Raw genomic sequence first — 72089 nt, 5'->3', positions numbered from 1 at the left:
CCATTGACCAACAGATTGGTTCCTCTGCATGCCATCTGATGTTGGTGCCATTGGTCCGATAGGGCTCTTGATCTTATGCTCTTCTGCCGCAAACACTATTGAGCGCCCTGCTGCCAGCACCTTCTTGGATTTGAATTCGGAGTTACCCTCTCCTAGTCTTTGCCTAAAGAAACAATATACAAGGCAGAAGAAACAGATGCAGATAGTCCTACTGTCATAATGGTAGCAGCAAAGGCTGACCTGACTTGACACTGTATATATAGAGGAATCCGACGACCGATTTATGTGTTCAGTCATCTTGCGCTGCCGCCATTACTGCAGTGGCAAGTCGTAGTGAGTCGGTGTCTGCTGCTGCCTGCTGACAGTAACAGCTGAACGGGTAGTTGGATTGACAACGTTAGGCGGTGGGCCACAGTTACTGCCTAACGTTGGTTACAACAATGGCCAGAAATAGTGAATGGGTGAATATAGAAAAAAAATTGACCACTTGAACATCCACCACATTTCAGGTGAGGAAGTGCTGTGCAATACTGTATTAGCTAGCATAATCCATCAAGAGTCATATTTAATTGTTACAGACCAGCTACACCAGTAAAAATTAAAAAAAAAAAAGAATTAATGACGTTTCATTTGTATTCAAGATTATTTCATTAATAGCCTGACATTAAGAGCTGCTGCTCCTTCGCGTTGAAAGGGGGCAGTTGAGGTGGTTTGGGCATCTGATTAGGATGCCCCCTGTGTGCCTTCCTTTGGAGGTTTTCTGGGCATGTCCAACTGGAAGGAGACCCCGGGGTAGACAGGAACTCGCTGGAGGGACTACATGTCCAATCTGGCCTGGGAATGGCTTGGGATCCCCCAGGAGCAGCTGGATGGCATTGCTGGGGAGAGGGCATCTGGGGTTCCCTACTTAGTTTGCTGCCACCACGAAGCGGCTGATGATAAGATGAGATGAGATGAGATGGGATGAGATAGCTTGACGTGTGATAAGCAACAAAATGCCAACTACAGTTCACTCATCGGAGGTCAACATTTCCTGAGTTCCGGATGAGTTGGCCAATTATTGGACACTACCAGATGATGAACATATCGTTCTAAAAAGGACCTGTTCGATACTCACAGTCTTATTAACATGATCACATCTGGGTCCCAGCTGACGGTTTATTTGTTTGTTGCTCTTCTTGCATTTAACTTTAATAACTAATAACTTTTAACAACTCCTTGGGACCATTAGATTATTTTAACCGATTTTGTGGTTTGCCTCTCTTCCTGCACTGACTTGATCACACTGAAGCCTCTGATTCTGTAGTGCTGGGGCTGTATATGACTTGTTTCTAGCCTGTGGCTAAGCTAACCAAAACAATTGTGCCAACTTTGCCCTGTGGGAGCTGTGTGCTACTCAAGAAAACAGCAGAAAGATTGCTGACCTTGAAGAGGGTGGCCGACGGCTTTCTGATGAACTCCATAAGAAAGAATCCCTTTTGACCAGTTTCATGAACATGGCTTCTAGCCAGTCCAAAAGAAATGCCGATCTCAGGGCAACCATCCAGCACATAGTTCTGTGAGACCCCTCCACTTGTCCATGGCTTTCCTCCTGCTCAACACCAAACACCAATCATTCTGAGTTGAAGTGGATGTCCGCGGTCGCAAGAGAGGCTTGAACAGGGCTGCCTCACCACCTCACCTAAACCTCTCCAACCACTACGCAACCCTGCCTGACAACACTCTGGCCCACCCAGCTGATGTTCCCGTGGTTCCAATGCATCTGAACTCTTCTGCGAAAATGGCGCCTGCCAACACTGCAGCTTCCCCGCTAGTGGCTAGCAGTGGCTAGCAGTGGCCAATGTGAGGCCAAAACAGCAGCACTCATCCCGGGTAATGACCTCCTCTTCTCATCATAAGATCCTGAAAGAGGCCATGATTAGACACTCTTGAAGTCTTCCTTGCCCCGAGCCGGCAGGGAAAGCCATTCTCAGAGCTGACGTATCATGAAAGACACCTTTAAATAAAATGGGTTATTATTAATTATTATTATAATTAATACTCCTCCTCCTCCCACTACTACTACTACCACTACTGATAACAACAACAACAATCATAATGTTTAATTAACGTTACAGTGGAAGGATGCCAAAGTTGTGGGTGTGACTGTGGCTGTGATTATATGGTCAACAGAGGGAAGAGTTGCAGTCATACAGCAGCATTACTTTACAAGGTGAAAGATGCTGTGACCCAAAGCTTCACAGGCATGACTTGCACTGAGAAAGTGTGTGCCTGGAACCAATCCACCTGGAGTTGAAAACATTCAAGGGCCAGATCTAGGGCCTAGGAAGAGTACGAAAGTTAAAGCTACAGCATTTGAGACAAATGCAGATGTCCTTCAACACGTCATCCACTGAGATGGCTGGCTTAGCCGTGATACCTGGACCCATGTTACATCATGCAGCAAGTAGCAACCGGGACTGCTTGGAAAAGAGGGTAATAAGAACATTGGGGAGAAAAAGCAGGGGGAAAAGACAAAAAACACACACAAAAAACTGCCACTTCCAGCTCAGCCTCCTGTCTTTTCATCAGCGCCACTGTCTCCAAACCATACAACATAGCTGGTCTCACAAACATCTTGTAAACCTTCCCTTTAACTCTTGCTGGTACCCTTCTGTTGCAAATCACCCCTGACACTCTTCTCCACCCACTCCAGCCTGCCTGCAGTCTTCTTCACCTCACTCCTGCACTCATTATCTTGAACGGTTGATCCCAAATATTTAAACTTGTATGCCTTCGTCACATCTACTCCTTGCATCCTCACCATTTCATTGTCCTTGCTCTCATTCACACATATGTATTCCATCTTGCTCCTACTGACTTTCATTCCTCTTCTCTCCAGTGCATACCTCCACCTCTCCAGGCTCTCCTCCACCTGCTCCCTATTCTTACTACAGATCACAATGTCATCCGTAAACATCATAGTCCACGGAGACCCCTGCCTAATCTTGTATATTTAAGCCAAACACAACCATCCGAAAATGACAATTTGGGAAAGCATTTTAATCAGAATATATTGCTATATTATAAATGTCAGGGAGGCAAGGAATTAAACCTATGGTAACTCCAGAAAAAAACTGAATCACACTTACATGACGTTCACATCCCATATGCGATACAGGGTATGGATGCTCTTCCATTGGTTTACCATCCTGGAAGTTTATTCTGCACGCCTTGAGAGAGGTAAAGAATGATTGGATGAGTAGCAAATACTACATAACTCAAAATACTGTATATGACATTACCATAAATTGTGCGCCATGTCATAGAAATTGTTTTGCACCAGTCACCTTAAAACCAACACTTGAAAATGCCACCCAAATCTTCTTGATATCACACTTGATTTCATATTGTTATATGAAATGGAACAATAACCCTTAATTCTAATCAAGTAAATAAATAACGTTATGCTTTTGTAAAGGTGTCAAGTTTCATAATTAACTCAGCTAATTGATGACAAACTTGGGCATAAAATGTAGACATTACTGACTGCCTGCCGAATATAAATTAAGATTTCCATGGTTTAAAAAAATAAAAAATAAAAAATCCCTCCTACTGAACACAGGACACGACTGTATGTGTCGTTTGTGGTGCCGACCCCAGCGTGTTTCCTTTGTGGTCATTAGGTTGTCCTAGTTAGAGCAACTGAAGTTATGTTTTCACCATCTACACTTAGCAGATTGAGTTAATTTATTCTATGCGGCCACCGCAGCCCCTAGACATCTTATTAGCCCACTTACGTTAGCTAGCTAAGCAGTCTTAATTTAGCTGCTTTAATTGTTTCACCATGTTAGGCTTGGCAGCTAGCTGCATGCTAGCCCCTGTGAGATGAATAGAGATGGAGTAGTGTTAACAAACACTTACCATGCTGTTGTTACTGTTACTATTCTCTACCCCTTCTGCAGAATCTCTTGGTCCTCTGCAAGCCTAGGAAGCCTATGTAGAGTCTTAGACAGACAAATGGTCTCAGCGACCGGGACAGCTTGGAAGAGTGAGGTAATTTGCCAGATAAAATTGGGGAGAAAAGGGGGGGGAAAAGTAATTCAGATAAAACAGTGAGTATAAAAAATAAAGATAAAAAGCATAATAATAATAATAATAATAATGTGATAATCTGACAGGTACCACTGCATGCCGGCTGAAGGCATCATTCCTGAAATGACATGTGTCTTGACAGCATGTTTGTTGGGATTTGACACTGGCATTTCATCTGAGGAAACGTGTGTGTATGTGTGTGTGTGTGTGTGTGTGTGTGTGTGTGTGTGTGTGTGTGTGTGTGTGTGTGTGTGTGTGTTCAAGACTCAAGATCCTTCATTTGTTATGTCTCATTATGCAAGTACAAGAGAGTAAAATCCTTATGTTTCAGCTCCTCAGCTCTGCAGCAACAGTAGCAATAAAATAGCAACAAAACAAAAACACAAAGCAGGAATAATAATAATAAATAGTGTGTGGTGTGTGTAAGGTAATGTGTGTATGTGGGCTGTGCCTTAATACATGTGCACGTGTGTAGTTGTGTGCATAGTTGTGTGGGTTTTGTGTATACCAAGCTAGGTGTGTGTGTGTGTGTGTGTGTGTGTGTGTGTGTGTGTGTGTGTGTGTGTGTGTGTGTGTGTGTGTGTGTGTGTGTGTGTGTGTGTGTGTGTGTGTGTTTGTAAACTGATGAGCCGCTCAAGACCATAGGTCAGTACCATCAGTCCGGCACCAGGTTTAGTGTCTTCAATGTTCTTTGTTCAGAAGCCTGGTTGCTTGGTGGGAAAAGCTGTTCTGGAGCCTGCTGGTCCAGGCTTTGAGGCTGGGGTACTGCTTGCCTGACAGTAGCAGCTGGAACAGTCTATAGTTGGGGGGGCTGGGGTCTTTGATAATCCTACGAGCTTTGCTGACACAAAGTCCATTGTATATGTCCTGGATGGAGGGAAACTCACATCTACTGATGTCCTGGGCCGTCCACACAACCCTCTGCAGTGTGTTGTGGTTGTGGGCAGTACAATTCCCATGCCAGGCGGTGACGCATCCAGTCAGGATGCTCGCAGTTGTGGCTCTGTAGAAGGCCCGTAGAATCCTGGGCCCCGTGCCGAACTTCTTCAGTCGCCCGAGGTGAAAGAGGGGTTACTGTGCCTTTTTCACCACATGGCTGGTGTGTTCCCCCCCAGGTGAGGTCCTCGGTAATATGGACTCAGAGGAACTTGAATCTCTCGACCCTCTCTACAGCAGTTCCGTTGATGGTGATGGGGTCCAGCCTACCCCCTCCCTTCTTGTAGTCCACAATCAGGGCATTGGTTGTGTCGATGTTGAGAGAGAGGTTATTCTCCTGGCACCACTTTGTTAGGTTGGTGACCTCTCTCCTGTACGCCGTCTCGTCATCGTCGGTGATCAGGTCCATCACCGCCGTGTCGTCAGCAAACTACCACGTTGGAGCTATGTGTGGCCAACCAGTCATGGGTGTACATGGAGTAGAGGAGGGGACTCAGGATGCAGCCCTGGGGGGTTCCTGTGTTGAGGGTCAGAGGGGCAGAGGTGTTGGAGCCCATCCTCACCACCTGGTGTCTGCTCGACAGGAAGTTCAGGATCCAGCTGCACAGGCTGGGGTTGAGTCCCAAGTCCCTGAGCCTCTTGTAGGGGACTACGGTGTTGAATGCTGAGCTGTAGTGTTCAAACAGCATTCTCACAGAAGAGTGTGTGTGTGTGTGTGTGTGTGTGTGTGTGTGTGTGTGTGTGTGTGTGTGTGTGTGTGTGTGTGTGTGTGTGTGTGTGTGTGTGTGTGTGTGTGTTCATACCTGTGAGGAGGGGTTTCTACCTTTGGCTCGCTGACCATAGTATCTCCCTTCATGACATCCCCCGGTGTACATGTACCACACACATCATGACATATACATGTAGAAGAAGACAGAACATGAAGGCTCTGGAGCCTTTAGACGGCAGGACATTTCTCATTGTGCGCACACACTTCCAGTGTTACACGCTGCTTGACTGTCAGTGGAGAGGTGTTTCCAAAGGAGAAGATAAGGTGAGAAAGGGTTGTGATGGGAACAGGGGAAATGAATGCCTGACCAAGCCATGTTTCATGTCTGACACCATCTTCCTGCTCAACTCCCAGCCTGGGATCTCCAGTCTCCAGTCTCCACTAAGAAAGAAAGAAAGAAAGAGGGGGAGAGAGCGAGAGGGGGGGGGGGGAGCTATGTGTTCTTCCACAAAGTTCTCCAAGCATTTATAGGTTGAATTGTATGCAGTTAAAATAACATAAAAATATTTACTAAGTTTCAGGGAGCAGCTACCTGGAATGAGCATATCAATTTATTGCATACAATGTTTATATTCACTGCCAGAGCCCCCCCCCCCGCCGGTGCCCCCCATGGTTAAAAAAAGGGTCAATGACATGCCCTCTAGAGTGGCGAAAATGAGAGGACGTGCCCAATTGGCTGGCCTTCAGTAGAGACAAAATGATTTAGTGTCCTCTAGGGTGCACCTTCATGCAATAAACTATGGCGATATGACGTCTAGAGTAAGAAAGTACGAGAACGTGTCTTAATGAGTTCCCTTCTAGTGGAGAAAACATGATGCAGTGCCCTATAAGGTGCCCTTACAATGGTCTAAACGTGATGTTCCCTATGGGTGCCCTTCCAATGGAAAAGGGTGCCGTTATGAAGTACCCAAAGTACCCTCTATGCCGCCCCCATGAATTCATTGCTGCTGCCCCCATGTAGTCATTGCTGTAAGGGTACTCCTACAGATGAGAAAACATGATGAAGTGCCCAATTAGGTGCTCCTCTAATGGAGAAGTGCCCCTCCGGTGAATAAAATGTGATGCACGGCTATAAAGGTGTCCCTATATGGGTGAGAATGTGGGGAAATGTCCTAACGGATGTCCTTCCAGTGGGGGAAAAATATATATTTTGGTACAATGGGATAAACTTAATGTTCCCTACAGGTGCCTTTCATTTTTCTTTTTTCTTTTTTTTAAACAAGGTTTATTTTCAATTTTCAAACACACCCACAACTACACCCCCCTCCCCACTGCCCACCCACCCTCCTTACAGATCCATACATAATCCCTCTCCACACTCCTACCCCACCTGGCATGCCACCCGAAATGACATGAATTGAATTTAACCGTAACAAAAACCAACAAAGTAAACAGATAACAAGCATACATTAAATTAACAAAAGAAAATGGGAAAAATAGAAAATAAGTAAATAAATAAGCAAAAGAGAAATTGGGAATATAAGAGAAAGGGTTGAGAACTAGATAGCAAGCCTATCAAACCCAGTCACCAACCGAGTATCTCCTCCACAAAGTCTAAAAAGGGCCTCCATTTCGAGTGGAATTTGGGTATGGATCCTGATTGCTCTCGTGGTATATCTGATCATTTATAGTTTCAATGACTGAATAACCTCTGCAATCCAACTTCCAAAAGTAGGAGGGGAAGCCTGCCTCCATTTGAACAGTATCAATCTCCTAGCTAATAGAGTGGTGTAGGCCAGCAGGTTTGCCTGAGTGGCATTTAAATGTGCACCAGCTGGAACAACCCCAAAAATGGCAGTCAGAGGAGAAGGTTTAAGTTAGAAATGTAAAACTGCAGCAAAAGGCCTCAAAGATTGAACGCCAGAACTGAGTTAGTTTCAGGCAGGACCAGAAAATATGTAAGAGACTGGCAGTGGATTGTTTTCACCTGTCACATGTTGGATCTAAATCAGGGTTAATTTTAGCCAATTTCTCTTTACACCAAAGAAGGTGGTGTACTACTTTGAACTAGATTACACCATGTCTCGTGCATACAAAGGAGAAGTGTATCTTCTCAATCCGTAGAGCCCAAGTTTCCTCTGGAATGGACACTGTCATATCACTCTATCATTCTCCCATGAATTTTTTTAGGGGTTCAAGTGGTATTTGGCCAAAAATATCAATTGCATAATACAATTTATTGCTATACCCTTTTTCAGCAGGATTAATTTCAAGAATTGGTCCATTTGGGACTTTGGAAGCAGAACTGGGAAACGATTAAATTTAGATTGAGAAAAAATCACTAATTTGCAAATATCTAAAAAAGTGACTTCAAGGTAAATTAAACTTCTCAGGTAGCTGATTGAAAAACAAAAAAGTGTCATCAATATATAGGTCCTCCAAAGTGAATATTCAGTTGACTCTCCAAAGCTCAAAGGCACCATCACAAATAGAGGGGACAAAAGACTGTTGGTTTGTTTTTATTTATTTTATTTATTTTTCTGTTTTTTTTGGGGGGGGGGTTGTAATAGGGGTACCAATAGGGAGACTTTTAAATTTAGAAGCCTATCTAAATTGTTTCCAAATCTTAATAGACTCACATATGACTGGGTTATCAGTATATTTTAATATAGGGTGAGCCCAAGGGAGTGCTGAGCAGAGAAGTGAGTGCAAAGATACATGAGAAACAAATGACATCTCAAAGGTTAACCAGCATGGGATTTTGGCGCCCTTACATTACAGGATCAGTAATATTGCTGAAAACTTGGTAAGGTTATTCCACCAGCTTCGTGGGGTTTCTGAAGGCTCACTTTGCATATCCGAGAATTTTTCCATTCCAAATCAACGATGAAATAAATTTATCTATCAAAGAGGAGAATGTGTTTTTTTAATATAAACTGGTGTAGATTGAAAAAGGTATAAAATGGGCAAGTTGATAATTTTAACTGCATTAATATGAACTGCGAGAGATGGAGGGAGCCCAGACCAGCATTCGAGATCAAGTTTAGAACGGCCTAGCAGAGTTAGAAGGTTATGTTTAAAATTATCTTTATATCTCTGTAATGCAACAATTCCAAGATATGTAAATTTGTTCGGTGAAATCTTGAACAGTAGTGAGCTAAGCGGACATGTATCTGCCACAGAGTTAAATGGGATTAGTTCACTTATGTAATTTGAGTTTATATCTGGAAAATTTTCCAAAATCCTTCAACAAAGTCAGATGTTAGGGATGTAGATTAAGGGGTCAGATACAAAAATCAACAAGTCAACAGCAAAAAGTGATACCTTATGTTCCTGGTCTCTTTGAATACCATGGATGTTGTGTTCACTACGCAGAGCTATGGCCACAGGTTCTATTGCTATCGCAAAGAGCAGGGTGCTTAAAGGGAACCCCTATCTAGTTCCTCTGTGTAACTGGAAAGAATAATAAATAATATAACTTGTACGTATTGAGGCCTTTGGGGACGAGTACAGGCTGACCCAGGATATAAAATGATCACCGAAACCAAATTTTCGCAAAGAAAAAAAAAAGAAAAAATTGTTCCACTCCACATGGTTGAAAGCTTTGTCTGCATCAAATATTACCACCACGCCTCTGGGATCTGAGAATGTTTAGAATCTTCTTCTTTCAGCTTGTTCCCTGTTTTTCAGGGGTTGCCACAGTGGATTGTACAGTTTTCATCGGTACCCTGTGAGAACACAGTACCAATGGCGGCCGTTGTTAACCCGAGCTTTAGCCAATCCTGTATGGAGTCTCGACTGATCCGGTATGGTCTTGTCAATTTTCATAATGATTTGGCAAAATTTTATGCGGGATTCCCTTCCTGACCCAACCACTAACCCTATGGATGGGGGCACAGGTAAAGCGTTGGATGCCATCCCAGTATTCATGGACTTGCGCCCATGCCTGTCGCTATAAAGAAGAAGCCTGAGAAGGCTTGGAATAAAGAACGTTAAAAAGACGAAAAAGTTATAAAAAAAGAGTGCCTGTTTTTGACAAATCCAGTCTGGTCTGGGGAAATTATAACTGGAAGCACTGTCTCTGAACGGTGAGCTAAGGCTTTGCGTCAGTATCGTCACATAAGTTAAGTAGTGATGTAGGTCAGTATGATGCACAATCAAGGGGGTTCTTACCCTTCTTGTGCAATATAGTAATTGAGGCCTCACATAACGATGGAGGGGGAGAGTGAGCTCTGAATGATTTCTCTGAAACATTTCGGCCAAGAGTGGGGAAAGAATCTTTGAAAATGTCTTATAAAATTCGGTTGGGAAACCGTCTGGCCCCGGAGACTTGCTACTCTGCATGGTTCCAATTGCTTGAATTATTGAGGAGATGGACTCCTCAAGTCTATCTTTAACATTCACATCAATGGAGGGGATCTCAGTTTTTTTGGAAAAAAATAATACATTAATGACTGATCTTCAGGAGTGTCAGAAGCATACAGTTTTGAATAAAAATGCAAAATGTATAATTTATGGCATCACGGTCCGTAGTGACTATACCTGAGGGACTACGAATTTCTACTATTATTTGACGAGCCGATGCTTGGCGAAGCTGATGTGCAAGAATTCTACCGTATCTCTCCGCCTGTTAATAATTACTGCATGTCTAGTTGACAAAACTTCAAATTCTGTTTGCAGTGAAAGACGTTTTTTTTATATAAGTCGGGTGGTGGGGAAGTGGCATAGGTTCTATCAAGTTCCAGGATTTCATGCTATAAGGCATCAATACGTTGTTTTTTTGTTTGTTTGTTTTGGGTTTTTTTTACATTTTCAGGCGAAGACAGAGTAAGACACAATTTGACCCCTCATACAAGCTTTTAATGTCTCACATAAAGTTGCAATGGATATGTCTGCAGTTCGATTTATTTCGAGAAATGAAACAATTTGATTAGACAGAAATGTGATGAGAGATTCGTCAGAAATTAGGAGAGAGTTAAAGCGCCACGGTCGGCGAGATAAGGGTTTGTTTGGTAAAGTTAGTTCAAGAGTCAATGGGGCTTGGTTTGAGATTACGACAGCCTGATAACTGCATTTTCGAACTGATGAGAGCAGTTTATTGTCTAGTAAGAAGCAACCAATCCGACAGTAAGTCTTATGAACATGGGAAACAAATGTCCAGATGCCCGATGAATCAGTTGATGCCTATGCTTATAGATTACGGAAGGCTTTCAAAGAACATACGGTGTTTTCCAAACAATACTTGAATGATTCTGAGCACATGGCCCCCTTAGTTGCTGGTTTTGTAAATGGTCTCCTGCCCAAGATTAGAATGGATGCAATGAAAATCACAGCTGTATGCCAAGCTAAACCCCTTTCTGAAAAGACAGCTACTGCCTCACATTCCCAAAACTGACAAATTGAGAAATCTACTACATCACAAGCTCTACTGGTTTCCTTACAAAGGTAAAGCACTATAACTTGATATTGAAAGAAAAAACATGGGTAGAACCAACTATAGATCACAATGGTTGGTGTGTCTATTTTGTAAAAGGAAAAGTCATAAGAAAAAAATATCGCTTTTGGCACAAACATCTGTCAAGCATGAAACCACAACAGGAAAGTATGAGAACAGAACAGGAAAATGACAATCATTGGGACATCCAGGGAGCCAAAACTGAGCAAAATAGAACTTTTTGTCCTTTGATACCAGTCAAACAGTCTTCATCTGGTAGAGTTGTGAATCTTGAGGTAAAAGGGGAAAATTTGAAAATTTGAAATGTCTAATTGACACATTTGCTCAACGTTATCCAAGTTATCCAAAAGCTTTTTTATTCCTAAGGTGTCTGCACTAAACAGGTTTATTATATGGATGCAGCGGGTCTGCCCATCCCTCTGGCCATGACCAAGCCCCTCACTACAAATATTGGCCCTTTGCAAGCTGAACATTAATTCTGTCTGTCACCCCCCCATCCCATAAACCTCCTCGGCAAATATTTTTTATGCAAATTAGGTTGTAAAATTTATTGCACACCTGACGGCATTTACCTTAATGTTCCTACCGCCTCCATATTAGAAGTAGAGAACAAGCTGCATGACCCCCTCTCATTATTCACCCTTACACAGAAACAGAACCTATCTGACTCTCGGTTGGCTGAGCTGAAGATTCCACATTGTCTGGGCCGCAGATAGTAATGATGCTGGTCACATTAAATCTGCTACTCCCGTTGAAATCAAGCTATACCCATCTAAGTTCATAACACAGCATAAACAATACCCAATTAGACCAGAGGCACAAAAAAATGCATTAAACCAGTGATAGACTCTATATCATATACAATACCACAACTCCACAACCCATCATGCCCATACACATTACTACATACTCACGCCATATTCCACTTTATTATAGTATATACAAAAAGTATACACTATATATATATATATATATATATATATATAGCTAACCTCCACTACATAACTACATACTATAGTACACTGCTCAAAAAAATAAAGGGAACACCTAAAAACACAATGTAGACCTCGATGAATGAAATATTTCAGCTGAAAATCTTTATTTATTAGACAGAGGAATGTGTTTAGAGCAAAATAACCTAAGAATGATCAATGGAAATCAAAATCATTAGCCCATTAAGGTCTGGATTCAGAATCATACTCAAAATCAAAGTGGAAAATGACAACATAGGCTGATCCAACTTCTGTGGAAATTCTTCAAGACGATTCAAAATGAGGCTCAGTAGTGTGTGTGGCCTCCACGTGCCTGTATGCACTCCCTACAACGTCTGGGCATGCTCCTGATGAGACGACGGATGGTCTCCTGAGGGATCTCCTCCCAGACCTGGATCAGGGCATTGGTCAAATCCTGGACAGTCTGTGGTGCGACATCACGTTGGCGGATGGTACGAGACATGATGTCCCAGAGGTGCTCGATTGGATTCAGGTCTGGGGAAAGTGCAGGCCAGTCCATAGCATCAATGCCCTCGACATACAGGAACTGCTAACACCAGGTGGAAATTAGACAATTTACCAGCAGATGAAATTGATTCACAAATCAGTGTTGCTTCCTAACTGGACAAGTTGATATCTCAAAAGTGTGATTGACTTGGAGCTACATTGCATTGCTTATGTGTTCCTTTTATTTTTTTGAGCAGTGTATATAGCTATGTTACAACCACATCAATAACAGTAATCATTTGTAACCAGTATACAGCAGTTGCATGTGTATTCAAAATTGTACATTTGTATTGCACAAACATTTGTATTGCACATCTGGTTTAAAAAGAGGTACTGCACATCGTAGATACGTAGGTGAGACATCTTGACCAGAAGGGGCTGTTTACGAAATGTCATATTTACATAATAAGTGTCTATTCTTGTACCATACAGTTAAGTGTTCATGAGAGAGATGGCCTGTGGGAAAAATTGTTCCTGTGTCTGGTGGTTTTAGTGCACATGGCTCTGTAGCACTTGCCAGAGGGTGTGAGTCCAAACAGACTGTGACCTGGGTGTGGGGGGCTCTGTGCTGATTCTGCCCACCTTTTTCCAGGCTCTAGAGGTGTACTAGTCCTGCAGGGTGGGCAGAGCAGCGCCATTGATTTTTTTTCTGATGTCCTTACTGTTCACTGCAGTCCGCTCCTGTTTTGCTGCCACTCCAAACCAGACCGCGATGGATGTGCACAGGACAGATTCAATGACTGCGGTATAGAACTGGACCAACAGCTCCTGTGGCAGATCATATTCCCTCAGTTGCTGCAGAAAGAACATCATCTGCTGGGCGTTTTGGAGGATGTCGTAGATATTGGTCTCCTACTTCAGGTCTTTGGTAGTGGTAGTTCCCAGAAACTTGAAGGTATCCACGGTTGACACAGGGTTGTTGGATATTGTGAAGAGGAGCATAGCTGAGGGGTGTCTCCTAAAGTCGACTACCATCTCAACAGATGTCACAGTGTCAGTTAGTTTGTCCAGTTTGCTAGTTGCAGCTACACATACATTCTAATCGGTGCCATCAAAACAGTCTTGCAGTTCCTGCTTCAATTTGCTAGTCCATTTCGTTGCTGTTTTAACCACAAACTGTGTGGATTTTCTGCATTTAGGTTGGAGTAAAATGAACGAAGAAATGATCAGAGTGCCCCAAAGCTGCCCAGGCACAGAGCAATATGCATATTTAATAATTGTCCTGCAGCAGTTCAGTGTGTTATTTACACTGGTAGGACAATTAATATGCTGTATGTATTTTGGCGGTTTGTGGTTTAATCTTGCTCTGTTTAAGTCTCCAAGTATTATGAAAAGTGAGTCCGTATGTTTTTGTTCCAAGCCAGTAATCTCGTCAGCCAAGGATTGCAGTATGCTATTCATGCTGACCTGGGATGTAAACACCGACCAGGTTGAAGGATGAAAACTCCCGTGATGAATAAAATAGTCTAAAATGGTCCAACCTCTGCTTTAATGTCCGTCCATTCACATGTGAAATCCACTGAGACCCTTGTTCCGACTGGTCCACTACATCAACTGGAGCGATGTGACTGGGTCATCATCGAGAACCAAACAAAAGCTTCCCTCAAACCCAGGTGGAAGGGCCCGTCAGAAGGTATGAGGTGATCACCACGTACACCACCGTGAAGTGCCAAGGTCACCAGGCTTGGGTCCATGCATCTCACACAAAGACAGTTCACTCCCAGATTGCAGAGGAACCAGCTCCTCTGCTTGGCTCTCCTTGTGATGACAGCAGTCTCAACGCAGCTCTTTGAACCAGTTCCACCAAGGCAAAGCCTTCGCTTTGAACGCCCGGTCCCCAGCACCGCAGACTCTTAGTAGTGGCCCAGAAGAAGATGATAATGTGTCAACAGTTCTCATTGCCTCCCAAATGTTCACCCTGTGCACAGAACAAACTGTCCAGCTCTCATGTGCTGATGCACTGCCACATGAGAATGTTATACTGCAAGTTGCCTGGTCAGTCAACAGCACTGTTCTGGTCACCAAACATGTTGATTTGGGCACAGCTTACCTTCAGACCACTGCCCTAGTCGATATGTGACTTCAAGACAATAGCACACTGACAAGCTTACTGTGGTTAGTGCACCCTCATCTCGAACAGTCAGGCTCGTATACTTGCAACTTTGCTACATTTCTGGCAGGCTTGTTGGAAATCATCACACGCATTGCAATATTGAACAATTTTACAAAGACTGAACATTATACTGTACTTCAGAAGCCATGACTTACTTGCCCACACACAAGGCAACTGTGTTAGCCAACTGTTCTAACCACTGCTGTCTAGGTACTCGCCAAAAAAACAAACATCTTGGACCGGACCCTCATCCGCGATTTCCAGCGCCGTGGCCCAGGCCGGGCCAGGGGTACGTCAGGTGCCGTCCCTGGGAGGGGGGTACTGACACGATCGCTGGCCAGAGGGTCGGCAGCCAACGGGTGTGGCATCTCCCTGCCGGCCAGTGTGAGTGGCACCTGCCCTTGATTGGCCTGTGATGCGGTGCACCTGTGCTGGGGACTATTTGACCGGGTGCTTTGCAGACAGACGCTGTCGAGTCTTGGAGAAGCTTAACGTCGGTCTGCGGATGACCGTGTCTCCTGAACCCTCGTCTGCCTCCTCTGCGTGAGCGAGTGTTTCGTGTGTTTAGTATTTTGTGTTAATTCGTGTTAATTCGTGTTTGCATTTTTGCCTGCCCTGTTTGGCAGTGGTTTTTGGTTACTATATGTTTTCCGGAGTCCAGTAAAGCGACTTAATTCTTGGCATCTGTCTCTTCTCTGCGATTGGGTCCAAACGCACGGCGTTACATTTCTCGGACAGAGCAATGAACTTCACACGAAGGAAACGATGCGACCAACACGTCATAAATGGTGACATGACGCGCACGATCACGCGCAAATTACGTCATGATGACCGTCCATGGCCGTTTTAGGTAGATCTTAATGTAACTTTTTTGTGCAATTGATCTAAAACACATTTTAATGCAAATATATGCAATTTTAGGAGAATCCAGGTCTTTATTTTCATTTCTTTTACAGAGTTATTAAACTTTTAAAATCCAAAACGGCCATAATGAGCGTCTCGGTCGACCTCTCTCCTCGGCCTGCATGCAGCGGGTTGTAGCCATGGATGTATTATAGTAGAACTGGATACGGCGCCGCCGCTCAGCCTTGCAGCCAATTTTTCTAGTGGTCACTGGCGGTATTGCAGGGGAGGGAAATCCCCTGCGATCCAAAAAGCATTTTCCCCATAGACCACCATTGTAAAAGAGACGCCTGTAAAACTGTTGACAGGACACCAGCAGCTATAATCATGGTCGATCAATATTCTTTGTAATGTATATGTTTAAGCCATGGGGTTTTTATCTTTTTAAAATTTTCCAAACCTCACATATTTTTCATAATTGCATGACGTCACGGCTGTGTACGAGCACTCTACGCGCGGTGATGTCGTGTCTCGAGAACGAGGATCGTTGCTAGGTAAACAAACGCTGTTCGGATGAACACAAATCAGAGGTAAAGGTGAATAAATGACACAAAGCTGAGCTTCTCTTTCACACATCAAGGTATTTTGAGTTTGTGGTTTTGCGTCGCATTTATTGGTCACTTAATAAGACCCGTAGTAGTCTTATTACGCATCCTTGAAGTCCGCAAGCACAGCATTCATGAACACGCAGCGCCGGATCCTGAACGCGGTTCGCTCGTTCTCACAGCCTTGGAATGATGGGAGTAACACTACTGCGCATATTCAGTGGGCCCCGTGTACCCGGAAGTAACCCGGAAGCCATAAACTTTTTCGGCGTGTGCGCCAGGCGAGCAATTATCTTAGGAATGAACAGGCACCATTTTTAGATCTGGAATCCAGAACTTTTTAGATCTGGTATCCGGTTCTACTATAATAGAACTGGATACCGGATCTAAAAATGGCGTCAGTATTATAGTAACTATAATACATCCATGGATGTGGCTGGGACTGGGTTGCACTGTTAAAATGGGTCCGTATGGGAGCAACTGATATAGAGAAATGGTTCCGCAAAAAACAAGTTCTGCTTGAAAAGCGAGTTATGTGGGGTGGCCAGACTTTAGTCTTTAGTCACTCCACCCCTCTATCCAACACCAATCCATTATTATTTTTTTCTTTCAGTAAATGTCACAGCTGTGCACTAAAACGTGTGCACCCCCGGCAACAGACGGTTCCCTGCTCTGATGGAGGTGGTGTGTTGTAAACCCAGAGCTGTGGAACGTGACGGACCTAGACTGATAACACGGCCCCAGTACAAGGCTTTCATTAGCCCCTCCAAGCCTCCCATATTGATTAGGGTTTTATTCTTATTTGTTTGTTTGTTGTTAACTGCTTCATGTGCAGACAGAATGACGCAGGCATGTCTGCGGGGCTGAGGTGAGGAAGTCCTGGTTCATGTTCTACAGAGAAATACTGTGAAGCCTGTTCGCTTGTCAAACGTCGGTCTGCATCTCATTCACACACAAGTACGTATGCAGACAAAGGGTTTGTTTTCCATTTCTCGAGTTGGTGACCTTGAAATGAGCTGAGCAGCAACGTTGCGAGAACATTCCCTGCTAACATGGCTCGACCCTTACACACAAACATATTCATCCATCCATCATCCGAACCGCTTATCAGGGTCCCGGGGATGCTGGAGCCCCTCCCAGCAGACACTGGGCGGCAGGCGTGGAGACATCCTGGACAGGCCGCCAGACCATCTCACACACACAAACACACACACACCTAGGGACAATTTAGTACGGCTGAGTCACCTGACCTACATGTCTTTGGACTGTGGGAGGAAACCCACGCAGACACGGGGAGAACATGTAAACTCCCCACAGAGGACGACCTGAGACGACCCCTAAGGTTAGACTACCCCGGGGCTCGAACCCAGGACCATCTTGCTGTGAAGCGACCGCGCTAACCACTGCGCCACCGTGCCGCCCAGAAATGTATGCTGTGCCTTGTTTTTACTGCAGTAACATGTTCCATGGTACATTCTCGAGTCAAAGATCCGGATTAGACCTATTTCATTAAACTGAATGTCCCCCGTCAAGTCAGTTTTATTTGTGTAGCCCAATATCATAAATTACACATTAGCCTCATGAGGCTTTACAGCAACACAACACCCTGTTCTTAGACCCGCACCTCTGAGAAGGACTAAAAACCCTTCAACAGGGAGAGAAACCAGGAAGAAAGCTCAGGGAGAGCAATAGAGGAGGATCTCTCTCCCAACACGCACAACGACCAATGATGTTGTGTGTACACAATCTACACAATACGACACAGAAAGAGGATAACACAGTTATAAAATATATGAAGACTATGATGCGCAGGATCCACGGGACCACCATCACCATGTAAAAAGAAAAAAAACAATGATTTTAAAAATGATTTTACAAATGAAGAGTGAAAATGAAGAGAGATTGAACTCTTATAGAACTACAAAAACATTGAATGTGAATGTATTAAAAAAAGGTGGGGGTCTTCCTATACCCTCCGCTCATACCTGTAGACTGCACACAGGTCCCTGCGCGCACACCCACAAGCAAATACACGCACACGCTTATGCATGCACGCCACGCGTGTGCGCGTGCGCGCGCACAGCCGCACACTAACAGCGTGTGGGCATTGTTGACACGTGTGGTATGGGTAATAAACGGGAGGGCCTCCCTGTCTCCCGGGGACAGCGCTGATTATCGCCATCTGTCACGCGACAACAAAGAGCCGCGTGAACACAGGGGGCGCGTGGGACGTGGAAAAACACACACGGCCCGTGCGTGTGTGCGCGCGTGTGTTTCTCTGTCTTCCGGGCATTGAGCGGAGCGTGCAGCTCTTACTGAGAGCGCCTAAACATACCAATCCCTAATGACAATGCGCTATCTGCATGAGGGATCCATCTCCGCGCTCCCAGTCTCGTTCTTCTGTCTGCAAGTGTGCGCGCGCACAAACACGCACGCACAAACACGCACACAAAAACACACACACACACACACACACACACACTGAAAAACTGCGCACGCATCTCTGCGGAGGTGAAATAAACATCTTGTTTTTGACAAAATCTGCAAATGCCATTTCGCGAGCGGCCTCCACTAGCTATATTTAACCACGAGGTATGACGGCGTCGGCGTGGGCTCCGTCAGAGCTATGACTTAATTAAGATCCATCGAGGTGGCTTCACACCTTCCGTGATGGCTTTGGTCTGCACAGATGTTTTGCGTGACATTTCACAAACCGCACCGACCACATTCCTGGACTGCAGCACATTAAATATATTTATTATTATCCCAACACCGCCACAGGAACATGATAGCCCGGGAGGGAGGGGCTGTGATTATATATATATATATATATATATATATATATATATATATATATATATATATATATATATTTGTTATTATCATTATTATTATCCCAACACCGCCACGGGAACATGATAGCCCGGGAGGGAGGAGCTGTGATATGGCATCCGTAGTTGAGAATGAATACATCAAGACCTCTACAAGTCCTCCAACCCATACGACCGCATAGGTGCGTTTCCTAAATTAGCGCCCCTACCGGCGGCAGGAGATATGCCACAGATATTTTTCGCCTCTGTGCACTGTGGGCTCTTATCTACTTGTTGACTGCTGTTTAAAGTTTATTACAGCTGTTTTGGACCGGGTTGTATTGGCTTGTTTATTTTTGTTTTATTTATTTATTGTCATACAGCTTTGACAGCTGTGTCATCTGCTGTAGTGAAATGGATTCACTTCTTCGTGGCTCTGAACTCAAGCCAGATGAACCCGGTGCTTCAGAAACAATGAGCCTGATCAGACTAGATATCTTTCCTTACTTCTTTTTTCTCCCCCTTTTTCTCCCCACCCAGATAGCATCCGGATGTGGGACACTTCAGGCAATGATGCGGTCTCTTAATAACTATCGGCCAGTCTCTAATCGTCCGTTCTTCTCTAAAGTACTAGAGAGAGTTGTGTATCAAAAACTTTTGACCCATATAAAAGAAAACCATCTATATGAACCTTTTCAGTCGGCTTTCAGGCCCTGTCACGCCACTGAGACTGCTCTGACCAGAGTGGTAAATGATCTTCTACCGGCGATCGACTCTGATTCCACTTCTGTGCTTCTACTACTGGACCTCAGTGCAGCCTTTGACACCATTGATCACTGTATACTTTTAGATAGATTAAATTGTAATTTTGGTGTCTCTGGCTTAGCTCTCTCTTGGCTTAAGTCCTACGTATCTGGAAGAACACATTTCGTCTGGTATAGTAATATTATATCAAAATTTTCTGACGTTAAATATGGTGTGCCTCAGGGCTCAGTTCTTGGCCTTCTACTTTTCTCTCTTAACATTACACCTCTTGGCCAAATTATACGCAGTTATGGAATACATTTCCATTGTTATGCTGATGATACTCAGTTGTATGTGCCTATAAGGGCTGATGATCATACTCAAATCACTAACTTAGAGGCCTGCTTGGCTACTGTGAAAAACTGGATGTCACTTAACTTTCTGCTTTTAAATTCAGGTAAAACCAAGATGCTGGTCATTGGCCCTGCTAGACACAGACACCAATTTGATCAAGTAATGATAACAATCGACAACTCGGTGGTTTCACAAAGTGTGGCAGCCAAAAATCTTGGTGTTACATTTGATCCCAGCCTTTCCTTTGATTAGAACATTAAAGAAATCACCAAGACTGCCTTTTTCCACTTACGTAACATGGCTAAAATTCGGTCTTTTCTCTCCATGGCTGACGCAGAGATTCTAATACATGCATTTGTTTCATCCGGACTTGATTACTGTAATGTTCTGTTCTCAGATCTGCCACATTCTAGTACTAAAAGTCTTCAGATGGTTCAGAATGCTGCTGCTAGAATCCTAACTAAAACTAGGAAATTTGACCATATTACACCAATTCCTGCCTCCCTTCATTGGCTTCCTATCCATGTTAGATCAGAATACAAGGTGCTTCTGCTGAATTTTAAAATCCTAAATGGGCTTGCCCCATCTTACCTGTGTGATCTCCTTAAACCGTACATGCCATCTCGAGCTCTCCGCTCTCAAAATACAGGGCTCCTGTGTGTACCCAAAGTTAAAAAGAAGTCAGCTGGTGGCGGCAGGGCCTTTTCCTATCGGGCTCCATTGTTGTGGAATAAACTGCCTGCTGCCATCCGACAATCAGAGTCTGTTGAATCCTTTAAATCCTAACTTAAAACTCATCTTTTAAAACTTTTAAAACTCATCAGCTTACAATTAGTTGCCTTTAAGTTGAGTCCTTCACAACCTGTACTAGATGGCGGGTTGGTTTTCTGTCTCAATGAATTTACCAACCACTGTTCTGCCGACGAGATTATCGAGTATAGATTACAGAGTATAGATTATGACTAATTGATGACTTAATTGATTATGGCTAATGACTATTGCAAACTGTTCTCTTCTCTAACATGTCTTTTCTCTCTCTCTGAATGATGTCTTCTTCTTTCTCTTTTTCTGTGTTTGAATGGTGTCATGTGAGTCTCTCTTGCATGCATGTGCAGTTGGTTCTCCTCCCAGGTCTCCGTGGTGATGGTGGTCGCCATTTGGATGCTGCCTGCCCTTCCACTACTCACATAAGTTTTTCTTTTTTTACATGATGATGCTGGTCACGTGGCTGGGGTCCTGGACTGCTCTGTTGGCATGTGGACACTGCTTGGCATCCTGTGCATCATGTTCTTCATAAATGTTATGTCCATTATAATTCTGTTATCCTCTTTCAATGTTGTATTATGTAAATTGCGTGAACACAACATCCATTGCACGCTGTCCGTCTTGGGAGAGAGATCCCTCCTCTGTTGCTCTCCCTGAGGTTTCTTCCTATTTTTTCGCCCTGTTAAAGGGGTTTTTTAGGGAGTTGTTCCTTATCCGATGAGATGGTCTAAGGACAGGATGTTGTGTTGCTGTTAAGCCCACTGAGGCAAATTTGTAATTTGTGATATTGGGCTATACAAAAAAAATTGATTTGATTTGATTTGATTTAGAGATGTTAATCTTAGGGCCTTTGTTGATAGTAAATAGGTAAGTAATTCCAAACATAACTGCTCCATACACAACCCAAGGTTCAACGAAAAGGTCCATCCCGTCTCTTTCATAACTGCCCTGCTAGCAGTTATCCGGGTGAATGGGGAAGGTTTATCTGTGATGTGTATGTGACGCATCTGTTTGGTTCCAGATGTTCAATCCTGGATTGATATTCTCTCAGCCAGACAACACAAGAGACCGCCCTGCAAAACATCTGGGGTCCATGTTCCATCTGTGTATGGTCATCCTCCACATCCTGGCAACAGAAACCCCTGCTTCTGTCTTTGGCACAATAATCAAGAAATCGTTGGGAAAAAGTGTTTTTTTCGTTTTTTTCAGTATCAGTGTGTCCATGGATTAATGTGGCATCGTATATTTTGACAATGTTGCTTAAAAAATAACAAAAAAGGAGACAAGTAGATGGCCCCCTTTTGCAAGAACCGCAATGTGATTCCCTCGCCTCCTATGCTGATAGTCTGCCAGTAATTTTTGCAGTGTTGTGACTACTGATAGTCTGAGATAAGTAGCCGTCTGTCTCTAATGAGATCTACTTCTTACAGGGTCTGTGTGGCCACATGCCACAGACTGCTTATTTTGAGCATCCAGACTTACAAACAAGTTGGGAAGGTAGGAAATTGCAAATAAAAAAGAAAGCGGTGAGTTTTAAATTAACTTTGACTTGTATTTTAATTGCATCATCATCAGCGGTCACTCGGGGTTGAGCATGACCATCCCCCCTCTGGGTCCTTCTGGGTCCCTCTGGGTCCTCAGGTGGGTGTAGAGGTGGATCCTGGAGCCACGTAGTGGGAGGACGCCTGTGCCTGACAGCCTGTTATGTGGAGAGGCTGATGCACCTGCAGCCACCATACGGTCCTTCGCAGGCGGTGGCCAGAGTCCAACGGCATGGAGAAAAAAGACGATTGGGGACCACCCTCTGTTGCAGCCTTCATCCACCTTCACTGCCATTGTGACCTGGAGACATCTTCCACCAGTTCCACCGTTGAGGTCTTTGTTGGATCACGCTTTGTCTGGAACCTACCCCTTGATACCCCTTGACCTATCCACCTTGGATGACCCTACCAGGAGCCAAGCTCCCTACCAGGAGCCAGACAGCATAGCTCTTGCGGTAATTGGTACACACACGCTTCTCCACCATGGCAAGGTGGCGATCCAGGAGAAGACAGTATGAGCACAAGATGTTTTGTGTTTTGACTTCATTTCATTTATAAATATACAGCCATCCAGGCCATTCTGGCCTGCAACACATTCCAAAAGAGGCTGGGATGCTTTGTCACTTGGTGTCTTCAGTCCCTAAAAGCCTTTTAAGCATTGTGAAAAGTAATGGCAACATTACAAAATGGTGAATGTTTTATTGTCCCAACTTTTTTTAAAATAGTTTATCAAATCATGTAGCTGTTGTATTGTTTTCAATGTAATACAACTCAAAGATAATTTACTAATTACTGCTTTCAGTTTTAATTTTAATTTAACGTATTGTCTGAGCTTTTCTGATTCAGGGTTGTAGATGATGGATGAAGGTATTTTGCACTTTTTGTTCTCTTCGTTTGGCTCTAGCGATTCGAAGTATTTTGTGACAACCCTCCCTCCATCAAAAATAACAAACATTTCTTGAGGCCAACTCCTGTGGTTAGTAACTAGAAACCAAGCAAACCAGTGCATTCTCACATCCTCGACTAGCCTTTTTTTGTTTGTTGTAGGTGTAGAAACCTGAAGATGCAACAGGACTAAGCTTTGGGGCTTCAGTCAAAAAAAAAAGGGGGGGTGCTCACCTTGTGTCTGTATGGAGGGGGAAAAGGAAACACTCAGCAGATTTGGCTATGCATTATATCTACAGTGATGCTTTGCATCAAATTTGAAAACCACTAGCGCCCCCTCTGGTCGGTCAGGGTGCCTGTTCGGGGAGGGGAGGGAACTGGGGGTAGCAGCGTGATCCTCCCACGCGCTACGTCCCCCTGGTGAAACTCCTCTCTGTCAGGTGAAAAGAAGCGGCTGGTGACTCCACATGTATGGGAGGAGGCATGTGGTAGTCCGCAGCCCTCCCCGGATCGGCAGAGGGGGTGGAGCAGAGACCGGGACGGCTCGGAAGGGTGGGGTAACTGGCCGGATACAATTGGGGAGAAAACGGCGGAAAAAGCCAAATTTAAAAAAAAAAAAAGAAAGAAAGTGCAAACTAAGAGCTGGTCACAGTGGGCTGTGTACCGTGGAGTTTGGGGAAGCCACCAATCAGCAACACGTCACGATCCCTCCTTCCCCCCTCGCTTGTCTGTCTCTTATAGTCAGCGTATTTGCTTTGTCTCGCTAAACCAACAAAGCTGCAAAACCAGAGAACACGTTTCCCACTTCACTTCCAGACAGGCAGAATAAAACCACAGGAAACCGATGCGGATCCACGAGAGTCCTAAACACAGTAAACAACAATGACTCATCTGGGAGCTCGTGTGTGTGAGAGAGGGGGCCAGAAGCAGCTCATCAGCCAATTAAAACGGAACTTCAGTGTGTTTATCTTGGTCTTTCTTTTTAATATAAAACATGATTATTCATATGCTTTTCCAGTCTCTCTGCTACAGTAGTTTGGAGCTGGCATCCATACGAACCGGCCCCCTGGAGACCTGCAAATAACACGTCTCCTTTCACAACCAAGACCAGGCAGCAGATAACCGCGTATGAGAGGATCACTAACCCCCCAGCTGGAATGTGTTATGCCATTCCAGCTGGCACCCTAATGCTTTCCACATATGTAGCTAATCCTGCAGCCAGATACCCTTCTCTCCCTGATCCAGATACCCACCTCTCCCTGATCCAGATACCCTTCTCTCCCTGGTCCAGATACCCTTCTCTCCCTGACCCAGATACCCTTCTCTCCCTGGTCCACATACCCTTCTCTCCCTGATCCAGATACCCTTCTCTCCCTGGTCCAGATACACATCTCTCCCTGGTCCAGACACCGTTCTCTCCCTGATCCAGATACCCTTCTCTCCCTGGTCCAGATACCCTTCTCTCCCTGATCCAGATACCCTTCTCTCCCTGGTCCAGATACCCTTCTCTCCCTGATCCAGATACCCTTCTCTCCCTGGTCCAGATACCCTTCTCTCCCTGGTCCAGATACTCTTCTCTCCCTAGTCCAGATACCCTTCTCTCCCTGATCCAGCTGACTCTCCAGTAGGTAAGATTAGCTTTTCATTGTGTCCCCAAAATAATAGCAGAGCCATACTTGTCCTATTTCAAAGAGATGTTGTCTCCAGCCCATATGTCACGGCACATTGGAACCGATATGTAAATGATATGCACTGGAAGGAGGTCTGGATGCTTCCACGTAAGTTCCTCATCACAAATAAGATTAAAGAGGTGTCCTTTAAAACCATGCATACACATTATCCCGCCAGTCACTACATGCCGAGATGCAAAGGGTTGGACCCACCGACGGTTCTTCCTGTGATGGACGTCCAGACGCAGTGTTACCCTTATTTAGCCACCAAGACATGCTGGCGAGACCTGTGCAGAGTGGTCATTCATAGACTTTGCTATGGGAGAATTCAGTATTTGGTTTCTATAAACACCCCAAAAAAGATGACTAATATTTTTTTTATAATAAGTCTATTAATAATATTGTATTCACAAAAGCTAATTCACAAACGAAAAGCCTTTGTTTTGTTTTCTTAAAAGAAATTGAAAACGTATTTCTTCTTCTGTGAACAAAAAGGCTGTCAAAACTTATAATGTATGTATGTATTTTAATGTCTTTATGTAATGAAATATAATGTACCCCTGCCTCCTTTGTATTAACAAAGATTTGTTAAACAAAAAATAAAAATGAGGCGCTCTGAAAAAACTAAATAAAAACAAAACCAGAAGCAGGGATGCTTCTGTTTTAGCCTCATGCGGGCTTGATGTGTTTGGGGTGGAAGTTGGACTACAAGATGTACTCTGAAAGTCAAGACAGTACATTAAAGGGACTATACAGATATGGAAACACAGTGTCTCTAGACACTGTGAAAGGGAATAAACTAGCAAGGTGAGGCTACGGGTTCATATACAAATACTACTCTGAATAAGAGTTAACAATACCCAGCAAAATTAACCTTAATGAACTCGACTTATTATTCAGAACGAAATAAATAGACCAGACAACCTCCTTATATACACAGGTAATGTGTTGAATTTAGGGATGTGAATAAAGTAAAGTTGTGACAGCAGCAATGCAAACAGGCGCACAATATATGTATGTATATATATATATATATATATATATATATATATATATATATATATATATATATATGTCTAAATGTAAATAGAATAGAGTGGGGAAATAATTTGTATAAAGCGGGACCAGGATTATGATCGTAGTATTATATCTAGTATTTAGTGGACATCAGTATAATAGGGACAAATGTAATTAGTATACTGCTAGGTACTGCTCTAGTAATAATACTCGGACTATATCTATATCTATTTAGTGGACAACATGACACTAGCTGTGAGTATACCGCCAAATAAAGCAAAACACACAGTACATTTTGTTCAATATCACAAATGTAACAATAGTGGTGGGTCCACACACTTTATAACACTAATAAAATAACCCCAAAAGCCGCATAAACTAATACACGGTGTAGGCCTGGTCGCTGCTTGGGTGCGTGGTTACCCGCGCGCTACTTACAATGGGCCCCTTCACTCAACAGAGCCGCATGAGACTGGATTTACCAATGTCCGCGGGTGGTTGTGTGGGACAAATAGCGCCGCCTTGTGGCCAGGAGAGCTCTGTACGTGCCCACGTAGCACAAGGCGGGAATGATGATGCCAGGGAAACTTTGTTCGACTCCAGGACTGTACGCGCCCACGTAGCACAGAGCGGGAACGATGATGCCAGGGAAACTGTTCGAGTCCAGGAGAGCTCTGTACATGCTGTTCGAGTCCAGGAGAGCTCTGTACGCGCTCATGTAGCACAGAGCGGGAACGATGACCAACATCCAGCGATGAACTGCCGTATACGAAACTTCATGCGCGGTGCACGTGACCTGGTTGCTGTACTGCCGTATACTACGGCTCAGTCCCACGAGCTACAGGCTCACCAAAACCAGGCAGAGTGTTTACGATACAGATAAGCTAACTTGCTAGCATATCTGACTAGCAAGACAACCGGTAATGGACACTGTGGTCAGCTAATTTACAGATAAACTAACTTGCTAGCATATCTGACTAGCACGACAACCGGTAATGGACACTGTGGTCAGCTAATTTACAGATAAGCTAACTTGCTAGCATATCTGACTAGCACGACAACCGGTAATGGACACTGTGGTCGAACAGAAAATAAAACACGTCTTTCAACCGTGCTATAAAACCCAGTCGACTCCTATCTGTTGTCAGTAAAAGACGGTATTTCGAATGACGCCGGACGTCATTAAAGTAAAGGTGAGATTAGCCTAACTACCCGAGCTAATCGGGAGCAATCGGCTAACGTAAACTGGCTGAGCTAGCAAACGAAGTTAAAGTGGGGGGTAACTGAGCTCAAAGCTGTGTTTTGGGATACCCATACCCCAGGAAAACATATCAGTAACCACCCAGCCAGTTCTGTATGATTAAAAATGTTGCGAAGTAGGTCCGCGGTGGTGTAGCGGTCTAAGCATCGGCTCTGTGTCGATGCAGTTGCCCACTGGGGACTGGGGTTCGCGCCCCGGTCTCGTCAGATCCGACTATGGCCGGACTCGACGAAGCAGCGATCATTGGCAACGCTGTCTTCGGGAGGGGGGCGGAGTCGGCTTGTGTTCGTCACGTGAATGCGTCTCTGTGTGTGTCGGAAAAAGAGTGGTTCGGCTTGGAGTCGCCTTGTCACGAAAGTGGCGAGGCGGTCTCCTTCGAGACTGCCGGCCGGAGAGATGCAGTTGGCGAACGCATACAGTGCGAGGGTGGGTGTTTGAATTAAAATAGGGATCGATTGGCCACTAAATTGGGAGAAAAAAGGGAAAAATCAGAAATAAATTTATAAAAAAAAAAAAAAATGTTGCGAAGTATATAAAACAAAGCTTCAAAAACGTGTAAAAATCTGCAGCGTCCACTGGTTTCAGACTCTGGGGGCGTGGCACTGAAACCACGCGCTGTAGAGTGGGGAGAACCTGTCAAATAGCTACCCTAGTTACTGTTGATAAGAAGAGATGGCTGCCAACAGCAGAATTGGGCAAGTACAGCCCTATATGTTTGAACCAGAGGAGCCAGAGGCACCAGAGGACACGGAGGAGGACGTACTGCCCGATATTCCCCGTGCCCTTATTCCTGTTGAAGAATGGTAACTTCATCTATATTTTTCCCCTCCCATTTATGCAAGCTAACGTCAGCTAGCTAACGTCAGCTCGGATGGAATAATTCTAGCTATAACATCCGAGCCAACGTTAGCTAGCTAACTAACGTTAGCTTGTTGCTAGCTAATATTACTCTAGCAGTGCATTTTCCTGTGGCTAGCGAACGTTATGTCGTTGTTGTATAGCTAACGTTAGCTAGCTAATAATACACAACAAGGTTACTTACTGCGTTGTTGGCGACAAAAATTGAAGCTGAAGGGCCTGGAGGGGACTGGAGACCGGGAAGGGTTGGTTCGGCCGAACCAGTGCCAGTGGCCCGTCTGAAAAACCAAACTGTCGCCTCTGCCAGTTTGAAAAACATTCCGTTGCAAAGTGCTTGCTGCACAGGCGGGTGATACTGCTAGCAACGATGCCCTCTCCAACTCCATGGCCCCTAATACATTCTACCTTCGGGAGTTGGTATACGGTGTCAGACCCCGAAAGCTGGCATGCAAGGATGCACTTTCTATGCGCAGGCATGGCATTCACAAGACTTTCAACTGGCTACTTTCAACTAAGGTTACTATACTTTCAACGACGACTTTCAACTGCCTCGGAGTGACAGCTACCGTTACGAGCTTTATATAGGGGACAGACAGGTGAGAGGTGGGATACGCAAAGGTGCTCTAAATCAATGCAAAGGAAGACGGCGACGTCACCAAGGAAGCCGGCCAAAAAAATCAAGAAAGGAAAACGGGAAAAATACCCAAAAACGGTCTAACTCCGCAAATCAGTTCTATACATGGTTCAACACATTTTAACATGTCAACAGCAATACATCTCCCACATTTATAAAGTATTTTGAAGCAAATCTGTCAATTTGGTTACTGTGATGAGAACTACAGTGCCCAGCATGCGACTAGCAACCAAGCTAAATGCGGAGGACGGTGAGATCCAAGTCAATTCCTTGATATACGCAATGGGGAAAGATGCAGAAGCTATTTTTAATTAATTTACGTTCGAAGAGGCTTCTCACGCTAACGATTATGACAGAGTGGTCAGTAAACTCAACGATCATTTCGTACCACGGAGAAATGTAATCCACGAACGTGCATGTTTTCACCAGCGCTCGCAGAGAGCTGGAGAGACTGTCGAGGCCTTTGTGAGGAGTTTATATGACTTGGCAGAACACTGCGAGTTCGGGGCATTAAAGGAAGTGCATATTCGTGATAGAGTTGTGATCGGAGTTGCTGACCGAGACGTGTCACAGAAGTTGCAGATGGAAGATGAGCTCACGCTAGGAAAAGCGGTGCAAATGGCCCGTCAGTTCGAGCTGGTTAAACAGCAAAATGCGGAAGGAATTACAGCTGAACTGAATGCAGTTAGCAAAGCACAGGGCGCCAATACCAACCGCGACCGCAGTAACGCTAGCAACCACTACAATAAGGGCAACGGAAACGCACAGCGGCCCAAAACAGCCTGCTCCCGATGCAGCAGCAGGAATGCCCTGCACGCAACAGGCGTTGCAGGAAATGCGACAAGCTGGGACATTTTGCTGCCGTATGCAAAACCAGAGACGTGAGGGAGGTCGTTTACCGGGATAATGCTGTGAGGGCGAAACGGAAAGTGAAAGCCGCCCCTACTTCCTCGGTTGCATAGAGGGGATGGATTTTGAGAAAAAGTGGCAAGTGGAGTTACCGATCTGCGGCAAGTTGGTTAATTTTAAAATCGATACGGGGGCGGACATCACTACCATGTCACAGACTGCATATAGGTCACTGCCTGAACGGCCACAGCTGGTTAAAACATCGAGAAGCCCAGGGGGATCACTGCAGTGTGCGGGGAAATTTGTGGCGTGCACGGAGAGACGGGGGAAGATGCACAAAATTGGGATTTTTGTGATAAAAGGGCCAAATGCCAACAATCTATTGAGTCGCAGAGCTGCATGTGAAATGGGCCTAGTTTTTAGAACAGATCAGGTTAGCGAAGATGTTTTCGGGGACATTGGATTGCTTAATTGTGAACCTGTCATGATTGAGCTTAAGCCCAATATACAGCCTTATGCCCTCAGCACGCCACGCAGGGTCCCTTTCCCTCTCATACCAAAGGTGGACGACGAGCTGCAACGCATGCAGTCCTTGGGGATCATCACAGAAGTGACCGAGCCCACAGAGTGCTGTGCACCCATGGTGCCCGTAGTCAAAAAGAACAGCAAGATACGGATCTGTGTGGACCTAAAGCGGTTAAACCAGGCTGTTAAGCGTGAGCGGTTTATGCTTCCCACGCTGGAGGACATTATGCCCAAGTTAGCAGGGGCAGGGGTTTTTACAACGCTAGATGCATCGTCTGGCTTCTGGCAAATTCCGCTAGATCCCAGATGTGTAAAACTAACCACTTTCATTACTCCCAGAGGCCGGTTCTGTTTCCAGCGGCTCCCGTTCGGCATCACATCGGCACCGGAGATCTTCCAGAGGAAAATGTGCATTCTGCTGAGAGACCACAAGGGCACGGTCGTCGTCATGGATGACATACTCGTGTACGGCAAGGACCAGGACGAGCACGATAGAAACTTGGAGGCGGTACTGCAGACAATCAAAACATCGGGGCTGAAGCTCAACTGAGAGAAATGCCGCTTCAGCAGGAGTGAGTTGCAATATTTCGGGCACATCATCAGCAAAGACGGCATCAAACCAGATCCAGGCAAGGTGAAGGCCATCTCAGACATGCAGAGCCCCGAGAATGTCCCTCAGGTGAGACAGTGGCTGGGTATGGTAAATTATCTGGGGAGGTTTCTACCCGAACTGTCATCAGTGCTACACCCGGTGAGTGAGCTGCTGAAGAAAGACGCAGAATGGCAGTGGGGGGAGCCCCAACAGCAAGCCTTCACCAAGGTAAAAGCAATGTTGTCTTCCACTCCTGCCCTGGCATACTATGATGTAGCAAGGCCCACCATTGTGAGCGCGGACGCTAGTAGTTACGGGCTGGGGGCAGCACTGTTGCAGATTCAGGTGGACAAAGTTCAGCCTGTTGCCTTCTGCTCCAGAACTCTCACAGATGCAGAGAAGAGATACTCTCAGTTAGAGAAGGAATGCCTTGCAGGGGTGTGGGCCTGTGAGCGGTTTTCCCATTATCTGTTAGGTTTAGCTGAGTTTAGCTTACAGACAGACCACAAGCCCCTGGCCCCCCTCATTAATGCATATGATCTGGATAAAGTGCCGCCGAGATGCCAGCGGCTTCTAATTCGTCTAATGCGTTTTAACCCCAGAGCAGTGTATGTTCCGGGTTCACAGCTGGTGGTGGCCGACGCCCTTTCCAGGAACCCACTCCAGGACGGCCGCAGGGCAGACACAGACGGGGATATGCGTGCGCATGTCGAAGCTGTGATCAAAACCAAACCGGTTTCGAGCACGAAGCTGGACATGTTAAAGCAGGCCACGCGTCAGGACGACACAATGCAGAGGGTGATCGGGTACACCAGAGAGGGATGGCCGAGACATGTGCCCTTTTATCTGCATGGCTACCACGCTGCGAGGGCATCGCTGTCCGAGGCAGACGGGCTGCTCCTGTACCAAGACAGGATTGTAATTCCCCCCACGTATCAGGAAGACATCCTACACAGGATTCACGAGGGGCACCAAGGCCTTACAAATTGTCGTGAAAGAGCCAGGATGTCTGTCTGGTGGCCCAGCATCGGATCGGACATTTACCGGAAAGTTACACAGTGCACATTCTGCCAAATCAATAAGCCCTCACAGTACAAAGAGCCCCTACGTACAACACCACTGCCGCCCAGCCCATGGCACAAGATTGGGGCAGACCTTTGCGAGCAGGATGGAAAAAACTACCTGGTAGTGGTTGATTATTATTCCAGGGACATTGAGATCGCCCAGCTACGGACCACCTACAGTCTACAGGTTATTGAGCAGCTGAAAGGTATGTTCACACGATGGGGCGTCCCTGGGGAACTCATTAGTGACAATGCCACACAGTTTACGTCAGCCGAATTTAGGCAGTTTTGTAGGAACTATGATTTCCGCCACACAACCTGCAGCCCCCACTTCCCCCAGGCAAATGGAGCTGCCGAAAGGGCCGTCGGGACGGCCAAAAGAATTTTGCGGCAGCCTGACCCTCACCTAGCGCTGATGTGCTACTGCGCCACACCAATTGCTGCCACAGGTGCGAGCCCCGCGCAGCTCATGACCGGCTGCCAGATCTGGACCAACATGCCTGTGCTGGAGAGGAAACTCCAGCCCCAGCTCTTCGACCACAAGGAGGTGGAGAAGAATGACAGAAGGGCAAAAGAGGCTTATAAGTTTTTCTTCGACAGGAGAAACTCTGCACGTGCCCTAACCGAACTGCACTCAGGTGAGAGGGTACGAGTCAAACTAGACGGGCAAAAGGGGTGGAACATGCCCGCAGTCGTGGTGAATCCCTCAGGGGAACCACGCTCCTACACGGTGCGTACGGAAGACGGGGCTGTCTTCAGACGGAACCGCAGGCACCTGCAATCCGTGCCTGCCCCTGCAACTGCTGCAACCCAACCAGCCAGAGACAGCAATGACTTGCAGCAGGAACAACTCAGCCCACCGGTCGCCACCTCGTCGGGCACTCCCATGGAGCCGGACGTGCCAGCAAGGCCCTCTGGGTTCACCATCACCTCCAGTGGCAGAGTTGTAAAACCCCCAAAGCGGTATGATGTTTAGATACTGAGTGAGCAATGGGGCAGAATAATCCCCACACTCAAGTCGAAGGGCTGGGCAGTCTACCCCACCCTTCCGGTTAATTTTTGAATTTTGAAGTGCATGTCTTCATTGTTAGCTGGTTATGCTGTTAATTAGCAAATTGCTAATATGGTATTGCTGTTACTATGTTTTATAATCTAGCAATGTTATTGTTTCCATTGGAACATACACTCACTGGCCACTTTATTAGGTACACCTTGCTAGTACCGGGTTGGACCCCCTTTTGCCTTCAGAACTGCCTTAATCCTTCGTGTCATAGATTCAACAAGGTACTGGAAACATTCCTCAGAGAGTTTGGTCCATATTGACATGATAGCATCACGCAGTTGCTGCAGATTTGTCGGCTGCACATCCATGATGCGAATCTCCCGGTCCACCACATCCCAAAGGTGCTCTATTGGATTGAGATCTGGTGACTGTGGAGGCCATTTGAGTACAGTGAACTCATTGTCATGTTCAAGAAACCAGTCTGAGATGATTCGAGCTTTATGACATGGCGCGTTATCCTGCTCGAAGTAGCCATCAGAAGATGGGAACACTGTGGTCATAAAGGGATGGACATGGTCAGCAACAATACTCAGGTAGGCTGTGGTGTTGACACGATGCTCAATTGGTACTAAGGGGCCCAAAGTGTGCCAAGAAAATATCCCCCACACCATTACACCACCACCACCAGCCTGAACCGTTGATACAAGGCAGGATGGATCCATGCTTTCATGTTGTTGACGCCAAATTCTGACCCTACCATCCGAATGTCGCAGCAGAAATCGAGACTCATCAGACCAGGCAACGTTTTTCCAATCTTCTATTGTCCAATTTTGGTGAGCCTGTGCAAATTGTAACCTCGGTTTCCTGTTCTTAGCTGACAGGAATGGCACCCGGTGTGGTCTTCTGCTGCTGTAGCCCATCTGCCTCAAGGTTCGACGAGTTGTGCGTTCAGAGATGCTCTTCTACATACCTCGGTTTTAATGAGTGGTTATTTGACTTACTGTTGCCTTTCTATCAGCTCGAACCAGTCTGGCCATTCTCCTCTGACCTCTGGCATCAACAAGGCATTTTCGCCCGCAGAACTGCCGCTCACTGGATATTTTCTCTTTTTCGGACCATTCTCTGTAAACCCTAGAGATGGTTGTGCGTGAAAATCCCAGTAGATCAGCAGTTTCTGAAATACTCAGACCAGCCCGTCTGGCACCAACAACCATGCCACGTTCAAAGTCACTTAAATCACCTTTCTTCCCCATTCTGATGCTCGGTTTGAACTGCAGCAGATCGTCTTGACCATGTCTACATGCCTAAATGCATTGAGTTGCTGCCATGTGATTGGCTGATTAGAAATTTGCGTTAACGAGCAGTTGGACAGGTGTGCCTAATAAAGTGGCCGGTGAGTGTACATGTTCTTTAAAAGGAGGGAGATGTGATGAGAACTACATTGCCCAGCATGCTGTGTACGTAAGAGGAGGGGCACGCAACCATATGTTTTAGCGCGGTTCTGTACTGGGGCATTCTGGGGATGGTCCGGGTCGGGGACTGGAAGCAGATGGCTGAATAAAGCACGTTATTAATCGCGACTCCCTTGCCTGTCGTTTATGAACATGACAGTTACCCTGCTCGTTAACAGTGTGAATTTACGTACACAACCTCAAACTTCTGAATATAATCTGACTCAACATACTGTAGCGAATTCGGGGGACAACGCAACCACAGGAACTGCCGCGGCCGGAAAGCGAACCTGTATCGCCCGCACCGCAGGAGACATCGCTAACCGCTCGACTAAAGGGTCAGACCCGCCAGCCAGCGGCCAGCGTGTCTACTTATCCATGCACGTTACAGTACCTTGCAGTTTACACGCTTGATCCACGTATAAGAGTCGACTCTAACGAGTATATAATTAAAGCCGAATACAGTATAATGCTGAGGAGACTGCAGACAGTGGAACGCCACTTGACTTCGGACCTTCACTCCCGAACTCTCTAGAACTTCTCCTTCTTCGTCCCTAAAGTTTTGTCTACTCCTGCCCCCCATCCAATCACAATAAAGATGTTTCCTTATTGACATTTGACATTAACCAATAAATCACTCATATATGTCATACAGAATAGGTTGTACACTCGTTATGCCGCGTGTGCGCCCATGTACATTCCAATCAAACGTGCTTAGTTTTTTTTGTTCTTTTTCAGGGCAGACAGGATGCGAACCTCAGACATTAGCAAAACCCTACTGACACAGTAAAACTACACGCATTTAACAACTGTCCTAAACCCAGCCTTTTCTCACCCGGGCTACGCCCATATTCCACATAATGAGGCCAGACGTGATTTTAAAGTGGGGATAAACGATCCTGGGCAGACGTTAGCATTAGCAGCAGCTCACTTCATTTCGAAAAAAGCCCGCTAAAGAATCTCAGAGCCTCGTGAACACACAAACTGATGGACAGCACGCAGGGACCAATGGAGACGCCGGCTTGCAAAGAACTCCCCTGACTGGCTGACGAGGAGCGGGGCGGAGAAGATTTTCTGTCTCTGTTCACATCCGCTAGGTCGGCCATAGAGACCGGATGTTGTTCTCAGTGCATCTACTTACCTCATAGCTGTGGGCATGTAGAAAGAGTCTGACTAAATATTATATCTACTCATATATTTTCGTAATGTGTGTGTGTGTGTGTGGTGTTAGTGTGTGTGTGTGTTAGTTAGTGTAGATAGCGGGACCGAAAACTAAAGCATTTATGATCCTAATTCTTTTTGGAGGTGGTAGGTATTGTCTCAAGAGAATAAGGGAAAAATCCCAGAAAATTAAAAGTATGCATAATTATGCATAAATATGCAAAATACGCATTTTTCTAAAAATGGTTTTAAACCACTTTTCTCGGCATTTCAGATAATTCTGAGCATCTTTGATTTTTTCACCTATATAAAAAAAAATTTCTGGGACAAATGTTTTGGCATTAGGCAAAATAAATGCATTTTTGCAAAAATGCACTTATGATCCTAATTTTTTTGGGAGGTGGTAGGTATTGTTCCAGAGAGGACCAGAAAAATAGCAGAAATTATAATAATTATGCATAATTATGCAAAATATGCATTTTCTAAAAATGGCTAAAAACCACTTTTCTCGGCATTTCAGATGATTCTGAGCATTTGGGGGGAGGGAGTTGGAGTGTGGGGGGGGTTTAGGGGCAGGGGTAAGGCGGTTAGCTGGCAGGGTGAAGAGGAGGGAGATTTAGACGGGTGGATAACCAAACCGCTACATTGTAGCGGGGTTCTTCTAGTAAATATTATAAAAGTGTTCTTAATCAAAATCACTGAGAGCCATTTAAGGGGCAGCGTAACAGCAAATAGGACCCAGTGATTAATTTATTTAGCACCTCAGCCATGCGTTTTGTTTTGTTTGTTTTTTGTTTTGTTTTGTTTTGTTTTGGCAACAAGACAGAAAAGCATTAGAGGAAATTGGGGGGTAATGAATAATTTGTATTAATCCTGTCAGGGACACCATGGCAGTGTGCAAAACAACTTGTCCTTGTCTGGTACCAACAGCAGCGTGCTGTTCCCCCGTGGCTGTATTTCAGTGCTGGTGAGCTTGCCATTGACCATGTAGGCAGCACCATCAGCACCCCCCCCCGCACCCCCCCGCACGGTCAGTTTTTAGAGCCTTCCTCAGCTTGCCACTCAGATGCTATTTCATGTTGACAAACTGCAAAACACCGGGTCCCTGCCTCTCCCGAGGATGCCGAGGTGTTGGGGGGGGGGGTGCGTGCGTGCGCGCATGCGCATTTGAAAGGACAAACCAGTCAATAAGATTGCGAAGGCCTCAGTCAGAGTGGGTGATGTGTGCACCGAGGGATAAATCATACAAGAGATCCTTGCTACCAAGCCCTGATACCTGCTGTTGTCAATTTCTCCTCATAACCCGCATGCATTTTTTGTGTAACACAGCCTTCTTATTCTGCACCGCTTACTGTTGTGTCAGATGTCTGCTGTGGTGACAAGAGGAAACCTGAAACATTTAAAAAAAGACAGGTGGATTTTAGGTATGCATGACCAAAGAGGGGCCTGATAAACAAGGCATCATTTAACTTCTGCTACCCAGACAGCATCTGGATGTGGGCCACTTCAGACAATTATGCGGCACTGATGGTCTTCTTCTGGCCCTGACAAAATGGATGTGAGCCTGAAGTGGCCCACAGGTATAATAGCAAATACGTATTGCCCAAATATGTCAAACCAAATGTGGGCCTTTTCTGGCAAAGATGCGGTGCCCTCGACAACATGTGATCTGGATGTGAGCCTGAAGTGGCCCGTGTGGTAAATGTTGAATATGGCCCAAATATCACAAAACAAATATGGGCCACCTTTGGCAATTATGTGGCACATGCAGCATTGCTATGGCTTGGTTCTGGCCCAGATCTGGCAAACAGGAGCGGACCGCCCGAGTGCCGTCATTCCACGCGGTATGTGGGATGGATGAAAGTGTCGGGTGTGGGACGGGTCCGGGCCACAGCAATTTTGCTATCTGGGTAGGTAATATAGACATCACAAAAAAACGTGTTAATTAACAAATGACGACACATATCAAGGTTGCATACATACATTTCTTCTTCCATAAACAATCTGCTCTCTGCTCTCCTATCCATTTACAACTGGCTGCATCCACTTGTACATGACAGAAACATACGGTAATTATTCTGTTTCTGCTTATGCACACACACATATGTGTGTTTGTCGGTGTGTTTACATGTGCATGGGACTGTACATCTGAGTCCCGCTGCATGTTCCCGTTGGACATATGCACATATTTACCGTGGGCATGTTGGTCAGTTTACTCGCGGTGCAATAAACCCGGCAAGGGGATCAGATAACCAACAATAACTGAGATAACGTGGCGTAAGGCTTCCATTATTCCTGGTGCTGATACAGCCTGCCCTGGCTATTGGTAAGCTACAAGGTGTTATGCACAATACGGGCCGAGTAATGTTAAACGGGACCCCTCACAGCTACATGCAAAAATGAAAATGCCAGGACACTGCAGCGCCTAACACGCTCAGGAATCAGGAATCAGGAGCTTTTGTTATTTTATTCCATGCGCATGTGCACATGAGATTAAATGAAATATAATTTCCCCCCGAGCCCACAGCAGGGCAACGCAAAGAAAAAACACATCCAAACTACAACCACACACATATTTCCAAACTACAAAATAATAAATAAATACAGCAACACATATATCCAACATATATATATATATATATATATAAAACAACAACAACAAAGAAATAATTAACTATCCAAGAGAGCGGACGCCAGGATGACTGTAGGACTGCCGGTCTGCATGGGCTAGCAGATAGCTTAGCCTGCCCCACTTCCATGTCCTGTCAGACCGCCCTCGGTGTTTCCTCCTCGGGCACAGCTCCAAGCAGGGTCGTGGTCCCTGGGCCCACCAGACGCAGCATATCAGGCTCTCCCAGTTGATCCAGCGCCAGCTCTGCCAGCCAGACACCTTCGACACACCTCCCCTAACTCCACACGACAAAACCCCAAAACATGGTCAACACTAGGCGAGGCCGCCGCCAGACCGCCCTCGGTGTTATCGGAACTGCTAGTCTGCATGGGCTAGCAGTTAGCTTAGCCTGCCCCACTTCCGCATCCTGTCAGACCGCCCTCGGTGTTTACTCCTCAGACACAGCTCCAGGCAGGGCCGTGGTCCCTGGGCCCACAGGACACAGCAGACCAAGCTCCCCCAGCCGATCCAGCACCAGCTCCCCCAGTCGATCCAGCACCAGCTCCCCCAGTCGATCCAGCACCAGCTCCCCCAGCCGATCCAGCACCAGCTCTCCCAGTCGATCCAGCACCAACTCCTCCAGTCGATCCAGCACCAGCTCCCCCAGCAGATCCAGCACCAGCTCCCCCAGCCATCAAAGGAAGACAATACAAACTTAGATGCAGACGTGGACAAACACACTGCATGGACGGTACTGGGTGGGGCCGCAACAAACGTAAGTTTGTGCTGCCAACTTCCCACACCGGGCCATTCCCACATCTTCCCACACAGAAATTATTTCATCCCGAAAGCCAGAGTTCAAATGTTAACCTCCCCTGACCAGGGTTCTGGTGCTGTCTTTCATCCAATTCTCTCCCGTTCCCCTTTCTAACGGGACAAAATAGTCTGTAATTTTATTGCAGAAAAAAACATGTGCCCCTCACCTACACCCCCTAAACGTCATACACCACGTGGCCCAAACGATCCATAGCAGCAGAAGCACAATAGACAAACAGTGAGTGTGAGGAGCCAGAGGGGGAGAAGGCCTGCAAACAGAACGAGGTAAAAAAAAAGGACTTTGAAAGGAACAAAGGAAGAGAAGAGAGCCAGTAGAACAAAGCCAGATCAAAGCAAGCCAAAAAGAAAAGAAAAGAAAAGACATAGTGTGCAGGAAGAGGGTGTGCAGAGGTTCAGCATCTTACGCCACATGCATCATCCACCTGTCTGCTACGTGGTGTTAGTCCATCCAAATCGTACCAAATAACTGCTTCATCACTTCTAAGTCCCATGAATGCAGCACATAAGAAAAACCTAAACCGGCCGCCATCCCTGCCAGCACAAGCAGGCGTAGAAACCTGTGTAATACTATTCCTAAATGAAGTTCATAATCAATAGTCCTAATGCTCTCATATAAATATACATGTGCATACTATATCACTACCCAGGAACCTGGATGGACCACCTCAGCTGGCTGACACCGTTAAACCTGCCACCCCATCCATTACCTTAGACATCTCTCCATCACCAGACTCCTATTCATCACTCTGCATCCATGTGCTCCTTCCTTCATTCGCTCGGCTCATCAAAATGTCACTACGCTATTGACAGGAGGACGCGCGCCACGGCGCAGCGCGACGGGGGTCCTATATCACCACACAAAGAGACACGCAAGCGTGTTCAAAGTGCAGAGGATAAATCTGCCCCCCCCTCCCCCGTCAAAGTAGTGGGGGATGAAATTAACAAAACAGTGGCCCCTACACTTCACGCCCCTTGCCTCGTGTCACAGCAGTGCAGGCCTTGCTTGAAACCTTATCACCTGAAGTCTCGTCCAGGAAAACACACGATACCTTCCCATCTCTGGGCCAGGAACTTGATGACGCAGGATAGGTTGACTGTGTGTCCTGTACTGCTCAACCCAGGCCATAGAGCTTCTGTTCTTATGACATCACTTTTATCACTAAAACGACCAAGCCGGTAATTTTGACGGTTTTGGATTTTCAAAGTTTAATAACTTTGTGGGAAAAAAGATACAGACCCGCCGCTCCCTGAATGCTCATAAAATTGCCTATATTTGCATTGAAATGAGTTTTAGATCACCTGCACAAAAAAAGTTATGATAAGATCTACCTAAGACAACCATGAGCCGTCAAAATGACGGCGCGTAATTTGCGCGTCATCGTTCGCGTCATGTCAGTATTTATGACGTGTGTTGGTGGTGTCATTTCCTTCGTGACGTTCGTTGCTCTGTCCTAGAAACACACTAGCGTCCTCCAGTGCAGAGAAATAGTCTAACCTTGATTTGGGATTATTTCCAACATGTCTGGTTACAGACGCTGTTACAGACGCACCGTGACTACCACCGAAGCGCTACAGTATTTACAGTCGTTGGACAGCGGCCATTTTAAATTGTTTAAAAATAGTATTAAAGTTGTTAAAATGTTAATTTTGGTGTCAGTTAGTTTCGTAACAGACATACAACATATATGCAAAGCATAAATATCTCAATTGGATATTTATCTTGACAGAATATAGAGTTCATAAACCGGCGGTCATTTTGACCGCACACGGTCTATTTACAGGTTAGATTTGATTCGAAGCTCCTCTTTGCAGTTTCCTCTTGACATCCTGTGCGTTTGCATCTGTTTGTTTCGCTGTCTTTAGAGTCCATCGCCGTGTGTTGCACAGACGAGCTGCTGATGACCCTTATGTGTAACTTCTGTTTGTTGTCACAGCTTCTAACGACGTCATGTTGCCCGCGGCTCCTTACTCAAGGGCAGCCAGACAGAGTTACGTCAAAAATCCCTGCGCTGCACACGCACACACACACACACACACACACACACACACACACACACACACACACACACACACACACACACACACGCACACACATTACTAGAGAGGCAGATGTTTGGGCATGCAGAGAAGAGAGGAAAGAGAAAATAAGGAGTCTAGAGGAGAGCCAAAGGATTATGACTACTAATATTAGATAAGGTGTGTGTAGAAACACCTCAGACAAATATGAGCAAAGAGGAACCCATGAAACAGGCTACACACAGTAACCGTGTCTGTATCCACGCCATTAAACCTGGCCAATGGATGAGCTCTGGATGTGTGGATGTCTGCCGTTGCTCAGTGTCTTGTCAAGGCAGATGGTGAAGAGACAGCATCTGCCAAAAACCACACAGCTCCATGTTTCGTAGCAGACACTAATAATCTGTCAATGCAAGGTAATGGGCCATGAGATGGATCCTCAAAGATTTGACATGCAGAAATTAAAAAAAAAACCGTCATGAAAATGAAACTGTCATCTTCCATTAGGCGTGAATAGGAGTAGCAGTATGCCTCTTAAAGAGGGAACCAGAAAAGCCACATGAATCGTTTTTTGGAAGGACGTTAAAAAAAAAACAACGCTGAAATGATCCACTCTCATCCTTGTCCCCAAGAAACCCCCCATTCCTGGACTGAACGAGTACAGGCCCATCGCCCTGACGTCTGTGGTCATGAAGTCCCTCGAGAGACTGGTGCTGATCCACCTGAAGGAAATCACACGCCCCCTGCTGGACCCCTGCAGTTTGCCTGCCGATCAAAGAGGTCAGTGGACGATGCGGTCAACATGGGACTGCGCTACATCTAGCAAAACCTCGACCTCCCAGGGACATACGCAAGGGTCCTGTTTGTGGACTTCAGCTTGGAGTTCAACCCCATCATCCCAGAAGTTCTTCTCACCAAACTCACCCAGCTCGCTGCGCCAGTCCCCACCTGTCAGTGAACAACAAACTTTCTGACAGACAGGAGGCAGCAGACGAGGCTGGAGAAAATCACATCAAGCCCCGGCACAATCAACACTGGCGCCCTCTAGGGATGTGTGCTCTCCTCTCTGCTCTTCTCCCTGTATTTAAATGACTGAATGTAAGGAGACCCATCTGTTAAACTCCTGAAGTTTGAAGACGACACAGCAATCATTGCCTTACCCGGGACAGCGACGAGTCTGCATACAGATGGGACGTTGAACAGCTGGCCCTCTGGTGCAGTCATGACAACCAGGAACCGAAAACGCTCCAAACCCAGGAGACGAGAGTGGACTTCAAGAAGAGCCCACCCAGCACTGCCCCCCCACCACCACCATAGTCAACAGCACGGTGTCTGCTGTCGAAACCTTCGAGTATCTAGGATCCACAATCTCCCAGGACCTAAAGTGGGCATCCAACACAGTCACAATCATCAACAAAGCCCAGTAGAGGATGTACTTTCTGCGCCGGCTCAGGAAGTTCAACTTGTCTCCGGAGCTGCTGATTCAGTTCCACCCTGCAATAATCCAGTCTGTTCTCTGCACATCCATCACTGTCTGGTTTGGATCGGCCACCAAACAGGACAGGGACAGACTACAGTGGACAGTCGGGACTTCCGAGAAAATCATTGGTGCCAACTTGTCCTCCATTCAGGGATTATACAAGTCCAGAATCGGGAAACAGGGAGGCAACATCAATGCAGATCCATCATACCCTGGTCACAGCGTGTGATGGATCTGCTCCCCTCTGGTAGGCGCTAATGAGCTGTGATCAGCTCCACTAGCGGCATTTCTCTCGGCGTGACAACAAAATCCAGCCCCTTACCAAGGATGTCTTTCTCCACCTGGGTGAGCTGCTGGTCAGACAGATTCTTCACACACAATTGTCGGTGTGTGTCTGGCGTCACTTAGATGAGTGATGGGATGCTTCTCTTAATAAGCATTGTGTTCAGATGAACTGATAAAAACATCCGAGTGACTTCTTCAGTCTCAACGGACTGCATGGAGCCCCGCTCTTATAAGCAGCATTATAACAAGCACAGTTGCATAACGACGGAGCCAACGATCGGTTTCGAATAAACATTACCGAGACCATTAACTAGAGTTACAATGGCCACGTGTGCTGTTCACAGAGGATGGGGAGTAGTTGCAATCACAGCAATATATGATTGCGACTGATGAACTCTTAGCCCCCCCCCCCTTCTCGTTCAGGGACGGTTGTTCCCTCTTCACATGGATGGCCTCTTTGACTCCCTGTTCAAACCAATGGTAATAAGGAGGTGCACATCCTCATCCTTGAAACAGTGGCCACTGGCCATCTTATAATGCTGTGGTTGCAAATATTCCCCAAATCCTCTGTGAATAGTACATATGACCATTGTAACTCCAGTTAAAGGTCACGGCAGTTTGAATACGAAACCAGTTGTTGGTTTGGGTCGTTATGCCTCTGTATTGTGTATAAGGGTGGGATGCCTGCAGTCAGTTTAGACTCAAGAGGTCACCTAGATGACGATGAAGCGTAACTCCCACTAAACGTTGCGTCCAGATGAACTGATTCAGCTTTCTGGGATTTCCTTACCTGGGTTATTGAGCATGCATCAGGACAGACACTAAAACAGTGTCTTTCCACAGGCCATCACACGTATGAACACTTAACACTAGAACCACCCGGATTTCACTCCTACCTAAAATGTGCATGGGTGGTCACACTGACCGCCCATGGTCTTTAAACTCTATATCCTGTCAGGATAAATACCCAGGTGAGATACTAATGCATTACATATGCTAGTATGTCTGTTATAAAACTAACTGACACCAAAGTTTACATTTTAACAACTATAATACAAGGTTAAAACAATTTAAACTACAGGGAGACATGGTCGAACTTGAATAGCAACATTGAAAAAGAGAAAATATTACCTGAAAATCAAAACGGAAAACACATATTGCTGATCTAACAAACACAACAAGGCAGTCCCAAACAATGGCCGGAACTTAAAAATACTAGGAAGACCGGTTTTAAACTCTATATTCTGTCAAGATAAATACCCAGTTGAGATATTAATGCATTACATATGTTAGTATGTCTATTATGAAACTAACTGACCCCAAAATTAACTTTTTAACCACTTTAATACTATTTTTAAACAATGTAAAATGGCCGCTGTCCAACGCCTGTAAATACTGCAGCGCCTCGGTGGTAGTCATGGTGCGTCTGTAATGGCGTCTGTAACCAGACATGTTGGACATAATCAAAAATCAAGTGTAGACTATTTCTCTCCACTGGAGGGCGCTAGTGTGTTTCTAGGACAGAGCAACAAACTTCACGAAGGAAATGACGCCACCAACACGTCATAAATACTGACATGACGCGCACCATCACGCGCAACTTACGAGGCGAGACGGTCTTGTTGACCGTCCGTGATCGTTTTATGTAGATCTTATCATAACAATTTTTTGTGCCATTAATCTAAAATTAATTTAATGCAAATGTATGCAGTTTTAGGGGTATTCAGGGAGCGGCAGGTCTGTATCTTTATTAGTTATAAGTTGTTAAACTTTGAAAATCCAAATGATGACCGTCTTGGTCAGAGTCAGAAACAATCCCCGTGCAATATACATGTAACACTGATCATTCACTGTGTAGCCCGTGGAATTAGATACCACACAGGACACAATTACTTCCGGGGTTCTTGTAGCTTTAATTTTATTGTTTGAACCTTCGAATGCAGATCGTTTTACTGAGTGCATAAATTCCTGTGTCTTTCGAGCAAACAGCTCATAAATGTTCACAGATGTGGCAAGTTTAACAGAAAAGATTTTAAAAGGAAAATAAATACAACATACAACATACGGTGCAAAATACGGCAGTGGACTATGTATGTTAAACAGGGTTTAACAAAGACACGTGGAACTTCCTGAAGATCGCGCAACTTCTCACTCTGTCAGTTACCTTTAAACATAATTAAAATGCATATAAAACCTTTACATCCCAAATACAATGGCATGGTGCGGCTTTATTCACGCCAACATTACCTTGTCATGCCTGCAATGGCGAACAGTGGTCGACGGCTCGCGCCCAAAATCACCGAACATCAACTCCAGTAGCGTCTAAATCAAACCATCTTGTCAAATTACCGACATACAATATTGTTTGGAATAATGTTACAGGTATATTTCACAAGATATTTACCCTTACTTACTGCGGAGTCAGAGCACCGTCACACCGCAATCTTCAGGTGCTCCACACAAGAAAAAAGAAAGAATACCCAAGATGCACTTGGATAACTTGCACGGAGTTACAATAAAAGTCCGCAACACTGCCACTTACTGGTCAAAACATGCAATGACAACCAAAACTATAAAAATACACTCACAATCTGCTTCACAATTTAACTACATCAAATGACATTTTACATGGCTTGACAGTGTAACAATTACATATATTAACAGTTAAACTATACTAAATTTAAGTGGAAAATCATTTAACATATTTAACAGATTTACCACCCGGCTACATACTCCCCTGCAAATATAGTCAACGTCCTCGGTGACTACGAAACATGAACTGACTCAAATACTCCCTGCAAGGCCTTTTCAAAGAGAGCAGCACCTAGGCTTGTCAAAACCTTAGAGACCATGTCTGTGCTGACTGAGACTGCATTACAGGCTGACTTTGGCAGATGAAATGGGTTTGAATGAGATCCAGCCATTTCCCACTTGCTTTTCCTAATGGCAGGTTTAGGTGCATAGGTTCTACGTCCTGCTCCACCAGCATCATCTGTTAGTGCGGGCCTGTCCCTGTTTTCAATAATGGGCAAGTCACTGTCGCTAACGTCTGGATGCACATCATTAACACATTCTGTTTCTGTGCCACAATTTCTCATATCTGAATAACCTTCCTCAGGTCCTTCACCGTCACTCTCATCTGTGGGTGCTGTCACATGTAAACTAACACTTTCTGCTGCAAGAGGCAGGTTAGGTACTTGCACAAGCCGGCGAGGGATGACTTCCTCAACAATAACAAAATCAGCCTCAGGTGACTCAGGCTCATCCTCAGCTACAGGCTGTGTAGTGGTCTGTAACCTAGCTCTAGTTCTTGGTTTGGGAACTGGTTTTGCACAAGGTCGCAACTCTGATCTATGAACTCTTTTAATGGGACCTCCCTCAAAAGGTTCAACAGTGTGTGTGGTACCCTGGATGTCAACTACCTTGTAGACTGTTGAGGTCCATGTGTCCTGAATCTTATGTCTACCTGGGGGTCTGTGACGTAGGAAAACCAACTGACCAATGTCCACAGGAGGACAATACACCTTCTCATTTTGCAGTGAGATCCTCTCAGCTGCCTTCTGCTCTGAGTACTCTCTGGCTCTCTCGTGTGCCTGTCGGAGTCTCTCCTGATGAACAGACAACCAATCCTGTTTCCTGTCTGACACACACTCACGCCCTAATAAAGCATCTACTGGGAGATGTGGCTGTACCCCGAAAAGCAAATAATAAGGCGAGTACCCTGTGGTGGAATGAGGAGTGACATTATAGGCATATACTACTTCAGACAGATGCTCTGGCCAACGCTTTTTTTCTCTGGTGGGAGTGTCCTTAACAAGTCATGGAGTGTGCGATTGTATCTTTCACACTGACCGTTTCCCTGTGGCCTGTAGGGAGTTGTCCGTGTCTTTTTAACCCCATAGAGTTTGCACAGCTCTGCTATAATTTCACTCTCGAAATTTCGACCTTGGTCTGAGTGCAGTCTCTCTGGGACCCCATATTTCATGAACCACTCCCTGAGCAAAACTTTAGCTGTAGTGTCAGCCTTCTGGTCTTTGGTAGCATACGCTTGTGTGAACTTTGTAAACACATCGGTCACAACAAGGACATTTTCACGGCCATCTGAAGCTGCCTCCAACACTGTAAAATCAACAGCCACCACTTCTAGAGGTCGGGAGGCCAGGAATGCCTGAACTGGAGCATGGATTTTTGGCTGAGGCATCTTGGTCAAAATGCACCGCTCGCAGTTTTTAACCCAGCTTTCAACATCCTCGCATAGCCCTACCCAAAAACACCTCCCTCTTAGCAAGTTTACAGTGCGCTCTATGCCCTGATGTCCCATGTTGTTATGTACATTTTCTAGAACTTGGTCCCTCAAACAACTAGGCACGAGTAACTGCCACACTTCTCCATGACGTGGGTCTGTGATAACCCTGTACAACAACCCTTCTCGTTGTTGTATGCATCTCCATTGTTTCAACAATCTTTTCACTTGACTAGACAGGGCTGCTCTCTCTCTGGGACATGGCCTCCTCCCCCGATCCCAAAATGCCCTAAACTCTTTTAGGGTGGGGTCACTGGCCTGAAAACCTACCAGCTCCTCTCTGGTATAACCTGGCAGTGTGGGGGTGTTGCCCTGTTTAGTACCTGTCTCACCAGACCTCGACTCCCCAGCACGGATCTGTCTCACTTTGTAACACTCCAGACCTCTAGAGACAAGACCAGGATCCAGAACTGTTCCTCGCTCAATCAGGTTACACACAGTGATACAGTCGTCAAAATCCGAGTCAGGGTCTGTTTCAGGCTCCCCTGCAAACTCCTGCCTAGAGAGAGCATCTGCGGCGGCATTACTGCAACCAGGACGGTACTTAACCTCGAAATCAAAAACAGACAGTTGCGCTACCCACCTCTGCTCTATAGCACCTAACTTGGCTGTCTTGAGGTGGCAGAGGGGATTGTTATCAGTCAGGACAACAAACTTTGGACCAAGCAAGTAACCCCTGAATTTTTCAGCAACTGCCCATTTTAAGGCAAGCAACTCCAACTTCATGCTACTATAATTTCGGTCATTCTTCTCAGCCTGGCGTAGTCTGCGGCTAGCATATGCTAGGACACGTCTGGTGTCACCTTGCTGCTGACACAATACAGCGCCTAATCCATGCTGACTAGCATCTGTCTCAACTACAAATGGTTGTGTGAAATCGGCAAAACCCAAAATGGGAGCAGAGGTAAGTTTTTCCTTTAACTGCTCAAAGGAAGAGTCACACTCTGGTGTCCATTTAAAAAAAATGTTTTAGCTACACCCCACTCCTGGTACCAAAATTATGTAGCCCGTGGAATTAGATACCACACAGGACACAATTACTTCCGGGGTTCTTGTAGCTTTAATTTTATTGTTTGAACCTTCGAATGCAGATCGTTTTACTGAGTGCATAAATTCCTGTGTCTTTCGAGCAAACAGCTCATAAATGTTCACAGATGTGGCAAGTTTAACAGAAAAGATTTTAAAAGGAAAATAAATACAACATACAACATACGGTGCAAAATACGGCAGTGGACTATGTATGTTAAACAGGGTTTAACAAAGACATGTGGAACTTCCTGAAGATCGCGTAACTTCTCACTCTGTCAGTTACCTTTAAACATAATTAAAATGCATATAAAACCTTTACATCCCAAATACAATGGCATGGTGTGGCTTTATTCACGCCAACATTACCTTGTCATGCCTGCAATGGCGAACAGTGGTCGACGGCTCGCGCCCAAAATCACCGAACATCAACTCCAGTAGCGTCTAAATCAAACCATCTTGTCAAATTACCGACATACAACATTGTTTGGAATAATGTTACAGGTATATTTCACAAGATATTTACCCTTACTTACTGCGGAGTCAGAGCACCGTCACACCGCAATCTTCAGGTGCTCCACACAAGAAAAAAAGAAAGAATACCCAAGATGCACTTGGATAACTTGCACGGAGTTACAATAAAAGTCCGCAACACTGCCACTTACTGGTCAAAACATGCAATGACAACCAAAACTATAAAAATACACTCACAATCTGCTTCACAATTTAACTACATCAAATGACATTTTACATGGCTTGACAGTGTAACAATTACATATATTAGCAGTTAAACTATACTAAATTTAAGTGGAAAATCATTTAACATATTTAACAGATTTACCACCCGGCTACAACTGTACCTACAAATACTAAATTTTATTCATGCATTCATTCATTCATCAGCCGCTTCTCCGGGGTCGGGTCGCGGTGGCAGCAAGCTAAGTAGGGCACTCCAGACGTCCCTCTCCCCAGCAACGCCCTCCAGCTCCTCCTGGGGGTCCTAAGGCGTTCACAGGCCTGACTGGACATGTAGTCCCTACAGCGAGTTCTGGGTCTCCTCCCAGTTGGGAAGGCGCCCAGGAGGCATCCTAGTCAGATGCCCGAACAACCTCAACTGGCTCCTTTCGACACGAAGGAGCAGCAGCTCTACTCTAAGGCTGAGCCCAGACACCCTACGGAGGAAACTAATTTCAGCCACTTGTATCCGCGATCTCACCCTTTGGGTCACTACCCAAAGCTCATGACCATAGGTGAGGATATATATATATATAATCCTGTAGTTTAAGCAGATTTTAACACGTCATCATTGTCAAAAATAAATCTCAGCATGCTCTATAATATTGTATACTTGCATATTATGTCATGTCCACCTACGTCATGTATCTACAGTAATGTATTAACATATTTTTGCAGCACTGTGCACCATTGCACTATTTTCTTCCTGTTACAAAGTATTTTTCTTAATATAATATAGGTTGAGTGTAGCCTTAGGGATGCAGCGGCAATCCAAGCAACCTTGGATTGAACCTTGTAGCTTGAGACTTGGCTCACCATAGTAGACAAGTCTGGCCTACCTGGCAGGTTTAAGGCCTCGATTTATCAACAAGGCATCTTACCCCGAGTCCACTGGCCTCTGCTGGTTTACGAGGTAACCCTGACGACAGTTGAGACGTTGGAGAGGAAGATCAGTGGCTACCTCTGGAGATGGCTGGGTCTGCCGCGTAGCCTAAGCAGTGTAGGAGCAACGAACTCCAGGTCCCTATCAGCAGCCTCGACGAGGAGTTCAGGGTTCCTTGCACAAGAGAAGCACCACTCTATCGGGACTCCAGGGACTCTAGAGTGGCATCAGCCAGTATTATGGTGCAGACAGGCAGGAAGCGGGGGACTCAGGAAGGCCTGGAGATAGCAGAGTCTCGGCTGAGACACGGGGCTTTGGTGGGCATGGTGGCAACTGGACGGGCAGGGCTGGGAGCCATCCCACAACCTCGCTATGATGAGGCCCATGGCAAGGACAAATGCCATCTAGTCCTGGAGGACATGTGGGCAGGTGTCGAGGATGAAAGGACCAGCAGAATGGTGGGCATGCAGCAGCAGGGAGCATGGACAAGGTGGGAGGATGCGCTGTAGAGGAAGACATCTTGGGCAGATATATATGGCAGACAGAACCGCAGTGGATCAAGTTCATGGTACCAGCCGTGTACGATGTTCTACCTAGCCCAGCAATCCATCTCTAGGCAAGATTGATTCTTCATCATGGCCTCTGTGCCCTGAAAAGAAGGTTCACTCGAGCACATCCTCAGCAGCTGCCCATCAGCGAGGGCGTATGATGCTGAAAGACCCGAGGACCTCAGGAAACATCACTTCTGATGTGTTCCAGCGCATCCTAGGATGAATATTCAAATCAAATGTATATACATCCATATCTGTACATAGTAGTTCAATGTTTACATTTACCTGTTTTCTTTGTTTTAACTGTATGTCTGTTCTGTATAGATACACGGGGAGCAATGGAGGAGGCGGAGTCAAAGTCCTTGTATGTGTAGGCCTACACATACGTGGCCAAACACAACCGATTCTGATCTGATTCTGAAAAATGTAACTTAGGAAAAAAATAAAACAAGTTTGCATAACAATGAGCAAGGCGGTAATTAGATGACATGGGTAAGGGGGGGTGGGATGTATAGGGGGACAGATTGCATGAACACTGGGTTTCAGCCTCATCCCTCCACTAGCCGCCCACAAGACATGCTGGGACCCAGGGGGGTTTTACTTTTGAGTTAGCATGAAAAAGGTGGCAAGTTTCTTACCTGCTTCAAACCCTTCCCCCCGGTTCAAACATCTGTGCTGGGCGTCCGGGTAGTTTAGTGGTCTATCCTGTTGCCTACCAACACGGGGATCGCCAGTTCGAATCCCCGTGTTACCTCCAGCTTGGTCGGGCGTCCCTACAGACATAATCGGCCCTGTCTACGGATGGGTATGTGTCCTGCTCGCTGCAGTAGCGCCTCCTCTGGTCGGTCGGTTCGGTGGGGAAGGGGGAACTGGGGGGTGGGGGTAGCGTGATCGTCCCACGCACTACGTCCCCCTGGTGAAACTCCTCACTGTCAGGTGAAAAGAAGCGGCTGGCGACTCCACCTGTATCGGAGGAGGCATGTGGCAGTCTGCAGCTCTCCCCGGATTGGCAGAGGGGGTAGAGTAGCGACCGGGACAGCTCGGGGTAATTGGTGGACAGTGGGGTAATTGGCCAAGAACAATTGGGGAGAAAAAAAAAGGGGGGTGGGAGAACGTATGTAGTGACAGAGACTAGCAGGAGAGAGGAGAGATCAGACATGAGTGCGTGAGATAGACGCTGGAATTGAACGGTTTATTGATCACTGACGCTAAAAACGGGAAACGTTGGTGAGGGAAAAGAGGAAACAACCAAAGTGAGGAAGGCATGTACGAAAGTTATCATTCTTTATTATCACACACTCGTCATCTACAGTAAGAATAGCATTGATTTTTGCCACTTGTGATTGGGCAAAGTCAGGATGCAGTAATGAGGTGGAACTGGTGAGCATAACACTGATGCTATGAGTAATGCTGAACTAAAGGAACGCACACACGCGCGCACACACACACACACACACACACACACACGCACACACATACACGGATAGTCTTGAGTAATATCACTGGGAAAATCGTGATTCCCATTGTTTTCAAGCACCAGGATTCTGTGGCGGTGTCAGAGAGAGAAACACGGCTGCACAGCAACGCACATATGGGCTTTACCTGGCAGAAGGCAACCCTGCCTCACACCCCACAACCCCCCAGTCAACACACACACACACACACACACACTCACACACTCACACACACACACACACGCACGCGCACACACACACCATTGCAGGCTGTGCTGAGTACTTCATTAATGCTCCACCAGGGAGTCAATAACTCATTATGGCCATGCAGCCTCTCTCTCTCTCTCCCTCTCTTTTCCTCTCACTCTCTCTTCTTTCTCCCCCTCTCTCTCTTCTCTCTCTCTCTCTCTCTCTCTCTCTCTCTCTCTCTCTCTCTCTCTCTCTCTCTCTCTCTTTTCCTTTCACTATTTTGCTTTCATACACACACACACACACACACACACACTCACACGCACACACACAGGGGTATCCACCTCACGAGGTTGGAGGAGGGAAGGGGAGGATGGGGGAGGGTGGGGGAAGGGTCTGGTCAGAGGGATGAAAGCGCAGAAAACATATTACAGAGTGGTAATGAAATAGAGCTTATCAGCTCCGAGCTCCTCAAACCTCCTTTTTCCTTTATTCCTTTTATCCCCCTTCCCCTGCACAAGGAGAAACCTCCGCAGGCTCCTTTGACCTTAAGTCATTATGCAGAACCTTGTTTCATCTGAATTCCCCGTCTGGGCCATCTGGGAAGACCGGCTCCTTTTCTCCTCTGGCGGAGGTACAATTATGAAATTACACCAAGAGCTCCGCCTTAAACTGACGGTTTGACGCAATTGTTTTGTTTTCTTGTGTGTTGTTTTTTTTTGGGTTTTTTTGGGGGGGTTCCCCCCTTTTTTCTTCCCAATTGTACTTGGCCAATTACCCCACTCTCCCGAGCCGTCCCGGTCGCTGCTCCACCCCCTCTGCCGATCCGAGGCGGGCTGCAGACTACCACATGCCTCCTCCCATACATGTGGAGTCACCAGCCGCTCCTTCTCACCTGGCAGTGAGGAGTTTACATGCACCGTTAGGTGGAGCTGCGGTTACAGCTCCATCAGGCCGTGTAACTGGACTACAGTCGTTGTACCAGTATACAGAAACCGCGGGAGAATCGATTTATTAACGGAAGTATGTCCGCCTCCGGTACGGTAGGTGGCGAGATGCCCCCTTTCAGCTGGTTGCTGTTGGACCGCGGGGACTACGGAGCATGCGCAGAACGCCTAGGCCAGATCGGGAACGACTGAAGCGTATCCATGCTGTTGAGATATGACACCTGTGTATTTGTATGACTATGTGTTACTGTGTACTATTATTTTGTTTACGACTTTGTTTGTCCACAAGTGGGCGGTGTTGCGCTTGCATGTGCGGATTGATTACGTCACTGAGACGCTGTTCATTTTCTTCTTCTCCCAAAACGACCGAATAAAGGGAGGCTGCATTTTTCCCTCCAGCAGAAGTTCGGTAGTCAGTACGATTCTTTATAACGGTTTAATAATCCACTTCATCTGCGCAGAGATAGACATAAAGTATTAGTCTGGTCTTCTAACACATGCCGGAGTAAATCCACCCCCAACCGCATCATCTAGATGTGTTAGCTCGACTTCTAGAAATTGGATTTAGCACGATTCCAGTCAGACTAACACGTTTACATGTGTTTTAAAAGTCCAGTTTTAGTCGGACTAACACAACAAATCCACTAGTTCTAACATCATGAAAACCTACTGAGGAGTTTCACCAAGGGGACACAGCGCGTGGGAGGATCGGGCTATTCCCCCCCCGGACAGGGGCCCCGACTGACCAGAGAAGGCGCTAGTCCAGCGACCAGGACACATACCCACATCCGGCCTCCCACCCGCAGACACGGCCAGTTGTGTCTGGACGCCGGACCAAGCCGGAGGTAACAGGGGGATTTGAACCGGCGATCCGCGTGTTGGTAGGTAATGGAATAGACCGCTACGCTACCCGGATGCCCGTTATGGCGTATTTTGACCACATGTAAAATAATAATAATAATGATAATAATAATAATAATAATAATAATAACAATAATAATAATAATAACAAAAGAATGTGTGAAATCGGAGACACACGTTTTTCTGCTGCTTTTAAGCCCAGTGTATTTTGGAAGTTTTTGGAGGATCCCAGGAGGCTGCTCCTGACCCGACGGGGAAAGCTGTTTGGGAACGCAGGGCAGGTGGATGGATGGATGAGGAAGGGAGTCATAACTCAGTGGTTCCATCTGGTAGAGCAGAGGTGACAGACCATGCAGTATAGACTGTCACCACGGCCGCGGTGCCTCCCTTGAGAGACACACAGGAGGCTGAGAGGACTGGTGAGAGGACTGGTGAGAGGACTCATTAGAGGACTGGTGAAGGACTGGTGAGCGGACTGGTGAGCGGACTGGTGAGAGGACTGGTGAGCAGACTGGTGAGAGGACTGGTGAGAGGACTGATGGGAGGACTCATTAGAGGACTGGTGAGAGGACTGGTGAGAGGACTGGTGAGAAGACTGGTGAGAGGACTGGTGAGCGGACTGGTGAGAAGACTGATGAGAGGACTGGTGAGAGGACTGGTGAGAAGACTGATGAGAGGACTGGTGAGAGGACTGGTGATAAGACTGATGAGAGGACTAGTGAGAGGACTGGTGAGAGGACTGGTGAGAGGACTGGTGAGAAGACTGGTGAGAGGACTGATGAGAGGACTGGTGAGCGGACTGGTGAGAGGACTGGTGAGCGGACTGGTGAGAGGACTGATGAGAGGACTGGTGAGCGGACTGGTGAGAAGACTGGTGAGAGGACGGGTGAGCGGACCGGTGAGCGGACTGGTGTGAGGACTGGTGAGAGGACTGGTGAGAGGACGGGTGAGCGGACTGGTGAGCGGACTGATGAGAGGACTGGTGTGAGGACTGGTGAGAGGACTGGTGAGCGGACTGGTGAGAGGACTGGTGAGAGGACTGGTGAGAAGACTGGTGAGAGGACTGGTGAGAGGACTGGTAAGAAGACTGGTGAGAGGACTGGTGAGAGGACTGGTGAGAGGACTGGTGAGAGGACGGGTGAGCGGACTGGTGAGAGGAATGGTGAGAGGACTGGTGAGCGGACTGGTGAGAAGACTGGTGAGAGGACTGGTGAGAGGACTGGTGAGAAGACTGGTGAGAGGACTGGTGAGAGGACTGGTAAGAAGACTGGTGAGAGGACTGGTGAGAGGACTGGTGAGAGGACGGGTGAGCGGACTGGTGAGAGGAATGGTGAGAGGACTGGTGAGCGGACTGGTGAGAAGACTGGTGAGAGGACTGATGAGAGGACTGGTGAGAAGACTGGTGAGCGGACTGGTGAGAAGACTGGTGAGAGGACTGATGAGAGGACTGGTGAGAAGACTGGTGAGAAGACTGGTGAGAGGACTGATGAGAGGACTGGTGAGAGGACTGGTGAGAAGACTGGTGAGAGGACTGGTAAGAAGACTGGTGAGAGGACTGGTGACAGGACTGGTGAGAGGACTGGTGAGAGGGCTGGTGAGCGGACTGGTGAGAGGGCTGGTGAGCGGACTGGTGAGAAGACTGGTGAGAGGACTGGTGAGAGGACTGGTGAGAAGACTGATGAGAGGACTGGTGAGAGGACTGGTGGTCACATGACATGGGCTGATAGAAAGTCATGTGAGTTATTAAGCTGCATCACCTGTACGGGTGACTTTAGCTGAATCCAAACTGGAAACGACACACAACAAGACATGTGAGCGCACGTTTGCTTGAGTGTGCGCGTGTGTGCGTGTGTGTGTACATATAAATGTGGGCATGTACTATGTACGTGCGTTTGTATGTGTGTGCATGCATGCTTTTGTGTGTTTGCGCATGTGTGCATGTGTGTATGCAACTGTGTGCATGTGTGTATGTGTGCGTGTGTGTGTATTTGTGTGCACGTGTATGTAACTGCGCATTTATGTGTGTATTTGTGTGCACGTGTATGTAACTGCGCATTTATGTGTGTATGCATGTGTGTACATGCATGTGTTTGTTTGTGTGTGTGCATACGTGTGTATCTGCATGCACACGTTTCTGTTTGTGTGTGTCTTAATGTGTCCATGAGTTTGTATGTCACGCTACGCAATTGTGTGTGTGTGTGTGTGTGTGTGTGTGTGTGTGTGTGCGTGTGTGCGTGTGTGTGTATCTGTATCTGTGTTGCATGCATGTGTATATATTTCTGTGCACACATGTCTGTGTGTGTGTGTGTGTGTGTGTGTGTGTGTGTGTATCTGTATTGCATGCATGTGTGTGTATATGTCTGTGCACACATATCTGTGTCTATATGCATGTGTGTGTGTGTGTGTGTGTGTGTGTGTGTGTGTGTGTGTGTGTGTGTGTGTGTGTGTGTGTGTCTGTGCGCGCTGCTGCTTTCTGACCGGGGCAAAACAGATGGCACCAGAGGGCCGGGAGGTCCGGAGGTGGCAGCAGGTGGGAGGAACTCCTCCTCTGCCAGCGTCATCGCTGTCTGCCTGCCTGTCTGGACAATGGCTCAGCCAATCAGCTCGAGCTAACACACCGTCACGGGCGACCGGCTGAGATAGCCATCAGAGCGTGACTGCTGCTGAATGCGACGGACCTCTTGCCTCCCTCAGTTCCTACCTCCACCCTGCCTCCATCCTGCCTCCATCCTGCCTCCTCTCTCACCGCTGCTCTCTGGGTCTTGCTTTGCTCTCTCTGTTTGCGTCTCAGACACATTCAGCCGTTTGGCCACAAGGACGTGTTTCAGAGAAGACTGTATAGGTGCGTGCTGGAGACTGTCCTCCACCAAAAACGACCCCAGATGTCGTTTGTACAAGCAAGTTATTAAGACATATAGTGACGTTATAAGCTGCTTCCTCGCGCTCCTCCGTAATTATAACACGTTACCTTCACTGTAACAATAAGCATCTCCTTCCAGAAGCTCTCGCGAGAAGGAATATTAATAAAAGCAAAGTGTAATGTCACATCGCGGTTATAATGTCCACGCTTTCTAACTTGCGGCTAACATTAAGTTAGCTCGTATGACGTCATTCATAGATAAACATGCTGCCAATAACATCTTAGTTACTATACCAGACGGCCAAACAGCACAAACACGCACTAACTACATGTTCTATTGTCCTCACATTGTTTTAAAAACCCACAATGCCGAGGGGGGGAAACGTATCTGTGGCATATCTCCTGCCGCCGGCGCTAACTTAGGAAACGCTCCTGTGGGTCGTATAGAGGACAAACGACCTATATGATCGTATGGGTTGGGGGACTTGGTGGCATGCCGATAAGGCTGAGAGGAATAACCGGGACGAGTATAGCAGAATAAATGTGAGTTTACTTGACAGCCTTAAGAGTCACTTTGTTTTGCACCAAGTGTAATTCTGCAGTGCTTCTTTTATCTCCAGAGTCCTCTTCAGTGCCCATACCGACTTGCATTGCTATCAATCATTACTTGACTTCCGGCACACAAATGCAACAAATACAGCACATCAGTAAGCATAATGACAGCGTAAGACTCAGTTATCCCCGCTCCCGTGCTCCGTCTTCCTCTCACTCCTCTAAAAGGTAGAGCAGGGGTTATTTCAGCCTGCTCCTGGTGCCAGCTGCAGCCTCTCACCCGCTCCTCTCCTTTCCACCATCCCTCCATCCCCCGAATCATTTGCTCATCTCTCTCTCCCCCCCTGCTTCTTGCTGAGAGATCCACTTCCTGCCCTTTACAAATAGGCAAATAAAGAGCCTGCTTCATCGATGGCAGAGAGAGAGAGAGAGAGAGAGAGAGAGAGAGAGAGAGAGAGAGAGAGAGAGAGAGGGAGAGAGAGAGAGAGAGAGAGGGGGAGAGAGAGAGAGAGAGAGAGAGAGAGAGAGAGAGAGAGAGAGAGAGAGAGGGGAGAGAGAGAGAGAGAGAGAGGCGCATGGAGGAAAGAGAATGGCTGCTGTCAAGTCCTGACAGTAGAAAAGCTCTTGTGTACCTGGGCATGCAGCCCAAACCACTACGGAAGTCATGACCTGTCTGCACACTCCTGAGTTCAGACAAATACTTTACTTTCTCCCACACGCATACAAACACACGCACACGCACACGCACACACACACACACACCATCAGATGAGATGACTATTCCAATCTTGCTTTGTGAACTCCTTTTGGAGCCAAATAGGGGGTTTTGAAAGTCGGACTTAGAAAGACCGGGATTTCACTCCTACCTAAAACGACCATGGGCGGTCAAAATGACCGCCGGGTTTAAACTCTATATTCTGTCAAGACAAATACCCAGTTGAAATATTAACGCATTGCACGCAATAACGCATTGTCTGTTAGGAAACGACTGACATCAAAATTAACATTTTAACAACTATAATACTATTTCTACACAATTTAAACTTAAGAGGTCGAACTTGAACGGCAAAATTGAAAAAGTGAAAATGTTACCTGAAAAACAAAACCGAAAACACATATTGCTAATCTAACAAAGGTAACAAGGCCTATAAAACGTGACATGTAAAAAAAGAACTGAAAATAAATATTGAAACAGCCCCAAACAACGACCGCAACTACTAGAACGACCGTGGGCGGTCATTTTAACCGCCACGATTTTTAAACTCTATATTCTGTCAAGATAAATACCCAATTGAGATGTTAATGCATTGCATATGTTAGCACGCCTGTTAAGAAACTAACTGACACCAAAATTAACATTTTAACCACTTTAATACTATTTTTAAACAATTTAAAATGGCCGCTGTCCAACGCCTGTAAATACTGCAGCACCTCGGTGGTAGTCATGATGCGTCTGTAACCAGACATGTTGGACATAATCACACATCAAGTTTAGACTATTTCTCTCCACTGGAGGGCGCTAGTGTGTTTCTAGGACAGAGCAACGAACCTCACGAAGGAAATGACGCCACCAACACTCGTCATAAATACTGACATGACGCGCACCATCACGCGCAAATTACGAGCGGTCAATGGTCGTTTTAATTAGAGCTTCTCGTAACTTTTTGTGCAAAATATCTAAAACTAATTTTAAATGCAAATATATGCAGTTTTAGGAGAATTCATGGAGCGGCAGGTCTGTATCTTCTTTTTTTTTTCTTCACAAAGTTTTTAAACTTTGAAAACCCAAAACGTTTCTAATGACCCGTCTTGGTCGTTCTCTTAAAGGAAGACTGAACTGCAAAACAACACGAGGCTCAGGAGCTAGCGCGCCGTCCCAACATCCGGGTGACGGTGGTTTGCTTGACCAAACGTCCGCACGTATACAAACTAAATCATTGTCTGTAACGCCGCCTAAGGATAGCATGTCAAATGACGTGACGTCCTTTAGAAGCGAAAAACTAAGGGACTACAGAGAGAGAGAGAGAGAGAGAGAGAGAGAGAGAGAGAGAGAGAGAGAGAGAGAGAGAGAGAGAGAGAGAGAGAGAGAGAGAGAGAGAGAGAGAAGAGAGAGAGAGAAAAGAGAGAGAGAGAGAGAGAGAGAGAGAGAGACCTTGACCTTTAACCAAGCCTTTAATGTTCCAATTCTTCAGTCACATCAAGATAACATCAACACAAAAACTCATATACATAGTGGAAAAACACAACAATCGCCATACACAGTAAAAACAAAGGATACACCTTCCTCCTATTTCCCCTTTTTTCAAAGATTAAGAATAAGCACTTGGTCTTCCACTGTGCACAGCACATCCCCATGTCCCCACATAGAAATAAATCCTTCTAGGTTTGAACTAAGGTTGAAGAACATGAACTCTATTTTCAGCCGAGCAGCCACTAGACCCCTGAACATGAGCATGGCGTCTGTGGACCCTGTGCCTTTCATCTTGTTCCTTCTGCTAAGCCAAATGCTCATTTTCGCCTGTCCTATCAAAAAATTAACCAAGGTGATACGTCTGCACTGTGCTGCCATGTACCTCGGACCAAAGACAAACAGGCTGTCCGCAAGAACCTCTCCTAAACCTCTGAGCCACCGCTGCAGTACAGAGAAGAGAGGGCCCAACCTGGGACATCTAAGCAATAAGTGCTGTAGGGTTTCCTCATCATTGCAGAAAGAGCATTGACTCCCTACCCTAGGATCAAAGTGTGCCACATGTCTGTTCGTAGCCACAGCCCCGTGTACCACCCTCCACTGTAGATCCGCAGTGCGTTTCTCAATGGGGGGTTTGTACAAGGACCTCCAGCTGCCCCTGGGGGATGAGCCTGGTGCCAACAAACTCAACCACCTCGACTCCTGCACGCCGGCTAGTGATGTTCTGTTGAGAACCTTTACAGTGACTGCGTACAAGGCCTTCTGTGACGTGCTTGAGAGGTCATGTAGTTCCGGCGTTTTAAAGGACAGAATGGCCCCCTTCACTTCTTCCTGCTCTTCCACTGCCGCACGGACTGAAAAAGATGGAAAGACAGGCAGCATAGCTGGCTGATCCTCTCCACACTCTGCTCCTAGTACCTCCCTGAAGAAGCCAGGAAGTGCACTGATCACTTCTCCCAACAATCTCTCCATCAAACGAAGAGATTTAAAGCCAGTCTCTTGGCTCAAAATGCCCGCCGTCTTCCACTGTCCTCCTGATCTGAGACACGCTAATTTCGTAAGTCCAGCTCTTATGAGGGATCTCTGCACACTTGCCGAGCTGAGCATCCTGCAGTGTATCAGTGGGTTATGGAACAGTGGCTCCTCCCCGACACTGCCATAGAGCTGGGAGTAGTCCCTGTTGGTGCGCAAGACCGTTCTCCAAGCGCGGAGAACAGATTGATAGAAGGGTGTTGTCGTGAAATCCATGCCAGCCAGGTCCAGAAAGAACAGGTGTTTGTCATAGTTCAGGTTCATGACCCTCCGAAGCAACACAGACGCCGTTCCACTCCAAAGTCGCTGGTCATGGTATAAAAGGCGCTGCACAGTTTGAAGGCGAAAGGCCATGATGCGACTGCGGAGGTCAATCAGGCCCTGGCCTCCTTCCAGCATTGGTAGGAACAGCACAGCAGACTTGGTCCAGTGAAAGCCTCCCCAGAAGAAGTCCACTAGCGTCTTCTGTACTTCCCGTATGAGCATGTCCGGAGGTTCTAAAACTGTAAACCAGTGCCAGAACATCGAGGCAATCAAGTTGTTAACAATCAAGACCCTCCCCCTATAGGACAACTGAGGCTGGGTCCAAGTCCACCTAGACAATCGGGCACTGACCTTCTCGGTTAAACCCTCCCAGTTTTTGCTCAGGAAGCGGTCACTGCCTAGAAAGACACCTAGGCATTTTATCCCGTCTGTATTCCACTGCAGCCCCGCTGGTAATGTCGGCTTTTCTCTATTGTTCCACTCCTCCAGCAAGAGGCCCTCGGATTTTGACCAATTAACCTTTGCAGAGGAAGCTTGTTCGTATAAGGCCAATTCCTGTTTGAGAAAATGTACATCGTTTTGGGTTGTTATGAAAACCGTGACATCATCAGCGTATGCTGATAAGCTAACTGCAGTGGTGATCTTCCCTGAAAAGGTTAGCCCTGGGAGCCCCTGCCTGAGCTGAAATAAAAGTGGTTCAATGGCCAGGGAGTACAGCATCCCAGATAAGGGACAACCCTGTCTGATACCCCTCCTAACAGAGACAGGTCGGCTGAGTCCACCTCCTACCTTCAACAGAACACTGGCGCCGGAATACAACAACTTGATCCAGTTAACAAATTTATCCCCAAAACCAAAACCTTTAAGTGTTTGGAACAGATAGCAATGATCTATCCTGTCAAAAGCCTTCTCTTGATCTAAGGAAAGCAGGCCAACATCCAGCTCCTGGAGCTTAGATATGGCAATAATGTCACGTATCAAAAAACGATTATCCTTAATTGTCCGGTCAGGAACACAGTACGTCTGGCTGTAATGTACAACCGTGTCCATACACTGTTTGAGTCTATTCGAAAAGCATTTTGCAATGATCTTAAAGTCAGTACACAACAATGAAACTGGCCTCCAGTTTTTTAGTAGGCCAAGATCTCCCTTTTTTGGTAGCAGTGTCAGGACAGCCCGTCTACAACTCAAAGGTAGAGTTCCAGAGTTCAAACATTCTCTAAAAACATCGTGTAAGTCTCGTCCAATTTGGGTCCAAAACGTCTTGTAGAACTCTGAAGGAAGTCCATCAACTCCAGAGGCTTTGCCACAGCTGAGCTGCTGAACCGCCGCAGACATCTCATCAAAGGAGACGGGGGACTCCAGCGAAGTCACCTGTGTTTCACCCAGCTGAGGCAGTCCCTCCAGTATCTCCCCCACACAGCCAGAGTCACAGGTCACCGCACTGAACAGGCTGCTGTAGAAGTCTATGGCCAACTTCCTCATCTCTGATGGATCAGTTGTTGTTGCCCCACTGGGAAGTTTGAGGTGCATCATCACATTATTCTTTCTAATTTTCTTCTCGAGTTTAAAGAAAAAAGAAGTTGGAGCATCTATGTCTTTGATGGTGGCAAGTCGGGTCCTGATTAAAGCGCCCTTTGCCCTCTCATGTAGGAACCTACCTAAAGCCTTCCTCCTACTTTCCAAAGTGCTGCTGTCACCATCATGTCCAATAATTAATTCGCCTTCTAATATCCTAATTTCTCTCTCTAATTCATCAAGACAAAGTTTCTCCACACCGAGAGTGTGTTGTTTGTATTGCTGACAGAAAATCCTAATTTGTGTTTTTCCTACCTCCCACCATCGAGCTAAGCTCTCAAAATCCTTCTTCCTCAGCCCCCAATGACTCCAGAAGTCAGAGAAGAACTGACAGAAGGCTTTATCCTGCGTTAGCCACACATCGAAGTGCCAGTGGGAACAGTGTCGAAATTGAACTTGTAAAGAAAAATCTGCCACTACTAAATGGTGATCTGAAAATCCCACAGGTGATATCGTGGACTTAATCAACCTGTTGTTGTATGTCTGATTGAGGTAAATCCTGTCCAACCTGGCTGCCCTCACACTACCCTCCGCAGCCTTTACCCATGTGTACTGCCTAACTGTTGGATTAAGTGTCCTCCAAACATCCGTAAGGTCGTTTTCTGCAACCACAGTGGACAGAAAAGAAGCTGACGGTGGATGGGGCTCTTCTGGGTTTCTGTCAACTGTAGGGTGTGTAGTGCAATGCCAGTCTCCTCCCACTATGATTGAGCCACTATTAAATTGTTTGAGTTTATCCCTCAGTTTGCTAAAAAATCTCAAGCGATCAGTGCCTGTATTATAAGCATATACATTTATAAACACAAAGGGTATTTCTTGGATTGTTGCCTGAACTACCTGGATCCTGCCCTGCTCCACTTCACATGTCAAAACATTTGTCAAAAGGAGGCGCTGCGAAAAGAGAACAGCTACACCTGCACTAAAGTTGGTACCATGGCTCAAAAAAGCCTGGCCTGCCCAACTCATTCCCCACTCTATCTCGTTGTCTGCGGAGCTGTGTGTTTCCTGTAGGAAGAGCACATCTATGTGCTTAGCTCTAATCAGCTCAGCTACCACACCTCGCTTAACTCTATCCCGTCCTCCGTTAATATTTAGACTCCCTACTCGCAAACCGTCCATTAAAAGAAGAGAGAAAAGGAAGGATAAGACAGTGAAACCTTTCCAAGCGAGAAAAACCACATTTTGTGTGTCACATATATATTTCAGTTTTGTACATGTAAAGAAACCTTCCCTCGCTTTTCTTTCCTGAGTTTCGTCAGAATCTTCTTCAGACGAAACCTCTTCTGCTTACTGAGCTCTTCATATCCAGCTGTTTTTCTAATTTTCATAACAGAACTAACAAACCTGTCCACATCCGAGAAGAAATCTGTTACATCCACAGACTGTCTGCCATAGGTTTCGTCAAGGAAATCATTAATCTCTTTCAATGAGTATGACTGCTGATCATCTTGCGACACAATATCAGCAAACTGAGATAGGCTATCATCCTCTAACATGTCCTCATCTTCATTTCCAGCGTTTTCACAGTGTGACTCACCTGCAGGAACCTGACTCTCAGCCTCGGCTGGGTGACTGTCTCCCGCTGGTTCTGTCTGTCCTTCGTCTCTGCTTACATCCGCATCCTGTGCTTCAGTACCACTCAAATTACCATCATTTACAGTATTGCTGTCCTTTTCAGTTGTTACATTTCCTTCCGTACCAGGTTGCGGATCACCGGTTACGGTATCTCCTGCCGCCTGCTGCGCAGTTTGCGGGCTACCGCCCTCAGCGGCGCCGTCAGGCTGTGGCTCGCCTGTACTGCTGCCCGCTGTGGGCTCCCTGTGCGGGCAGGATGAGCGTTTGTGGCCGACATCGCCGCACTCAAAACACTTCATGCTGCCAGAACTCGCGTACAAAGTGTAGAAGCCGTGTTCGTATTTGACCTTAAATGACACTTGTAGATGTTCTGAGGGATCATTCAAATACACGAAGGCCTGTCTCCGCAGGGAGTTAACATGCTGCAGTCTGGCGTCGCCACAACCCAGACGGACTGTTCTGAACCCGCCAGCAAACTTCCCGAAACGACCCAGTTCTTTCTCAATGAGCTCGTTCGGGATAAACGGAGGTACGCCTGACACGGTAACACGTGTCGACGGCACAAACAATGGCGAGACGGCTACAAACAAATCGTCTAGCACCAGGCCCCTCTCGACCAACAGGTGGACTAAACGCTCCTCTCGGAGAAAAGCCACCACGGCTTTGTTCATCCGAGAGCCGTAGGTGATGTTCTCATAGCCGACCTGTTCTCCTGCAGCCAGGAGAACCTGCTCCACAGTGTACCGCGGGTCGACCACGACTCTAACCCCGTGTCTGATAGACAGGGGAGGCGAGCCCTCACCGGGGAGGGACGCCATATTGCACACCACCAACCTCCCACCAGCCACTCCAGTCACTTTCCAACAACCAACGACGAAGTAAAATTAAACTTCCCTCACATTACCATGTAGAGAAGAAAAGAAAAGAAAAGAAAAGTGAAAGCAGTAGAGAACAAGTGAATTAATCCAAAAAACACACTCAAGCTCATTCAACGCCCTCACTCACGCTGACGTACCCAACCTTCCCGCATGCAGTGCAGAGAGAGAGAGAGAGAGAGAGAGGAGATATATTAGAAGCTTTACGGCTGTAGCGGCATGTCGAGCCGGTTGTGTCCTCGTACAAAGCATGCTGGTACATGTAGTAACTGTGGGACTGCCTCTCTTAACAGGAAATGTCTGTTGTGTCTGTAAATATGAGTTATACCAAAGCGCTTCTAGTTATAATAGACAATATAGACCCCTTCCTAGGAGTGCTCATTATGAGCTGTGACAGTTCCTTTGAATAAAACTTTGTTTTTCTTGCACATTTGTTCTCATTGCGGCACGGTGGCGCAGTGGTTAGCACTGTCGCCTCACAGCAAAAAGGTCCGGGGTAGTCCAACCTTGGGGGTCATCCCGGGGCGTCCTCTGTGTGGAGTTTGCATGTTCTCCCTGTGTCTGCGGTGGGTTTTCTCCGGGTACTCCGGTTTCCCCCAGCATCCAAAAATAAAAATAAAAAAGACATGCATGTTAGGGTTAATACTCCTGCCTGTGCCCCCGACCGAGGCATGGCAAGACGAACTGGAGTTGGACCCCCGGTGCTGCACGATGGCTGCCCACCGCGCCAAGCTACACAGCTAGGATGGGTTAAATGTAGAGAAAATTGTCCCTTCGGGGATCAATAGAGTATATGAAAATCAAAAATAGATAGATAAATAAAGTTAAAAAAAATTACTAAAACGCCTGTAATACCAAGAGTACATCACACGACTTTTAAAATATTTTAACAATCCTGTAAAAGGAGCGCAGCTCACATCTAACGACTGTCTGAAGACTGTCTTTTAAAAGTCGTTGCTGATAGAGCGCACACGAGGCGATTTAGCAGGGACGCAGTATCGTAGTGGCGTCACACGTCGCAGGATCTTTACAAGACTTTTTCAAGCTCTCGCGCTGTTACAACAATTTTCCATTACCTTTCTAAATGGAAACAACATGACGTTAGTTAGGCTAGCTAATCCCCCAGTAATCTACACATTCGTGTTGTATGAGCTAGCTGTCGATGACGTTAGCTGAGGAGGTAAAACAGTTTGCTAGCTAGCATTAGCTAACGTTAGCTTGAAATAGTTTCAACTCACTAGGTATTTGAAGGGCATCGGCGATCTCGCACCACCTCTTATGTTTCTCCTCTCTGTCGTGGTAAACATCTGCCCCCAGGTTAAAAAGGCAGTGGTGTTGCTGCCACAGCGCCACCAACGTCTCTTCTTGTTGTCTTGTCCACTTCTTCCCCGCCATGTTCTTGGTTGTTTATTCTTCTTCCACGGGTTTGACGGCGGTTGGCAATTGGTTTTCTTGTAAACTCATTCATTGGCAGTTGGCAATCCACGCGAACAGTTGCGTCACTTCACGTCCGACAGACCCCCGACAAAATCAACAGTTTTGAAACGATCCGGTATGTCGCCGACAATTTCCAGACTGGAATGGGACAGAAAAATCTCGTCTTTGACCATCTCACGTTACAGCACTGTCAAAGCTGACAGACTCGGGATTTTGCGACGATTGCTTGAAGATTATTCTGCGACTATAAAATTAGTCGGAGTTCCGTCGGGGACTTTAAATCGGGGAAAAAGTCGGCTGATGTACACTATCATTAAGTTACACAGAATGACAGAGCAAGTGAGGCTCATATAGAGATACACCATATGAACAAAAGCGTTGGGACACACTTCTGAATCATTGAATTCAGGTGTTTCATTCAGATCCATTGCCACAGGTGTATAAAATCAAACAGCCAGCCAAACAGTCTGCATTTACAACCATTTGTGAAAGAATGGTGTAACGACCCTCACTTGTGCAGGTGTTCGTGATAGAGATTCAGACCAGGGGTTCCTAACAGTGGCTTTTATTGCCTGCATTCACAAATAAAACAACAATCCAGGGGATTTCTGCTGCGACGCGACTGCATACAAGTCTCCAGCGGAGATGGTCTAGCTCTCAGGTACGGATAGCGCAAATGCCCAAAATGTGTCAAAGCGAAAGTAAATAGACAAACAGTCGCGCAGCCTCATATTTAACCTTAGTGAATGCCGTACAACATCTGGGGTTTACACAAACCATCAAAAAGCATTGGATTACAATAACATGTTAAAATACAAATTTTGGGAGAATTCACTTCATCTGAGTGAGGTCATTTTCAACTCTGTTACACCCACCCCCACTGAATTTTGGACAAAATTATACACATGTTCGCAAACTATAGATGTGATTCATCTGGTGTCATGGGACTACACACAAGAAGACCGACTCTAGAAATATCCTTTAAGGATGTGGTGGACAGAGAGCGACATCAAAAACTCTCCAACCAACCACCGGTTATAGAATGCCTTACACATTCTACACTTGCCTAAAAACTGTCAATACACATAGAAGTAGGTATAAGTGTTCACCTAGTACCGCACTTCTAAGGACATTAAAAAGCTCTGCAAAAAAAGAAAAAAAACAGAGACTTATGCCCTAAGAGCTTGAACTACAGCGCTGCATACAGTCTGAACATTCTGCCGCAGTCGTCTAGTGACATCTCGTCCAGCTATCGTGTAAAGGAGCCTGTTCACTGGTCGAACGACACGACCCAGACGTGTAGTGCGGTGTGGTGCAGACTCAGGCAGTTCAGTGGGTGCAACAGTATGTGCAGCGTCACTTACAGAGTCAGAAGTAACTGTAGACAAAACTGTGTGATGGCCAATAACAGTCGAGGTGTCATCCCTATCAACAGTGTCATCAGTGAGTGAGGCGTGAGAGAGTTCAGAGTGTGAGTCTGGGACCTTGTCAGTCAACACGTCGTTAGTAAAGTCAGTAGAAGGCTCCCTAGCACCTCCTTCAGGAGACTGTTGACTTGGGGTGTTGTTCAGGTGACTGACCCATTCTCTGGTTTTCTCCTCAGACGCAGGCAGGATATCTGAGTAATTTTCAGATTCAGGGACGCTCACAAGACTGTGCACATCATCAACTCCACATTGAGTCTCATCCTGCTGAACGGACACTTGAGTCTGAGTGTGCTCTGACGCAGCTTGACTTGAGGCCATGGAATGGACAGAGATGGAGGACTGGAGGGAGGACATTGAGAGACCAGACTGAGAAGACTGTGGCACATCTTGAATAGGAAGAAAATTCACCAGCATAAGTAGATTACGATGGACAGTCCGCTCAAGCCCTGTGACAGTGTCCTGTATCTTATATGTGTGCGTTTGGGGATTCAGCTCAGTCACAGTGTAAACAATAGACTCCCATCGGTCAGCAACTTTTCTCTTTCCTCTCTCTTTCTTATTAGCCACAAGCACTCGGTCTCCAATTTCAATTGTCGGTCCTTTCGCTTTCCTGTTATACAGTCTTGCCTGTCTGTTCTGTTCCTTTGTCAATGCTCTTGAGCAATTAGCATGGCTTCCTTAAGGTCCTCAGACAGCTTCGTGACATACCTGCCAAAGTCGGTCACATCAGGGTCAGTCAAGACGTTTCCAAACAGGATATCTACTGGAAGACGGGGCACCCTTCCAAACATCAGGTAAAATGGTGCATATCCTGTTGTCTCATGGGCAGTGCAATTGTACATGAATGTGAGAGTTTGTAAACATCTGGGCCAGTCTTGCTTTGATTCTGAGGGAACAGCTCTGATCATATTGCCCAGCGTTCGATTAAAACGTTCGACGCTGCCATTTCCCATCGGGTGGTATGGAGTAGTATGGGACTTTCGCACACCAGATAACCGTAGAAGTTCAGTGATCAACTCGCTTTCAAAGCTTGGACCCTGGTCACTGTGGATCCTCTCAGGGAATCCATAGACGCAGAAATACTTCTCCCAGAGGACTTTCGCTACTTGCTTGGCTGATTGATCCCTGCAGGCAAAGGCCTGAGCCAGTCTGGTAAAATGGTCGGTCATTACTAAAACATCCACAGATTTGTTGTGCGAATCTTCAGCTGACCAGAAATCAATGCATACAAATTGCAGTGGTCTGGAAGTGACAATACTTTCAAGAGGAGCTCTTCCTACAGGCTCGGCCATTTTGCTCACTATACAACGCTGACAATGACGAACGTATTCTCTCACATCTCTGTCTATGTGCAGCCAAAAAATCTCTGCCTGACAATGCTCAGGGTTCTTGACTGACCTTGATGACCTGCACTGTCATGCACTCCTTTCAAGACATTAGTCTTCAATCAGGAACAACAAACTGATGGCATCTTGTCTTCGAAATTTGATCACGTCACACTCTGTACAAGACGTCATCACTCAGAACAAACTTTTCCCAGTGTTTCAGCAGCCTCAGGACTTGACTCGACTCCTGTGCTCTTTCCCGTCTGGATGGTCTCCGAGACCTCTCAACAAAAAAACGAATGCGAGACAACGTACTATCTCTAGATTGTGCATCACGGAGATCTCCAGCAGTAAAGGCAGGCAGGCTGGGCAAACCGTCAGGAATGAGCTGGGGTAGGTGACGCACAAGGGCTGTCGCACGCGTCTTTGCTCCAGAGGCCCATTCAGTGTGTGACTGGATAACAGCAGAGACTTCCTGTGTGGATAAAGACTGAGCTGACATAGGAAGGGACTGGGTATTTGTGGCTACAAGACGTGTTTGCTTCTCTGCCATTACAGACTGGTTGGTTGACTCTCTGAAGGTCTGTTGAATAGCTGTGTCAGACAAAACAGCAGCTTCTCTGGTGAGGTCATGAAGTGGTTCACTGACCAGTCTGCGACCGACACTTTTGCAAAAAGGGACACGGCTGAGAGCGTCAGCAACAATATTTCTTGGGCCTGGCACATATTTGATGTCAAAATTGTAACTGGCTAATTTTGACACCCATCGCTGCTCACAACATTCAAGTTTAGGTTTAGTCATAATATGAGTCAATGGATTATTGTCAGTCCACACAGTAAAGTCGTGGCCTTTCAACCAGTGGCTAAACTTGTCACAAACTGACCACTTCAGTGCAAGAAACTCTAATCGATGGGCTGGATAGTTCTTCTGTGACCGAGTTAAGGACTTGCTAGCAAATGCAATTGGTCTAGCCACTGAGTCACCTTCACTCACTTGAGATAAAACGGCCCCAAGGCCATCCAACGAGGCGTCTGTAGACAGCAAAAACGGTTGACTAAAGTCTGGGTGGGCCAAAACAACGGAATCTATGAGGGCCTGTTTGAGTTCAGCAAATGCCCTATCATGGTCAGTAGTCCAGTCGGTTGATTTTAGTTTGCGGCTCACTACAGCACACCTAGGTTTTCGGCCTTTCTTCTGTTTCTGACCAGCCAGCAGTGAGAACAGGGGCTTCGCAAGGGCTGAGTATCCTGGGGTGAAGTGCTGATAAAAATTTAGCATGCCAAGAAAAGATCGCACACGTTTCTCAGATGGTGTCACTCCATCCGCTTCCATCAAGTCAGTCACAGTCATACTGATTATGCTGTCAACTTTGCCTGGGTCAGTCGAAACTCCATGCTCGTCAACAATATGGCCAAGGAATTTGACAGACTTCCTCAAAACGTAGCATTTCTTAGGTGCCAATTTCAAGTTGTGGGCACGGAGTCTTTTGAACACCATTTCAAGACGTGCAAGGGCAGAACTTTCATCAGGAGCAAAAATCAAAATATCATCTAAAGAGCATAACAGACTTAGATAATTTTGATCACCAAAAATGGAAGTCATCATTCTCATGAAACTCCCTGGACTGTTACAGAGCCCCTGTGGCAGCCCGTTGTATTCGTAAAGCCCCATAGGTGTAGTGAACGCTGAATACTTCCTGTCATCCTCATGTAAGGGCATGTTATAAAATCCTGAAGTCAAGTCCATTGTGCTGAACAGTGCATTGCCACCAAGTGCTGCCAAGCAATCGGCCTGATGTGGCAGAGGGTGAGCGTCCTTCAAAGTCCTCTTGTTCAGCCACCTGAAGTCAGTACACACATGCAAATCACCATTCTTCTTCCAGATAAGGACTAATGGTTAGGCATACTCGCTTGTTGACTTTCGAATGATCTCTTTTTCTTCCATTTCACTTAAGACCTGACGTAGTTTTTGATACTGGCTCGGTGGCACACGTCTGAAAGGAAGTCTGAATGGCTTTTGGTCAATCAAGTGGATTCTGTGGACAAGCTCTTCTGCTTTGCCGCAGTCAATGTGGTTGCGTGAGAAGACATCCTAGTAGTGAACAATAAGTTTGGACAACTTGTCTTTACAGTCCGATGATGCATCACACAGGCTGATGTCCAGCTCACTCAGGCCAATGGACTCTAGATTCTCCCCAGCACATCTTGCATCAGGACAGACAAGAGTAGCAGGCATGGTGGAAGCGCTCTGATGACTACTGACTAGGTCTAAATCTTCCAAAGCGACACAGGGTACCAGGTCAGCAAGCTTAGTGTTACGTCTCAAAAACAAAGGCTTTTCAGAGACATTCATCACTTTCAAGGGAACCCATCCATCTGCCCACAGGGGTGTGACAACTCTGGCGACCATCAGTCCTTTGGGTGCAGACCGTGCTGACGTAGGCTTTGTCATCACCGCACTACCAGGAGACACATGTGTGAGTTTTGGCAGCTTTCCCCACAGAAGGTATTCACAGCCGGGTTGAAGGCAAGTGGCCGAGTTGCAACGTACTGTGCCTATCTTGTCAGCCATTTCACCAGCGCCCCATCTATGCAAGCCAGCTAGCATGGAGAGAAAATGTTCGGTTTCAGTGTCGGTAGAGGACGGTGCAGAAACTGCTGTCCAGTACGTACTACACTTCTTTGACTCACACAGTATGTGTTTGATCACATTGGTTCCGATAATTAGGTCATCATGTTGTCCTTCAACTACAATCGTCGGCACAATCATTTTGCAGTCATTAACTTCCATGTTAATGTAAAAGGCTGACTTCGGGTGCACTCGTCGACCACCAACACCAATGAGAGTCACATCGGTGGAGAATCTCTCCACTTCACACACTGCCCCAACAGAGAGCAGGTTACGCATAGCAGTATCACTGACTGTACATGCCATTGAGCCACTATCTAGCATACCACCAAGAGTCACTTTGCCGCCCACCTTCACTGGTACGTAAAATAAGCTGTCACTGCCACCCACAGTCTGAGTGTTTTGATACACAATGTTTGTTGACTGAAATTGAGAAAATTGACAAAATTAAAAGTTGAATCAAAAATATCAGTGTCTAGCGAGTGGGAGGATTCTTTATGACCTGTATGGCCTCCCTCTGAATACAGGTCAGCTAGTTTCCCGAAGCCGGGCTGAGTTGGGGCGGGGCATTGTTTGGACAGTGCTGCCTTGAGTGACCGGGGGCCAGACACTTGAAACAGAGACGGTCAGATTTGCAGTGAAACAAGGTGGAGTGATTAACATCTCCACAAACTCTACATGGTGGTGCGCTGAAAGGGCTGGGGCGTTTCTAACTACGCTCAGGATTGCGCTGCTCCACCCTGGCCAAGAC

Source organism: Lampris incognitus, chromosome 3 (assembly GCF_029633865.1).
Source record: "Lampris incognitus isolate fLamInc1 chromosome 3, fLamInc1.hap2, whole genome shotgun sequence".
Taxonomy (NCBI): Eukaryota; Metazoa; Chordata; class Actinopteri; order Lampriformes; family Lampridae; genus Lampris; species Lampris incognitus.
The sequence above is the reverse complement of the archived record's forward strand: the minus strand, read 5'-3'. Positions refer to the sequence as shown.